The following is a 72,089-nucleotide window of genomic DNA, read 5'->3' on the forward strand; positions in this document are numbered from 1 at the left end:
TTTTGTTATACTACGATACTAATCATCTTGTTGTTCAAAGTTTCCAAATCTTGCCAGTAGGAGCACTGCATTAGTTTCTATGTCCCTTTGACATATGCCTATCATTGTGTTGGGTTTTTTTTTTTTTTAGCACTTTCTTACTTTCTGAGATTCTATGATGTGTCAGGCTCATTTGCATATTCCTTCTCCAATCCTAGAGTCATCCATTTCCCCCAAGAAGTACTAATTCTTTTAGAGAATTATTTTAGAAATCAATTAACTGCTCATTGCTTTTATCATGTCACTACTTCTAGACTCTTGAAGCTGACAGAGCAAGGGAATATATTTGTATACTAGCTCATGTATACACACACACACACATATATATAGATATAGATATGAATATATATACATAAAGAAATACACATCTGTATATCCACCTGTATCTATATTAAGCTAAGTTTTAATTCATGATGATGATTTTGAAGCTATTCTATCACCACATGCTTCATTTTTGCCTTTTCCTTCTGCTTGCCTATGATGTCCTACCAAAGTGAAAAGGCTGCCTCCTACAAGGCCATCCATTTACTTAATTATTCAATTCCTATGTAGTATATAGTGGCATCAGAATTGTTAACTCAGACCCCCATGGGAAACAACTTTATCAAGTAGAGTACAGTGCTTATGTACATTTCCTTTAGTCTTGAGTCTAATAGAAATCACCGCTTTCCAGAGTTCCTAATGTTAGCACCATTTTCCCCCATTACCTTCAGTGAGGTTCCTTCAAATGGTTGTAATAGAGTTAAAATGTTTGGTGATAGTCTACACTAGATTTGCATCCTTGGAAATCCTGAATGATTTTTTTTTTTAATTGCACACATTAATGTTCACTTTCTTCTATAAAAGCAAAGAATTTTTACACATGCAAAATGCCATGTATCCACCATTACATTATCATGCATAATAGAGACACTCCCTAAAACAATCTTCTGTGTTTCAACTACTCAACTTTCCCTTGTATCCCTGAGTCCCTGGCAGTCATTGACTTTTCTATGGCCCCTATGATTTTTCCCTTTTCCAGAATCTCACATCATTGTAATCACACAGTATGTTATCTTTTCAGGTTATCTTCTTTCACGTCACAAATTCATCTATACCCATTTCCTCCTTGATAGTTCATTTCTTTTCACCACTAAATAATATCCACATTTTTTTGGTTTAGTCAAATATTGATAATTCTTTTGTTTTTATTCTACCTAGATGGCAGAAAAATATTGTCTGTATCTACTCAAAGCAATAATTATATTTATGCAGCATTTTGTTCACTTCTTTCCTCTGTTCTATGTAGAAAAAGATAATTCACTCAAGAATTAAAATGTGTCTACGTTTGTGATTCTACATGTGTCCTCTTGTCAATTTAATTGTAAGCCACAAAAGCCTTTCTTTTACAAGTATATTCAGAAACCATAAAAATTGGATAATGGTAAATGCAAAAACTATTAAAAAAACTAAATTTGATGGGTGACTTTTGATGGAATTACCAAACTTTTGGAAGCTCCTTTTTTAGGACAAGGTTGTGTCTTACTTATCTCTCTCTTTCTTGGCACCTCACACAGGGTCCTTGAGAGTGGGTATTAAATACTTCCAGAGTCTGTGAGTAAGCAAAGAAACTGCTGTCTTTCAAACTCAAATTAGATAAAAACGGACTCATCACCAGCTGTTCACTATATATTTCCAAATTCAATATTAGTAAATATTATGAAAACAAGAAGTGATATGAAAAGTCAATCATTCGTTTTATTTCCTTATTTCCCTCCATAGGAAATTCCAGCAATTAGTATAAATTCCAAGGCCTATAAAAGAGAAGGGCTTTGACTCCTAAATGATCTCTTCATTTCTTTCCCACTTAAAAATTCTGACTTATAGTTCTAGTGGTTATCCATGTTTGGTATCCTGACTGCATTAAAAGTCACCTAATGTGTTAGTTTTCTAGGGCTACTGTAACAAAGTGCCATAAATTGGATGTCTTAAAATAACAGAAATTTATTGTTTCACAGTCCTAGAGGATAACAAGTACAAAATCTGTAGGGGAAAATAACTCCTTGTGTCTTTCTAGCTCCTGGCTATTTGCCAGCAATCTTGGGATTCAATCTTTCCCTGAACCATCACATGGTGTTCTGCCATGTCTATCCCTGCATCTGGCTTCAAATTTCCTCTTCTTATAAGGACATCAGTCGCATTGGATTAAGGGACCACCTTACTCCAGTATGACTTCATTTTAACTTAACTAATTCCATCTGCAATGACCCTATGTCAAATAAGGTCACATTTCCAGGTGTGGGGTTTTAGGGCTTCAACATATCTTTTTCTTTGGGGAGAGACAATTCTACCTATAGCACCTGATTAAAAAGACTTGATTTAATTTACAATTTATTTAACAAAATATAGATGATTTTAAAAAGAAATATAGTTTACATGTTTTCTCTTGAGAAATAAATTGCAGCATTAAAATTAATATTTTACAAAGGTAGGGTGGCTCTTAAATTTAACTATGACTTAAAGATGCAAGTTCTGCAGGAAGCGGAAATTTGTTAGATTGTGCAAGTAATTGTGTGCCTTTTGCCCTAGTTTTTTTTTTTAAAGGATTATGATGGAAATGATTCAATGTCCTGACCTTTCATTGCTAAAAATCTGGGCGTATTTCCTCTTCTGTCTCAGAGAATGGGACGTAAATCACTCCCCTTGGCATTTTGCATGGTCTGCCATGCAGGCAGCCAACTTTTACAGATGCCCTTCCTGGCTTCCACAAGCTGCAGCCTGCAGGTAGCAGAAAATGCCAGGTTTCTCCTCATGCCTGAGAAGGTTCTGTTTGCTGTAGAAGAAACCTGTGTGTGGGATAAATGCCACTGTGCCGAGTCAGCATGGTGGACTGTTTAACTCCATGACCTTCTGCAGGGAAACCGTGTCCCCTGTAGATTGCCTTTGACACAACCTATAACATAGAATGTCAACAACAGTCAAAGAAGTGGGATCTGGATTTATTTTGCTGCAAAAACACTTCTTAGAGTGGACCTAAGTTGTCTCATTTTCCAGGATTATTACATATTCTTTATTCCATTTTTCATTAGCCATATATGCATGGGGTTTCATCCAAGAGAGTCTTCACTGGCTTATTCTGTCACTTCGCACATCATTGGGTCAAAGCTTAGAACCTAGTTTCTAGAACCATTAAGGAAAAGGCTAACCAGGTGTTATCATTTGTTACCCTATTCTTATCGCCAATGAAGCATTGCCTGATCCCATTGCTGTGATAGTTTGTTGCTCAGTTAGAATGTTATATTCCTATACCATTCAAACATCAGCAACTGACACTCAGACAGAAAGAAGAGGAAGTACACTGCAGGAAAGGCGATGAGTAAAAGTTAGCCTCTGTCAATAAGAGCTAATCTTATTTTTTATTCTTATGAAGTAAATCTTCCTATCCTTGAAGCACCTTTTAAATTTTATAGTTTTCTTTCTTTCAGGTAGCAGGTAGCCTGGTTTCCTGTTTGAAATGGTTTAGAACAAGATTTCCTTTCTTTTAAAATCACAAGGAGGCTCTAGTCATTTCAGAAAGTTTCCATAGTCAATGTATTAAATTACAAAATTACAAAAAATTACAAAAACATGAATATGTGTTATTATCGACTGTGAATTCGTATACAAAGTTGTGATTTTAAAAAAAAAAAAAGATTCTCTAATCTGGAAAATTCATATTGAAAAATCCACCTAACATGTATGCATTTTAGAATAACCACCAAAGAAGCCAATGTAGAACTGCACATGCCACACTCCTGTCTTACCTTCCTCCTTTCTTGCCTTTTAATTACGGTATCCCCACTCATCTTTTCTATCTGCAAAACATGTTATTTTCTGTATACCACGAGGGAGGCAGCCTCTCTGTCTTATGTTGTGAGGCAGGGTTTGGCAAACCACATCCCATGGGACAAATTCACATGCCACTTGTCCTTGTAAATAAAGCATTATTGGATTACGGTCATGCTCATTCATTTACGTGGTACCTATGATTGCGTTCTCTGTACCATGGCCAAGTTGAGTGGAAACAACAGAGACTGGATGGCCCACAAATCCTCAAATATTTACTGCCTGATCCTTTTCAGAAAATGCTTTCCCATCTTTGTGTAAGGATCTGCACTTTGTCACTAAGAAGCTGAGTATCCTTGGTAAGCCACCTGGTCTTTTCTGTCCTTTATATAATGAGGAGTTTGAAGTATCCATTCGACAAGCTCTCATCCACATTTTCATAACTGGCAAGGTTTATACTCCCATTTAAATCTGTTTCTACTGATTTGTGCACCTGGGTCCTCTCCAGCACTTTATGTGTTTATTGATATGTTACAGTTTACTTTGCATATTTACTTTAATTTAATTCATGCTTATCATCTGGTTATTTCGGATATTTTGGAGGAAACATAGTCAAGTTAAATCATGAAGGATGCACGAGAATTAGATAGGAAAAAAAAGACTGACTAGAAAAGGGACAGCATTTTGAAAAATGAAGTGTTCATTGCTTCTATGAACCCTTAGTGTTAGGCTTTCACCCCCATCCCCACTGCCATAACTTCCAGGAGGCCCCTTGCAAAACCAAACCTGCCCCTGCTTATGCAACTGTCCCATGATCATCCTTGCATCCACCCTCCAGGAGCTGTATTCCTTCCACAGCTGGGTTTATCCAACCTCTGCCCTCCAGCAGTTATAGCCCCAGCAGCTACAATCTTGCAATAGCTCCCTTTATCCAACATCCTCCCTCTGGTAGTTACATAGTTATAGCCCTGGCAGCTACAAGCTTGTGATAACTCCCTGATCTGCCAATTTCTCACTCCTAAACTAGACAAAGCAAACTCACCACCTCCCTGCCCGGACCAACCATCCTATATAAGTTGCACCCTTTCCCCTGTTCAGGGCTGTCCTGTCACCATCTGAAGCTTCAGCACGCCTGCACGTAGCTTCACAATAAAACTCCTTTAATCGAGTTTTGGTCTTTTCTCGTTCCTCTTGGTCTAGAAACACATTACTTTGATTTTTGATGTCCCATTATTTTATAAAACCTTAAAAATAGGTAAATTCCTATAATTCAATTGTGACATACCCTCAATTTATGATGCATTTTGGTTTCAGAATGTGAAAAAAATGTGCATCTCACAATTGGAAGAAGCCAATATGTTCATAACGTGAAAACTAAAAGGAAGAGGTAGGGAAGAGTTCAATCTATGCAGAGCCTATAAGAGCTCTGAGGATTTCAAAGAAGGACCCATAAAATTATAAGCAGAGAAATTGGATTTATATAGAAAGGCACCACCTGTTCTACTTCCTCTAACCTAACAGGAAGAAAGGATGAATTTAGATGTTGGCGTGGGTGGGGCCATGGGAATGGATGGGTAAGAAATTTCTGCCTGATAGTTTCTGTTTTCTCTAGGATGTACAGTATAACAGTTTAAAGAAAAGTTAAGGGAAAATGAAGATTTAAAGCATGCTTTGCTAACTAGGGTATTTGTTGGGATATTTGAGAAGTATTGCGATACATTGATAAATTTGGTGACCTAGAATTTCTTGAGGTACAGATCTGCTCTGTTGAATAAATGATGGATACACAATGTTACATAACAGGAAAGCAAGAAACTTCGATTTTTTTATATCTAAATATATAATATGTGATACTTCTATTTTCTTCAGACTGGGGAGTGAAGGGGATGGTTGCTCAGCAATGCCATGTTCTAGAGACCAACTAGAACACTGAAAAAGAGAGATAGAAAACTTGTCCTGCCAGCATAGTTCATCAATCACTATTACACAAACTCAAAATAAATATATAGATGAATAAATACGTAAATAGAATTTAAATATGATTAAAATAGGGAAAATGTGGAGACTGAAGAGAATTGAAAACTCCGGAAAGTGCTCAGTGTACTGTGCATCCCACTTCTGGAGGATGAAAGAGGAATGTTTGTCTATCTTAAATTCAATCAGACAATCTCAAGTCAGCCTTTTGAGAGATTTACATGCAGTTATGTGCTTATGGCAAACGAGCTTTCTGGAAAACAAACAAACAAGCAAGCAAAAATGAAAAGTTCCTGATTTGTGGTGTTTAACGATATAAATATACTCGCTATGGAAATTTCAAGATACCAGCAATTTAACAACTGGCTTACAGAATTCCTAAATATTTAATAAACTGTTCTTGATCCAGTTTGAGGCAGCTCCAGCATACTCCTCTATGAGCCCACAGTGGCCTGAGAAACAAGGGAGTGCTGTGTCTGGAGGTCTGTATAACAACTTAGAAAGACTGTGGAAACCTTGAGAATTGTCTGAGATATCATCCAGGGGGCCTGGAAGAACACACCTGCAGAACAGCTTTTCATGAATGGACAGAAGAGAAAGAGTAAAGCTCTGCTTGCATCCAGCTAAGAACAGCTTGTTCACTAAACCAGTAATATTTATTTTATATGATAAAATTATATCTGCCATTCACTTTACCCAACATAATTGGCAAGAAATTCAACCTCAGTCAATATCATGTTTCTCCCATATGTATCTGTTGCACAACATATAAGAGAGACAAACCAGGGTGACTTTTGAGGTACATCTGAGCAATGGAATCATAATGAAAAGGATTTGAGTTCTGGATAGCAGAAAAAAAGCTCATGTACATCTGCGGCATTGTACAAACCTGTCATTTTCCCCATTGCTATTAACTCACTGCTGCCCAGTGACATCACTGAATAAAATAATTCCTGGGATCTAAGATGGAAAAGGTCTTTCTCCTGGCAGATTTGTGAGTTAAGTTGGCATCACAGCTTGGCATTGAAACCTGCTGATGTCGTTGCTCTACTTGAAACTTCTTTGATCCTAGACAGGGTCAAAAGGATTAGGATACATGTACAGATTACCCTGTTGTATTTTACCTTCGTGATTTCCCTTGATTCTTCAACCCACTTTCACTGCTGTCATCTAAGCATAGTTTTCTGCATTTTTTTTTCAGAGAAATGGTAAGATTGAAGAAAATAAAGGATTTTTTTAAAGATATGTAGTAGAATTATATCATGTACCCCAACAAAGGACATGTTTTAATCTCAATTCACTGTCCTGTGGGTATAGGAACTTATTTGTAAATAGGACCTTTTCACTATTAGGTCAGGTGTAGCCAGATTTAATTAGGTGGGTCTTAATCCATGTTAATGGAGGCTTCATGGTCTTGGCCACAGTCAAAGCAGTCAGAAGACGACAGATGTCAGAGAAACAGAGAAAGCCATACTAAGAGATTGAGGACATTATTATGTGAGAGGCAGAGATGCAACTTAAGGAATCCCAAGGACTGCATTGTAAGTCAAAATATTCTTGTTATTTAAGCCACCTGACTGTGTGGCATTTGTCACAGCAGCTCTGCAAACTAAAACAAGATGCCATTCTAAAGATGATGTAATTAGGGTACTGATATCGCTATTTTTTATGTCAAGCCATCTAAGATATGGGGTACTTTGGAGTGTGTATCTGGCTCACATTAATCCCTTTAATTAATAGACTTATTTATAAAGTGGTTTCTGTATTCTTTAGTATGATTAAATAGATTCAAATGAATTAGTCAGTCCCTGCTCTGAAACTTGGGATTTCGGGAGTATTGATAGTTTCTCAGTGTTGAGAAACTAATATCATATATTATAGATATCTATAATATATGAAAAAGAGGAAGTGACTGTCCAAATTCTGCACATCCACTTGGGCTGAGTGGCAGACAAACAATCCAATAAGAAATAAAACAGTTGAAATCTAACCAGAAGAAAAAAAGAGACATAATATGGAGCATACTTCTCCTGTTCTTGCAGAAGCTGGCTTTTAATCCTGCCCTTAGATTTTGTCAAATTCTCTTCAACCATATATAAATAATGAACTTAAATTGAAAAGTCACATACGTTAATATTTTGTGCTCAATATTTCAAAGACTATTTTGTGATAAAGAAGACAAAATTCTACATGGATATGAAGCAGTCAAGGTTTTATATTAAATCAATAGTGAATATTTATTTCACTGTGTATGAACTTGTTCAATTCATTGCTTGGAATGTAAACAAAACTTTTGTTTGGAGACAAAGTATACTCAAAATGACCCTAAGGATCTTTATATCCCCAAAAGTTCATCATTATTTCCATCAGAATTACAAACGGTAAACCAACTAATGTCATAACTAATGTTGTAGGTATGACTGCCCCAGAATGGTGCTGTGAACTGAAAGCGATCCTCAAGCACGCTTAGAATAGAAAACAGATAAAAATTAACATATGCTACAAAAATGCTATAGTATATTGCTTCTAAATCCTTCTTCTTCTTTATTGTCAATTCAAGAAGGCAGTGTCAGATAGGCATCAAAGAAAAATGGAGTTTTCAATAAAAAATTGAGGTCTCTCAAGGAGAGAGGAAGAAGAGGGAGGAAGCAACCCTTTTGGGAAAGTTTCTTCCATGAAACTCCTATTCTTTTGTCCCTCATTTGTTAAAGGTTATAGCTGGGACACAGGGTGAATCTATGAAAACTGAAGCCTGCTGTGCAGTACAGACCTCATTGCAATTTAGCCCTTGAAATAGAGGGGCAAATGGGACTTTTTTAGGGAAAACATATAAAGATTTTAGAATAGAAATTTTATCCAGTATTCATTCAGCAAATGTTTATGGGGCTTATATTCTAGGGAGGACAGATAGAAAAATAATGTATACACGATAAATGCTGAGAATAAAGAGAAAATGCCAACTTATTTGGAGCCACAAGAGGATACTGTGCTATGGACAGTAGTTAGAAATATTGTATCATCAAACAGAGATGTGAAAGAGGTAATAATGGGGAGAATCAAGAGCATGACCTCGAATTGACTACTAATGTATTGGAAAATGAGTAAACTGTAAAGGAGGATTGGAGGGAGGAGATGCTCTAATGAATGAGATTTTAGGTGAAGGAAAACTTGGTTATGTTAAACAGCTTTGTTAGACATCAGTAATGATGAAAGCTGTGTTGAAATGCTTTTATTGGATTTGCCTTTTGTTTTTGAATGTGAAAGTATCCTGGTACTCAGTACAAGTTGGGCCAGTTTTATTTGGGTTATTAAGACCAATTGTTTCAAAACAAATTTTGGTAGGCATAACATAGGCTTATTGACTAGAGGATATGACTTAAATCCTCCAGTATTTTGCACACCTGATGTTGTCCATGTATCACCTATCTTTCAACGGTGATGATTTTTTTATTCATTCCTTCTTTGTTTAAAAGTATGGTTTTATACTTATCTCAATTAAACTTCATTTTGAGAGATTATAAGCACATAGCATTAGTCAATCAAATTCTTTTGATTCTAATTCCACCATCCAAACCATCAACTAAAATTCCTTTATTTTTCATATCAGCTGAAAATTTGATAAGCATGATATTTCTTTTTTTGCCTTAAAATTAATGAAAAGTTGAATAGATCAGTTTGTATAGAGAATCAGAACAATAAGTCTCCTTCAGAACTCATTTTCAGGGTGAAATGATATTAATTATCATACCACTAGTAAACTACTTCAAATTATTATGAATGCCATTCAATTTGTTTTTCCATTTTGATGACAAGGGGATTATGGAAAGCTTTGCAAATGATTTATTAAATTCTGGATATATTTTTGATGAGTAAAACTTGACAAAACTTGTCATTGAATCCATGATGGTTCCCACTGAACAGTGACACTTCTTATTTTAAATCTTACAAAATAATACATTTTCTAATACTATCTAGAATTGGGGAAAAGGAATGATCTATATTTTAACAAATGAAAAGTGCAACATTTTTTCTGCTCTCGAATCCTCTTTAATCTTTCTTATTTCTCTCTGGTTTAATGCATTTGAATGAGTGATTTATCTGCTTCCTCTGTGGGTTTGCATGAAAAGGAAGAAATAGGGTTTATCCAAAATGTATCTAAAATGGTTAAATATTAACTTACAAAAATGTTCTTATTTATTAAAGACATCATTTTCATATTATCTTTACTACACTTGCCTGTCCCATCTCAAAATCACCTTGACAGTACATAGATGTAAATACTAAAATGATATAACTAAAAAGTAAAAGGTGTAGCATCAAAAATATAGTTTTTTTTAATTATTGATATGAAAGTCTAAACTGATGACGTACAGAACAAAGAATTATTCTAAAAAGGCTTTTGGCCTCTATACTAAAAGCTACTCTGCTCTACTTTATGGAACAAAGTATTAGTAATTGACCAAAATCTGAATGATGGTTAAGTCCCAAAGCACGGTGAGATACCAAACAAAATATAAGATCATAGAGATTCCATGGTTATTTTGCTGCAAAATAGGAGTTATGAGATTATTCTTTTCCTTATATTCTGGGAAATAAAAATGATTTAAAGAAGTGTACATATTACATGCTTAAAATGACATTATGATCAAGGCCCAAGAGATCCATGACTATAATTAATGCAGAACAGATAAGTCCCAAACCTTATGGTAAATGATCTCTTAAAGTACTCATCATTTCGTGCGTCTAAAAATACTTTAAAAGTATAAATCTGTGTTTTGAATGTTTGTCAACCAAGCACAAGTTTTTAAAAATATTCACATTTCCATGGGAAAATCACTTCTGTATACTAGGGAACATGTTATATTATGTTCCCCAGAGCCATTCTCGCCCTTGGCTTCTCACATCATTGCTGTACTCTTCCCATCCATGCATCCTTGCATTTTCAGTTCAACAGGTAACACAGGTTGGTAGGAAAAGCGAGTGCTCATGACAAAAACAGGGCGCTGCAGTGCTACTTGAAACTGAGGCAGTCATATCAAGATCCAAGTTCTGAGTTGTTTTCGTGTGTCTTTGATCTTCAAATAGGCACATTTAGGTTGTGTCCTCATGGGGCCAGCAGATTGGCTGCTTCGACTATATTGGTGAGGTTTTGTGTCAATTGTTTCTTCTCCTTCTTTTTTTTTTGAACTTAGCTGAGTCTCGCTGGACGGACATAATTTGCTAAAATGGCTGTTTATGTTTTTTAATGCCCCCCTACACAATGCCATCTTGCACCTTTTTTGTGTTTTTTTCCTAAATCAGGTCTCATTTCCAATTACTGGAAAACTTTCATTCCAATATAATCAGATTTTTATGTAACAATTGCTTCATTTCTCTATTAAGGGAAAAAGAAATAAATAGAACTCCTAATTGTTTTTAGAAATTTCATTTGGTGATAAATATAATTTAAAGGATTAAAAGGATTACTGCTTATTAAAATACTTTTAGGCTCAGATTTTCAGTTAAATGGAATGGGAAATGTTAGTCAAGACACTTTTTACAAAAAGTTTTTAAACGGAAACCTTGTTAGCTTCCTCTTCATCTCATCATATAAAGATCAAAGGATTTTTGGAACTAGGAATAATGCTATTCACATTTAAGATAACTAGCGGTCAGAGGTACCTTAAAATCCATCTCTACAGCCTGTAAAATGCTCTATTGTGTATGTAGCCAAGGACAGGATATGCTTTCATCTTATTGGCAGAAAATCACAGTGAAAAGATTAGAGTGTGGATATTAAAAAAGAAAAAAGAAAGAAACATAGTTTTGCCTTTAACAGTATATTACATATATATATCATATAGTAATTTATAAATATATATTTAATGTGGTTATTTTCTCCTCAAAGGAGATAAAAATACAAACCCATACCTTTTGCAAAATTATTTACATCAATAACTTCATAGTCCTTTTCTAAAGTTCAATAATTTATCGGATGCCATCTAAAAGTTAAACTTTTTGTATAAAATTTAGAAATCATCACAATACATAAAAAGAAGCAAAACTCCATAAGCCCCTAATTTCACAATACAGAGATAAATAAATTTAACACTGTGGTATATATTTTAAAAATATATCCCTCATCCTTTACATATATAATTTATCTTCCTTTTTTTAAATGCATAGCTTTTAACTTATAATTTATTATATAAATATATTGTGAACATTGTTCTATGCCATTGCATATTATTTTTCAATATAATTTTAATGCAGGATTTTAATGTACCTTATAAAGCAGATTTATTTAGCCATTTAGCTTTATTCCAATGCTTAAATACAATTCAGCATCTACTAAGAAAATCCACAACAATATAATGTTAGGGAGATAAGAGAAGTGATAGATTTTTATCAACTATGTTTCCTAACTCTTTCCCAACGTTATTATTATTGTGGTTGATTTAACAAACACTAAATTAAAAAAAAATTTAGAATCATCTAGGAAGGAAATGCACTTTTCATTATATATATTTAATCCTTTTCTGATACTATGTGGAAAAGAGTCTAGTGAAAAAAGCAAAGGTTCTGTAAATGGAAAATCACAGTTACTTCTAAAAACAAGAGAGAGAGAGAGAGGATAAATTCATCCTGCTCATATTTGCTGCATCCATAGGAACTGAATTTGATATGGTTCCTAAAGGATATACATCTGCTTCAAATAACTTCCCTTGATTGTGACACCATCTGATATGCTGAGAAGCTCAAACTCTTCCATTCGATGTTATTACACCTTTCATCCAAGTAACTCACAGTTCGGTGAAAGCACAGGCTCTACTTGCCTTTCTCCCAGGACTTCTCCTAATCCTTCTGAAAGGTCAAAGGAACTATCAGCAATTATGAAGTCAGTGATACTTTCCCCAGGTTTAGAAGTTACAGGTGCATTTGGTTTACCTCTTCTAGCAATTGCTACAGTATTCTTTAGGAGCTCCTTTGAAATTCAGTCACCGGATGGACTGGCTAATTTCTCTCTTACCTTTGACTCTCTGTCTCCCTGTCCTTCTGTTTCTAAGACTATCATCTTTGTTTCTTTTTGTCTTTGTCTATGTCTCTCTTTCTCTCTGTTATATTTGGGCCACTGGTGAAAACCTCATTAGTGTTTCTGTCAACTTACTTCTTAAATTAATCTTAGATGTCTTCATCAAAATCATCTTCACTCTGTATCCATTTTTAATTTTTAAGTCCACATTTCTCTTTTGCTTGTTTGTTTGTTTTCAAAATAAGAGACTATTGGGGGTGCAAGGGTAGTTCAGTGGTAGAATTCCCGCCTGCCATGCGGGAGACAGGGCCCAAGTACTTCCTGAAAAACAAACAAATGAGCAAGGAAAGAAAGAAAAAACAAACAAAAAAAATCAACAAATGGTGCTGCAATAATGGGATATTCACATGGAAAAAGAACGAAATGTGACCCCCGCTATACAGCATGCAAAAAAAAAAAAAAAAATGGAGGGACTATTGCTACCACCTTTGTCACTGACTAATTTTTCTATTAACATTATAACTTCCACTATGAACTCTGGGGTATAGTGAATGTTTTACATATCTTTGTGTGGAATTTGATCTTTGTTCTTGATTTCTTGAAATTTAGAGACTAATCTCTCTGACATTTCTCATATAGATTCCAGAGGATGGGTAAAAACAATGATAAAATAAAGTAAAATTTTGTATTTCAGAAAGCAGAAATTACTAAATACTTATCCCAACTTCTCCCTACATATGCCCCCACACAAATGCAAGCACGTTCCTAGCAAGTTAAACTTTGTACTTAAAAAGAAATTTTTAAATTTGAATTATGACTAGCACATACCATCTCTACTTATTCACCCTTCATATCTGCAATGATATAAAGTAAAAAGCGATTTTACTGCAATTCTGAATTTGTCATATAAGATCAGGAATTTCTCATAGGAAGACAGATATAGGTAGGTAAACAGCAAAAAAGATTCAAATTTTCCATAAGGACTGAAATACAAGGTTATGAGTTTTTTGTTTGTTTGTTTTTAGGGTTATGAGTTTTTAAATGGCTAAACTTTTGATTATATCTCTTTCTTCCATCCAGAGACCCCAGTAAAATTCTGCTCAAGGAGGCACTGGAGGGAAACCAGGCCAGATTTTTGCAGATGCAGAGATAGATTTCTAAGATTCAGAGGGGAGTCAGTTCTTTCTCCATCATCCCAGATCCTGCCCTTTATTCTTTGGCCACAGCACAACTTCCGTAGATGACTTATCAAATAATATGGTGCCTACCGTAGGAGTAAGGAATATGGACTCTGGCATCAGACAAGACAGGACTGATTTAAGTTGTGGCACAGATTTGTACACACATCGAAATTCCTGCACCTCAGATTCTGCCCTGAAATATTGCAATTAGAAATGTACCCACCTCTTAGCACTGCCTACCGTAGGAGTAAGGAATATGGACTCTGGCATCAGACAAGACAGGACTGATTTAAGTTGTGGCACAGATTTGTACACACATCGAAATTCCTGCACCTCAGATTCTGCCCTGAAATATTGCAATTAGAAATGTACCCACCTCTTAGCACTGCTCTGAGGAGTAAAAAGGTTAATCTGTAAAATATGCTTGTTGTAGAAAGTAGTCAGTGAATGCACTATTATTTACCAACTTCAAGCCGAGAATGTTTCTTGGGCATCTGAAGATATAAACACCAATTGCTGGAACTGAATTGACTTTCATTTACTTCTTGCTTTAGTGATCCAAACGTTACCATTTTGTTCTTCAGTTTCAAAATTGAAACTTTGTCAAAATTTGCGTATTTATAAGACTTTACATATTAAATTTCTTTAACAGTATTTGACTCACTGCTTACTTTGCTCATTTTGATTCTGTTTCCAAATGTCAGCAAATCCTATGTCTTTGTTTTTCCAACTTTCAAATCATAATTTTACCATCAGTATGGCCATACAAAACCAAATACATTGAATAATTTATTCTCCCCTATTGTCATAGGCCCACCAGTGAAAGGACAATTGAACAGACTGTTTCTCTTTGCAAGTAGGACCCGAAAATTTTTTTGAAATTAAAGCAACTCTAAAAAAAAACCTTTAGGTTGTTCTCCAGTTTTAGAAATTTTGAAAGATTAATTCAATGCTATATATTTACACCATCTATATTGAATCTAAAACAGAAAAAGTAAAATAACCTTCCAGTGAAATATAACATGTACCACAGAGCAACTTTCACTCATTTCTCTTTCATGTCTTATACTGCATTTGGAGCAGACTCCCATCATATATGCTGCAATTGCATTGTGATTGGTGAATGCCTGGTATACAACTGCAGACTGTAAATAATGAAAAAAGGACAAACTAACTTTAGAGATAACATAATTACCTACTTTAGTATCAATTAAAGCAGCGAAGATGTTAAATTTACCTGATGCTTCCATTAATTTGGTACATGGTCCCGAACAACTAAATGTCACTGTACAGAAAGATTCAATTTACCATATGTTGCTATTCTAATGTAATTGGCATTGATTACTAAGTCACATTCTCTTTGTTAGATGATTAACAAGTGTAGTAAACACTATGTTATTATACGGTACAGTGTAGTATGAGAGGCAAACAATTCTTTTTTTTTTGGTTCAATAAAAATATACAAGACAATGCTTATACTGTTGATAGTGACTACAAATATCACCTGTTTATTGACCCATTTTCTATTAATTCACCTTTACCAAGGGTGCCTTATTCTAATTTATTTTATTTGGGGAGAATATGAAGTTATTTTACTTAATTTTAATAACCCATCTCTAATTCTATTTTAAAATATACTCTGCACCTTCTTCTAAAACTATTTAAAGCCACAGTAATAACAGAATGGAGCAACTCATCTGCAGTTTAATGGCCTTCCTATGCATCAAATGTATACTGACTGCTAATAGGCAGCAGAGTCAATTTAATGGACCTGCTGCAATATTGGAAATGTATGAGTCCCTCTGGTCCCATGTTTCTATAAAGCAGTTATTTAGTCCAGGGTCAATTAGGCCATTTCATGAAGCTCCAAACTGAAACTCAAGAAGTGCTAATATCCTTTGTATCCTTCCCGAGCAAATCTTTGTCCAGGTTGCTGCCATCTCTATGAAGCCAGGTGAGGAAGATTGTTCATGAAAGCTAGCTGAAGAAGGGGTAATTGGCAGAAGGATGTATAAGTGAACAGGCACACCTACTGAGCAAGTTCTCTCTTGACGGGCTCAACTGAGAATTGGGTTATTAACTGGTAAAGGAGTCCAAAGAGGCTTGCATAAGAATAGTGGGTTTCATTGAAGCACCCTGTGAAAGTAACACCAAGTGCAAAAAAGAATTCTTGACTTAACTTCTGTTCCGTAGCAAAAAAAGGAGTCAGTGTTGGCTTTTTTTAAATAAAAGAAGTAAAGGAATCTGTTCAGCTAACATCTCATAGAATGGGAGGACCTTTATGGGGCCACCAAATCCTAGAGCCTGTTCCTGGCTTTTTAGGTAATGGAAATACAGTATAGTCAGTTCTCCCATTGATGATTCAATGACTCCATCCCTTGGTAAAGTGTGGGTCCTCCGTTTTAAATTCCAGCACTGCTAGAGTCTCATAATCTTTTTATGTGTGTGTGTGTAAGTCCTAAATAATATTTACTCTTGCTTTTACTATTAAGGGAATAATAGAAATTAAGAACATATACATTTCCTAGACCCAGGTGGTCACATTAGCTGGTACAAAGATAAAGAAAAATTAAAAAATTCCCACACAGTTTCGCTATCTCCATTTAAAATAATATTCCATATTATATTCCAGGGTTTCTCAAAGGATGGTCTAAGAACCACCATTATCAGAGTCACTTTGCATGTGGGAGGATGTGTCTGAGGAGAGATGCTGGTTGAAACTGTATATCACCGCGCCCTTACCACCGGCCTGATTGAATCAAAATCTCTGAAGGATGTGGAGTACCATGATTTTTTACCTAGATGATTAGAATAACCTTTTATCACTGCAACTTGTCTCACTGTTTCATGCATATCTCCCTCCTATCCATTTTATTCCCTGTAATCAGAAAAACCTATCTGAATTTCAAATCTGATCATGCTATTTGACGGTTAAATAATTACAGTTTCCAATTCGCCTTTGGATAAAGTACAAAAGTATTATTAGGGTTTACAAGACCCTCTCATTTACTTGTCCAGTGGCATTTCTTCCTCCTTCTCTACTTTCCCTATTTGAACTAGCCATATGAGGCTTTATTCCATTTTCCAGTCACACTCTGCCCTCCCTTAGTGGACCTTCACAAATGCTCCTTCTTCCTAGTTCTGTTCTTCTATTATCCATTTATCTCCTACTCATCTTTCTTTTCTTCTCAATTGTTACTTCTTTTCAGAAGCTAGTTCTCCCTGTTCTTTCATGTGATTCTACTTGTGCCTTCTGTGACTCTATAGCTCACTGCAATTCCCAATCCAAGATACTTTTCATATTGTTACGATTGTATGTTTTCATGTTTACCTCTATCAATACTTACTAACTCTTTGAGGTCAGAGGCTGTTTTTCTCAGTACTGTATCCCTATGAACCAGAATAGCATATGGTACATAGTGAGTGCTCATTAGATGTTTGTTGAAGTCACAAAAGAATGAGTGAAATGTATTTGAAAAGGTAAAATATGCCAATCCTTCTTAAGTTCTATTTATTTCTCTCTTCTTCTTGAAAACTGGTATCATTCCATGAAACTCCAGCTCAAGTTTTTAAATAACAAAAATAAAACATTTTATTCTAATAAAATTATTAAATATGAAACAAATTTAACATAAGAGGTATCAGATTTAATATATTTTTGCATTCTGCATTTCACTTATATTAATTTTGATTTTATCAATCATTGAAAAATATGGAAATACTAAACATTTCATCATTTCTCTACCATTATAAATTTAATTTATTTACATTTCTGAATTATCATAAATGATATCTGGGTATTTCTTTCTTGCTTTATTAAACAATAGTTTAAACATAATAAAGCTTTTCTCAACCATATCATCTTTAACTTCAATTATTTTTGGCCAACAATTATTTAGCTGTTGAAAGCTATATCTACACTACATAATCCATAATTTGTTAAAGTCTCTGTGTAATTTTTTGAAGAGTTTCTCTGATTTTTCACTTAATATATGTCATATCACTTTATGTTTCCCTGTGTACCTGCCTATAATATCTAATTCCTTCTAATCTGCTGAGGGTTTGGAAGCCAGATCATCAGGCTTGATAACACTATCTATAAAAGTAAATGTATACTCTGATTGAAGTATCATAGGATGCCTAAGTGTTGCCTTTTTAGTTTGCACATTCAAACACAGACATGCTGTTTTAGTTTCTGAGGTTGCTTGAAGCAGATACCATGAAATGGATTGACTTGAAGCAATGGCAATTTATTAGCTTACAATCTGAGGGCAAGAAAGTGTCCAAATCAAGGTATCATCAAGGTGAAGCTTTCTTTTCAAAGACTGACTTCCTCAATCCTCGGCTCCTCTGACCGATGGCAAGACAAATGGTGGCATCTACTTGTCTCTTCCTTCTTGGTTTCATTGATTGCAGCTTTTTGCTTCCAAGACTCTCTCTTCTGTCTGAATTTCATTCTCTTATGAAAATGACTCATTCTGAATGAGTTGGGTCATACCTTAACTGAAGTAGCCCCATCAAAAGATACTACTCACAATGGATTAATATCCATGGAAATGGATTAGATTTAAGAACATGTTTTACTGGGGTACAAACAGCTTCAAGACACCGTACATGTGTACACTTTATTATAAAAACATAATATACACTTTGGAGGAATTACCTTAATTTTATTCATTTCTAAGGGTGGTATTTGAGTTGAGTGGAAATAATTCTAATTTTAATTTAAATGACCATTTAAAAAAACATATATTTTCATACTATAGAACTAATAGAAATAGCTCCCTGGTGATTTGAAGAAGATTCAATAATCTACCAATGGTAAAGTTCTTGTTTTTGAAAGGGTGTTGATGATTTCACAACTTTTGTTGTTCCCTGTGTACCTGCCTATATGTGACCTTTCGGTTGGATGGAAATGTGAGTCCACTCATTCTAAGTGGCTTAAAACAGCATGTCTGTGTTTGAATGTACAAACTAAAATGGCAACACTTAGGCATCCTACGATACTTCAATCAGAGTATGCATTTACTTTTATAGGTAGTGTTATCAAGCCTGATGATCTGGCTTCCAAACTCTCAGCAGATTAGAAGGAATTAGATATTATAGGCAGGTACACAGGAAACACATACTTGAGGTTACTTTGAGAAGCATCTGAAAGTTATTCAGAAATCGAATTGTATTTGATAAACTGAGTAGTATTTAAGTCATTTATGAATCACCAGGTCCGTACCATACATTGTGACTCTTAAGAATTGATGTAGTGAATTTGCAGCTTATTTTTTACATGTTGCACTCGCTGGGCTTTAGTAAGGACCACTTGCAGATGAGTTATGCTTGTGTGAAATATTCTCATGCAGCCACAGTTCACAGTTCCAATGACCACCTTATGCCTGCCCACCTAAGCTTCTGTGACACACTGAAAACACATCCATGAATAGATAAATTGTGTGTCTTTAGTAAGCGCCAAAAAAGTGCCATCTTACTAAAATGTTGGATTTTGTTTTCATGAAGATCTGAATGAGAAACATTACATTGTCTTTAACTTCTATTATTACATAAACATTTTAATTTTAATTTAAGTTTAGTCTGGGATTTAGCAGGTGAATTTAATACTATTAGAGGCTTTGTGTGCCTTTGCTGCCCCCTTAAGACAAGTAAACATAGATAAAAAGCTAGCAAAAACTTAGAATTTCCTGTACTAGCTAATCAGAAATCTGTTCTTCTATCTCTTTAAAAAGTAAGCAAACAAGCAAACAAAAATCACATGCAAAAAAAGTATAGAAGTATTCAAATGGAGAAATTGCATGGCTAAACTTATTACAGTTAAATCAATGTTTTGCATGATTCTGTTTCATAATCAATGAAAATATTAGCACTGCTTAATTTCAGGGAAAGCCATCTTGTTCTCTTAAGGCAATCAGACAGCAATTGAAAAAAATTTCTGTAAAGTTTGAGTCCCCACTTTTGTTTAGTACATTTTTATCATTTTTCTAGAAGTAGGTCATTGATGGAGAGAATGACTTTTTAAAAATTTTTATGCCTTAATTATAGAAATTATACTCAGCCCTCTACTATAGTTGATAATTTTAGCCAATTTAATAAAAATATGTTTGGATCATATGTGTTTTTATAAGTATTATTTAAGGAAAAGCATTATCAAATTTGATGAGACATGAAACAATAATTCTAAACGTAAACATATAATTGTTAACCACTTGGACAATCTGAAAAGGGACAGATTATAATGTGATATTTGCTGTTGGCTTTATTTCTCATACAACAAACATTAGAATAATTTTGGGCGTAATTTATCCTTTAAAGCAGGTTTTCTCTATAAAGTATATCAACTTTCAATGAGAGCAATATTTTGGTTTTAATTGAAATACATCAACAAACATTAATCAATAAATAAACATTGAGTAAAGCATTATAGAGGCTGAATAACTGTAAGGTATCCTTGCTTTTATTAAAAATATAATGCAATTTAGAAAATTTGTCCTGTAAACACATTTGTAAGTGATACTAAAATTTTCCAAACTCTCAATATATTCTCATTCTAGTAAAATCTGAAACCAAATTAGTCTAATTTTTCCTTCAGAGTAAAAAATTTAGTCCATTATCTATCTGTATTAGTTTGTTAAGCTGCCAGAATTCAATGTATCAGAAGTAGGAATGGCTTTTAAAAAGGCTTTTATAAATTTACAGTTCTGGTGCCAATAAAATGTGCAAACTTAGACACCAGCAAGAGGTTACCTTCATTCAACAACTACTGATGCCATCACCTTGGAAGTCACGTGGATGACATCTGCTGGTCACTTGCTCCTGGGCTCCATCGCTTTTAGCCTCTATTCCTGTGGGGGTCCTCAGTTTGCTTCTCCAGGGCTGGCTTTCATCTACTGGCTTCCCTTGACTTTCTCCTAGTTCTGGTTTGCTTAACCTCTCATGGGAAGGCACATCACAATGTCTGCTGGGCTTCTAGCATCTCCAAACATCTGTCTCTCTGCTCTGAGCTCTATCCAAAGTGTTTCCCTCGTTTAAAGGACTCCAGTAAACTAATCAAGAGCCACTTAGAATGAGTGGACTCACATTTCCATCCAACCGAAAGGTCACATCAACAATTGGGCATGACATATCTCTGTGTAGGTAATCTAATCAAAAGCTTCCACCCTGATTATTTTAATCAGGATTAAAATAATGGGTGCCCTCACAAGATTGAATCAGGATGAAAACATGGCTTTTCTGGAATACATAATAAATTCAAACAGCACATGGTCTAAATGAAAATATTCAATGGCCATGAACATTCCTTTTTTAACTTTTACTTTAGTTGATACCTGTAAACATTAATGAGTTTGAAAAATGTTTAGTGCAAATATGCTTTATGTTATGTTGAGGTCAAAATTGGAAGTTTTGTATACACATGCTTTATTTTTATTTCAACTGCAAGATTTATACAAAAAGGCTATTGTAATTTATGTCTGCTGTTCTAGTTTGCTAGTTGCCAGAATGCAACACACCAGAGATGGATTACCTTTTAATAAAAAGGGATTTACTTTGTTAGTTCTTCAGAGGAAAGGCAACCAACTTTCAAATGAGGTTCTTTCTTACATAGGAAGGCTCAGGGTGATCTCTGCTGGCCTTCTCTCCAGGCCTCTGGGTTCCAACAACTTTCCCCAGGGTGATTCCTTTGTTATATCTCCAAAGGCCTGGGCTGAGCTGCTAGTGCTGAGATGAGGTATGCTGAGCTTCTTGGACTGTGCTACCTTAAGCTCTCTCATTTAAGCACCAGCCAACTAAATCAAACATCATTCATTGCAGCAGGCATGTCTCCTAGCTGACTGCAGTTGTAATCAGCAACAGATGAGGTTCACATGCCATTGCCTCAAGTTCACAGCAATAAAACCAGACGCTTTCACCTGGCCAAGTTGACACCTGAACCTAACTACCATATCTGCTAAAACATCTTTTCTGTTATTGCACCTCTATTATCTAAATAATTCAATCAGAAAAAGGAGTGTGATTCATACTTCTTCTTTATGCAGGAATGTCTTTTAAATAATTTCCTTTGCAATTTCATACTGAAAAAAAAAGTACACCTATTTTGCGTGTGTGTGTCTTTTGAGGAGGTAATATGCTGAATAGGACTTGACTAGGACTTGAAAAAGAATAGTATGGAAGTCAGTCTGAAGGATGACTCATTCATCAGAGGGACTGGTAGTGAAAGGTGCTACTAAGCCAGGACAAACCTGATTCATATTGGCCATAGGGGTTGATGGTGCAAATGGAATCAACTAGAATTAGATTTGTCCTGGATTTTCTGGCTTCTTAGGTTTAATCCCTGTGGTGAAACCACTTTCTCCTTACTGCCATCATTGCCTCTCTCTTATCATGTACAGAAGATTAAAAATGACTATCAGAGCCTGGCTTGCCCAATAACCACAGGCAGTCTTTGACTGCATGCAAAAAGCTGTATCCATTCTCCTTTTACATCTGCATCAAGTGCCAGAGAGCAATCAGATGTATCAGCAGGAAGCCTCACCTCACAGTGAATGGACTGACCAATTCAAGCAGAATGATTCCTAAAATGCCTTGCCAGGTTGTTCAGGGCAGTCAGTGGGCTTTTTAGTTCTGCTACTAAGCTGACACCCCTCAAAATGATGTTAGTTCCTTCAATGGACTTTTCTTTTGTCTTCTACAAATAGAATGTTAATGATTCAATTGTGAAATCAATGTATTGTCATGTACACAAAAAACATAGTACTATTTATTTGACCCACAGTTATTCAGATATAATAATTTTAATGTAGGATTTCAGAATGCAAAAAATGTTTCTTAAATGTATTCTCATTCATTATTATAGCAATCCTAGGAGGTAAAAAAGGAAAGTAGCATCATTCTTTCCGTATTATGGAGAACTAGCATAGAATCGTCTTCAATTGGAAATATAACATATATAATAAAATTTCAAGGATATTAATATAATCTAGTGGAAAGAGTTTATATTACTGGAGACATAGAGAAGTGGGTTCAAAATTGGTTTCCATTGCCTTCTAGCTATGTAACCATGGGTAATTTGTTTTCTTGTCTTAATGACAGTCTTTTTATAAGAAGACCGGGAATAAAAATTTCCAACACACAAGATTAACAGATTGAACGGTAGGTATTTTGTGATGCACATGGCCTGACAGTGTAGATATTCAAAGAAAGAGCCCTCCTTTCCCAGTGCCTTCTCATCCCACTCCCTACACAGGATGAGTGACTATTTTAGTCTTACAGGACAAAATCCAGAAAGCATCTAAGATTTCATCTATCCTGGAACCCTATTTTTAAGAAAAAGAAATGGAGATCTAGATGGATGAATATGTCAAGATAGCAAGGAAAGAATTTCTCACTAGTACAGCAATACAGATTACAATTTGCATTGGACAGCAAGCTCCAATTTGGAGAGCAAAAAACATGGGTGAAACCACTGTCAATTCATGTCACACCTTTAAGCTAGCATACAAATGTTTAAAAAGACAAGTTGAATTTGGATAAATCTTATGCACATGGGGAATAAGCTTGATGTGGCAAGTTTCAAAATGCTATTTTGCAATCCCCTTGATTTTATAGTTATACGATTTGTCCCTAGTGCCTATTTGTGTCTTTGTTGTCTTTAATAAAGTCTTTTGAAAGTTTCAGATGTCTCCTATTAAACAAAGCAGTTTTTGTGTACTACTGGGACAGATGGTTTAAAGGTGAGTTGTGCATCCCTGGCAGTCTGCTTGTTAATGGCCCAGAAAACGAATGAAAGACCTCAAGGGAAGATAAAATTCAGAGTGACAGCAGTAGCAGCACTTGTTCCTGCCTTTTATTTCTGGAAATCCTCCTTCCCATGTTAAACTCCAGAAAATGTAGGTTTTGTTTTATTAATGGAGGCAATATGGGGCTGTACATCCGCAGGGATTGAAATTGACCATATAATCATGGGAAGATTAAGAACAGCATTTTATGAGATATTTGCATTTTTATAATGCAAAATCAACAAAAGAGGAAAAAAATCTACCTGTATTTTTGCTTTGCAGTAATTATTAGGATATACAGGAGTTTTATAGGTATTTTAAATATCTCCTCTCTTTGTATATGAACCAGTGCCTGCCAGGCACAGGGTAGTGTCATTTACTTGGCTAAAGCTAACGTAAATTTTTCAAAAATCAACTTTTTTATCTCACCCACTTTTTCCCCAATTAGAAATAAACTCAGGTTTCTATCACTTGCAGGCTTAAGGTTTCTGGAAAAAACTGACAATCATTTTTATCAGTGCCAAATATTCTCAAGTATTAGCGCTCACAGAGCTCCCTCAAAACAGGTCTGTTCTACTCTCGGTATCTTTCAGGTTTTAATCCTCTTTTGATACAGGAGCTAAAGAAATATAGCTCATGAAAATGAAACCTGGGGAGGTCTGCATATAACTCACACTGAGGAATATTATTGAGCTTAGCTTTTCACATGGTTCTAATTATGGTAAAGTGTTCTCCTGTCTGGGAAACTGGGAGTGCTGCATCCAGGTTATTTTGCAAGGAAGATGGACTTTGTTACAATAAAAAATTGTGTACGTCTCTGTTTGGGGCATTTGGAAGGTCAGTATATAACCTTTAAAACAATTATAGATTCTTTATATGGATATTTAATACGGGCATGCATTCATCAAATTACAGATTTAATGACAGAGAATACAAGTTTTGTCAAATTCAATAAAAGTGCTCCAAAGCACTAAACAATAAGAATGTTAAAATGTAATTTCATAATTGCACATTCGTTATTTTGTATGTGTAATTGCGGGCTTGTAATTTTATTAAGAAATAAAAATCAAGAAAGAAAACAGAGAATAATAATAGGATTTAAAATTTGGTTTTGAAGAGAGTATTTTAGGTCAGTGTTTCTTAAAATAAAATGCCTATCAGTGTTTCACAGGAAAAATATCACTGTCAAATCTAGTTAGGAAATAATTTGCTAAATCAATCTTGCTGAAGCACATCTCAAAGTCCTTAATATATTGGTGTATAATTATACTTTCCTCAAAGATTATATTCTATGAAGCATTTCCCAAATTCCTCAGGCATTTTCTACCAAGGATTTTTTAAAACAGAGAGCAAAGAATGGAAGTATTATGTGTTGGCAATCAAATCACATCCCCCACAAAAGGCATGTTTCGATCCCAAGCCCTGATCCTGTAGATATGAACTCATTTGTAAATAGGACCTTCGAAGATGTTATAAATTAAGCTGTGCCCAATGAATGGAGGGGGAGCTTATTCCAATATGGCTGAAGTCCTTAAAAGAGAAAAAAAATCACATGGAAAGAGAACTACAGGGAGCAGCCAGAAGGAAGCTGGACCAGGAAGAGAAGGAAGAGGATGCCATGTGAATTGTCATGTGAGAGAAAACTAACCCATTGGATGGTATTAATTTTAGCAGCTGGAAAACTAAAGCACTCTTCTATGTAAGTGCTGTGGTAATCCAGATTTCACCTGTATCCCCAGTGGTAAGAGACTGGGATGGAGATTGAAAACCCCTCTGCTCCAGAGAGGACATATGGTGTTGGGTTAACTCGAACCCCAGGAAGGTCTGGACTTCAACCAGGAAGGATTGAATTGAATATTGGATTTTTCTAAGATAAGTAATGAAAGTGGTTTCAAAACTTGTCTTCTTACCAGCCTACTTCTTTCTCTAAAAGTAGATTTGAACCTTCAGATACAGCCTAAAATTGCCCTAGCTTCTCAGTACTTCTAGCATGCAAATGATTGGGCAATAGCTTCAATGAACATTCATTTCTTTAATCCTTTTATTTTTGCTGCAACCCCCCTGTTATTTAGACTATTTACTTATTTGGACTTACAATGCAAAAATTTGTATAGAAAGTATTTCATTGTGATTATGAAGGTACGTTTTCTGGGCTGACACAGTTTGACTTAGAAACAGAATTCTATTACTTAAGAGCTGCGTAATAACAGCCAAAATGTCCATCAACAGACGAGTGTTTAGAGTGGCTAAACAAACTGTGGTATATACATACGATGGAATGTTATGCAGCTTTAAGACAGAATAAACTTATGAAGCATGTAATAACGTGGATGGACCTAGAGAGCATTATGCTGAGTGAGACTAGCCAAAAACTAAAGGACAAATACTGTATGGTCCCACTGATGTGAACCGACATTAGAGAATAAACTTGGAATATGTCATTGGTAACAGAGACCATCAGGAGATAGAAATAGGGTAAGATAATGGGTAATTGGAGCTGAAGGGATACAGACTGTGCAACAAGATTGGATACAAAAACTCAGAAATGGACAGCACAATACTACCTAATTGTAATGTAATTATGTTAAAACACTGAATGAAGCTGCATCTGAGGTATAGTTTTTTTAATTATTTTTTATTTTTTAAATTTAAAAAAAAATTTTTCTCTCTATTATCGTTTTATTTCTTTTTCTGTTGTCTTGCTATTTCTTTTTCTAAATCGATGCAAATGTACTAAGAAATGATGAATATGCATCTATGTGATGATATTAAGAATTACTGATTGTATATGTAGAATGGAATGATTCCTAAATGTTGTGTTAGTTAATTTTTTTAATTAATAAAAAAAAGAGCTGCATAATAATGCATAAGTAACATAACCTCTCTAATCTCAATTTTCTCGTCTGTGAAATGGGCATAATGATTTCTGATCAGAAAGATGCACTAGACAAACATAATAACCACAATGGGGCTTTAATAATGCCTGAGATAAAGAATCCCCTTGTAATATAATAATACATATTTAAATACTTTGATATAATAGGATACAATAGAGAAAGTCCCTTACAGAAATTTGACTAAGCAAAGACATTTATTGCTTAAATGTTAAAAGGGCAAGGTGTTTTCAGTTGTTCAACTCAAACTGGCTAAAGCCAAAGAAAGGTAACTTGTTAGTTAGCACAAAGTGCAATGCTATAGGTAATTGTGACTTCACATATGGCTTGATTCCGTTCTCAAATAAATTCAACAGTCTGCATTCTCAGCACTGTTTTTTCTATATAGGTGGTGTTTTGCAGTTTATCAAATCCTATTTTACTTACCCTGAGCTTCAGGTTCTTATCCTTATCATATTAATGTAGTAGAAAACTCTAATCTTTTCAGGCACTCCAACCCATGTCATAGGGTTCACTCATTCGTTTTGCACCAAATGGTTTTCCATTCTTGTGAAGAAAGAATTATTGGTCATTTGAGTCCTGTTTTATGGCCATTTCTGGGGTGAGGACTGTAATCTGATGCCCTCTAAAGAGAAGGGAGAATGTAGATAGGACAGTGAAATCAATTGTTTAGTTTCAGGTGTACCTTGCTTGCAGGAAGACAATGAAGAGAATTGGCTAATAGCATATGGCTACTGCAAATTCTCCTGAATGCTCACTTTTTTTTTCTTCCTTTCTGTTTTTTTGTATGCCATATGATGGGGTTACATTCCATTATTTTTCCATGTGAGTCCCGTTATTGCAGCACCATTTGGTGAATTGTTTCCTTGTTTTTGTTGGTGTTTTTGTTGTTTGGGAAGTGAATGGACGGGAATCCAACCCTCCTGCATGGCGGATCAGAATGCCACTACTGTACTCCCCTCTCACCCCTATGAATACTCCTTTTTATTTTGTGACGATATAGTTAATTAAAATACTCAATTTGTCTTCAACATATTAAAATATTTTGATGTGATTTTGTATTTTTCTATATCACTTTCTGTTGGTGTAATGTTTTAATTTCCTTGTATTTATAAGCTCCATAATAGCTAGCAAGAAGGAAGAAGATGCCTAGAATTATGTAGGTATCAAAGAAATTGTATTTTGGTATTAAATTGTTGTGGAAGTCAGCCTCAAATTAATAATTAATATTCAGCTCTCCATGGTATATGGTTTATATACCTAGAGAGTTTTGCCTCTCATTCATGGCATTCAGTGAAATTCAGTTGTGTTTTATTTTTCAAATAAATATGAAACAAATACAAACAGAAAAACAAACTGGAAACCCAGCATATATAGCAGATTTTTTTATGTCTGCATGTGCCTTAGCCTGACCAAGAGAACACATTTGAAAATTGTTATGTTAAAATTGTGAGAAAGAGCTCTAATTTAATAATTTTATGAATTAAGGTTGTGTAACTCTGTTACTATAATTAATATAATTTTGCATGAATAAAGATCTTTTATGTATTTAAATTTGCAGGATATTTAAATTAAATATTATATGCTGGTATAGTATTAAAATTTAAGATAAATTGGGAAAATGTTTATTTTAGTCAGGGACATTTGTACACAAAGATTCAGAGAAGTATATACACAATAAATAAAATTGCTCATTCATTCATTCATGCATTCACTTATTAAAGATTAATGAACATCCCCCTGTACCAGGTATTGAATTCATACGAAAATTCACCTAAGAATGAGACATGCATGGCACCTACTGTGACAAAGTTTGTTTTCTTGTGCTTTGTTACCCTCAAATGAACTCCTGCTATATGTAAACATTATGCCAAGCCCTGAGACACAGTGGATACCTTCAAACAACAGACAACAAAGAGATTATATGATTTCAGTGTGAGTAACTGAAAGGAAAAAAAGGTCGTGGAAGGTCCTTGTTGAGATAATGAGAGAGAAACCTGATGATAGAAGAGAATTGGGTCTTAAAGAATGTATAGGAACTCTCTAGGATAAGAACAGTGATGAAATGTGCTAGTTTATGAGGCCATCACTAAGGAGAAGGAGCAAATAGTAACCCACACTAATAGGAGGTCTGCAAATATTTAATACAATTGAAATGTGGAGTACAAAGGAAGACAGCAGCTGGCAGGACTTTTTGATACAATCAAGGACCAATTTGTGGGAACTTTCAGAACTGCACAAAAGGTTTATTTTGAAGCTATGTTCATCAACTCATATTTTAACCAAATAGTAGCTGTATATGTGAAAGATGATACCGACAGTGACAAAGTGGCTGATTTGGAAGTGACAAAGTAAAATGGAGATGCGGTGATTCGAAAGTAGTATCAGTTATTCAAGTCACGTACGATTGGGTTGGGACCTAAGCAGTTAAGAGGGGAATGGAAAGAAAGGAAAGAAAATCAAGAAACATTTTTGAATGAGAGTTGAACTGCATGGATTGAGGGAGAGGTGAAAGTTAACGGTTGTTTCTGGTTTTCTAATACTGAAGAGATGAATTTGTCACCTTGTATAGCAATAAAAGAGTAATCAAGTGTCTTACACATAGGAACCATGTAGGAACTTAAAGGAAATGCGTTATTTGAGAAGAGAGAGAACAAAGTTTACTAGTGAAAGGTGCTTTTTTTGCCTTTTGAATTTAATATTATTTAGATAAAGATATTCACTCATGGTATATTTTTGACTTTCTAAGTGTGATGATCAAAGAGGTGGCTTTAATGAATTAAATTTCAAAAAATAATATTGAACAATTTAACATTTTTAATCAAATCTAAATGACCTTGTCCGAGATGTCTTCCCTTTCATCGGTCTACTTAATTTTTCGCTCTTCGCCTTGAAGTCATATTTCAGACATGTACATAGGTAATTTGGTTTTTCCTCTGTGGCAATGACAACATTAGGACATGAAAGGAGACATTAGACATGAAAGAAGACAGGTAATAGTTTAAAGCGAATTTAATTTTCAAGACAGGTAATTGTTTAAAACAAATTTTATTTTCAAGTCCACATTTGGTAGTCATTTTTCCTGACTATTCCCGAATGCAAGAAAATGCTCAGGTGTGAGAGAGCATTTGACAATTTGAAATTCCTGCAAAAAATCAAATGGGGATGAATGAGATTATACACCTCATGGCATACATCCACCCTCAATACTGCAGTCAATGGTTCAGCAAACTATGAGCTAAAGCTGGCCCGAAGAAAGCACAGTGGTTTTCTTTTTACTCAAAAGGCAAGCAATTGCTATTTTAGGTTGTTTGAATAGGTAAGTTCTCTTTCATGACAGCAAGGACAGATTTTGAATTCAATAAAGGGTCTGGGAAAATGTTATTGGGCCAGGAACATTGAAACACCATTTAACTATGCTTTATTATTCTCACTGACTGCTCAATAAATGGTCCTCTTTTACAAACAAATACACGAATATAAAACCAAAGCATCACTCACTAGTTGGCTAGTTGAACAGTTCTTTAATTCAGTAAAATTATTTATTGGGACTGGCTGCCTCTACCTGTCTTTAGGACTGGCCTCATATCCCTACTTGCAATGTGTTGCAAGAAGGGGTATGAAGAAAATTCTAATCCTGGTGAAATCAAGGAAGTAAAAATGACACAACAGGATCTAGGGTAGCGCACAAATCCCAGGTCATAACACTGCATTTATTCAGAGGGCTGTGTGAAATGGAAGAAGGTATATGAAGAAAACAAACTTAAGTCAGTAGCCCCACTCACCAAATCTCTTCAGTATTAGGGTTCTTAAGAGAAACAGAATCATCCACATATATGTGTGTGAGTGGGTGTGTGCATATGTATGTAAATATATATGTAATGTGAATAGTGAGAGACTTATGATAGGAATTGACTCACATGACCAGGGGAATTGGTGAATCCAAATTTGGAAGGTGAAATTGAACTCCTAAGGAGAAGCTGCAAGTTGGAAATTCACCAAGAGAAGCTGGCTGGCTGAAGTAGAGACAGATACTCTTTTTTCTGACTTCAGAACTCCAACTGATTGAAAGAGGAGAGTCTTGTCATTGCTAAGGACAATCTCCTTTGTTAATTGTTGAAGCAATCAGTCATGGATGCAATCAACTGACTGTATATGCAAATTCACCTATGAAATACCTTTAAAGTAATAATCAGGGCAGAGCTTGCTTGGCCAAACAACTGGACATCATTACCTAGTCAAATTGACACATGAAATTAACCATCACATAATCTTTGCACTAGTGATGTTTTTAGCAGACATTTTTCATTTGATTAAGATACCATGGGCAGGTGGATATTTTGGCATGCGGTATAATTTTTATCAAGCTGAAAAATAATTGAAATGGCCCAAAAGGGTTAAGAATTCATGTTAAATGTTATCTTTTCTCAAAGAAAATACACCATTCAAAGCATGATTTTTTAACTCAGAAAATTTCCTATTCATTTTTACATGCTTTCAGATACTAAATTATTAGAAGACTATAAGGATACTTTGTTTTTTCTATTCATGAAACTATGTGAACCTTTTATGTTATACTTTGAGTTGCAAGTTCAACATGATTGCATCAGTATGAGTTCTAGATGATATTAATTTTCAACTGCTGTGTGTATGATTTGACTACCTACAGCTTCACATCCAGAAAATGTTGCCTCTTGTCTTCTGTAATTAATCTGCTCCATAAGTAGGTGCTCTCATAGCTCATGGAATCAGAATGCTTTCTCAAATTACACAACTCTGAATAGTTTTAGAAGATTAAATGTGTTTGATATTTTAATGTTTGACTTAATGAATAATTAGTTTTTACATAGGGCTGCATTTCCAGACACAATGAGTTTTGTAATAGTTGATGTCTAGAAAATCTTAATTAAAGAAGACCTTGAAACAAGCTGTGTTTGGCCATCATGTCCAATTTTAGTGTTATAAGTACAGGTACTTCTTATACTCCTTATAAAAATTTATTTTTGTTCAGGAGTACTTCTTCTGCCATTGGCATTTCCTACCAAAGTTTTATTGTTTCAAATTCAGTTTCAATCAAACTAATAAAAAGATGCCTCAGCATTTGGAAATACTTTTTAATGGTGAAATAAAAAAATGTCTTTTATGAAATATCTTTGGCAAAATAAGATTTTTTTTTGACACTTCTAACACTCTGACTCTCATAAAGTTAGGCTATCTATACAACTATGGTTGTTTAAAGACAAAATGATATAGGAGGCATGTTCTTCTGTTAAAAATTCTTTCTGATTCTACCATGATTAATATTTTACATGATTTAGTTTTCAACCACTAAACTGTGGTATTTCCATGATTGTAGCTCTCCTGCCTTTTAAATCAATTCTGATCACCCATAGACCCAAAGACATTCGTGCACAAAGAATCATTTTCTTCTGAGAAAAAAATTTGTTCCGAGGAAGTAACAGAAAATTCCTTTGAAATGTGTATTTACAATTTATTTACTCTTTTTATTACATTTAAAGCCTTAGGCAGGGTCTCTCATTTTGTGTATGTTTTAAGGTTTCTTGATTTGTTATTCACTTCTGAATTGAGGCTAATTGATATTGATCTCTATGCCTTGTAGAATACGATTGTCTAGGGAGGAAGTTATTCTAAGAGTGGTATATCTGGACTAAATAGCATTCTTAGCAGAAAAAAAAAAAATCAATACCCTAAACCTTAGAAGAAGCTTTATTCTGTGTCTTGTTTTTCTAAAAATGGTGAATCAGAAGAGTATAAGTTGGATAGATAGGGTACATAAAGTTTTCTAAAGGGCTCAAAGCACTTTAAACATGAGATGCAATAGAAAGGAAAAAGAAAAGAAAAGAAAAAAGTAGTCATTGCAGCAGGTAAGTACTTGACATGAAAAGGATCTAATTCGAAGTGGCCAGACACTGAGTAGATCTTCAAAATCATTTTCAATGAACAAGGTGACAAAGGGATTTTACACTTTAGGAATATGAATGAGAACTTCAGCCTTTTAAAAGATTTATTGCATGTCTCGTTGCTTTAGAAGGTGCCTTTTTTTCCCATCAGAACGTAACCCTTCCTATATTCTGAAGGAAGATATTTTTCTTTATGTTTTTTTCTCCCTTTCTTTACAATGATGAAAATACTTAGTCTTAAAAACAAAACATCATCAAACAGTAAATAATTGTTTTAATTTTGCATCTGGCGAAGTAAAATAAATCAAACATTAATAAATAAACACACATATAGAAGGTTTTTATATGTAATCCTGGGATGTACATTCTGATTTTCAATGAAAATACAAATATCATGTCATATCACACAGTGGTTGCTGCCAAGTTACCATACATAACTACAATTCAGATCATTACATTTGGGTATGGGGCAGGGGTTAAAATGTGTCTCCCAAGCTCACCCATTAAATTTCATTCAGGAGTGTTTCTTACCACTTTAATGTGATGATGTGTCTGGTACATGTTAAGTTACCGCCACTCTATTCTGGAAGCCTATTGCATTTTAAAAATTATCCAAGAACCTGCTTTAAAGAGTAATAGCAGATTTAGTTTCTGAAAGAGTTCACTCTTACCCCAACATTTTACAGAAAGGGGTCGCTTGGTCATAGAGGGCATCCAAAAGATCAAATAGTGTTATAAGAATGTCTAGTGTGACATTTTGAATATCAAGTATTAAATTTAACATAACAATATAATAGAAATAGTAATTTAATTTCTTTACCTTGCCTTGAATTTTAATTAGAACAATAAAATAATGGAATTATGAAATGCTAGTGCTATATATATTCACACTAAACAAGTTGAATATGTACTGATCTAAGAAATGACTCAGAAAGACTACATGAGGTTACAAAATTTACATTAAACTGTGTGTAAACAACAAAAAAGGAAAATAGGTAACTCAAAACAAGTAATAAAATTATATCAGGATGACTACTATAACATACTACAGTATTTCAGCAAATAAAATACATTTTTAACCATATACAATCTTCCCCTCCATAAACTCAATATTGTTTGCAAACATTTTATGCACACAGTAATTTCAATACCCTGAATACTACTTTTAGTTAGCTGTGTCTTTCACAACTTATTTTCAAGTGATATAACTAAATTATCACAGCCTTTCATAAACTCTCAATTTTAACTAAATATTTTATCTTAAATGAACTTGTAGTTTTGAGATATTTGTAGATATATATGCAGTAATAAGAAATGACACAGGGAGATGCCTAGTGCCCTGTAACTGGTTTCCCATAATAGTAATAGCTCACAAAATTACAAAATGTCATTACAGCCGAGAGTTACATTGTCATTACAGGAAAGATACAGAGCGGCTTCATTACCATAAAGATTCCTCCTGTTATCCTTTCATAGCCACATGCACCTTCCTCCTTGTCAACCTGGACTTTGTACCTGGAAATCCATAATATGTCCTCTATTTCCATAATTTTTAGTAGGTCTTTAAAAAATGCAGGAAGATAGCAATATAAGAAAGAAAAACTAAACTTCTAAAGTAACAGGTTAGTCTATTGTTCTTACAGTAAAGGGATTTCATATCGACCTAAAATTTAACTTCATTAGACTTTTAGATGATCTATCCATTTATTTATCAATTGATATCCCTTACTAAATTCATTGCTTACATTTTTTTGCATAATTTCAAAAATGTAAGGGAAAATAATAGTATGAAGTACAAGAGAAATAAGCTGTCATTTAGGATGTGAAGCATGTTATTTCATATATCACTGGAAAAGTTAAATATCTCTCTGGGCCTATATTTCCTCATGTAGAAAATTCCAGAATTTGAAACGGTCCTCAAAGCCACAAAAGACTTGGTTCCATTTATATAGGTTGAAATAATTCGTGGAGAAGGCACTTTACTCTCTCTCCACAAAGGTGACTTATTATTGCTTTAATTTAAAGCAGCAAGATCAGAGAGTATAGAAATATATAAATATTAAAGGTGGCTGGGGTACAGCGGGTCTGACTTGCATCTACTCATGACCGTCACTGGAATTCAGACACAGTTGGATGTATCTGGACAATGAGTGGAACAACTCAGCTATAACTTATTTACCTGTGCAAGAATGGCATATCTAGGAAGATATCTCATCTTACAGGAAAGGAGGGATCAGTTTTCTTCCTCAGTGCCAATGTAAGAGTGGCAAACTTCCGAGTCTAAAATTTGTGAATGTTTATTACTCACACTTGTGTCTTTGTCATCTCCTCCTCCCTCTAGCACCCTCAACAATAGGGATTAGTGTCTGGGTTTATGGAGAGATAGAGGACTGTCAGCAAACAAGAAGTTTTCCACTAAAAATGATATAAGATACATAAACTGTATTTTCCAGACACTTCTACAGGCTGGAGCTATAGTAGTGAACAAAAAAACCCTAAAATTCCTTCCTTTGGACTTACATTGATAACATTACAAAAGTAGCCTTGGTTTGGTATTCATGCGAGGAAGAGCAAAACTGAAGAAAGGACAGAAAGATATTTTGTTTTTCAGTTCTATAGGGAACACAAATTGACTTCATTATTTTAGGAAGAACTACCAGGCACAAGTCCGTTACTGGCTTGGTTGGCCATGGTGATCTATTAGAAATCTGTTAGAAATTATATGCCTGGTGGAAATGTGGACAATGTCAGGCAATAGTTATTCCTAAATTCAGCAATAAACCAGCAGAAAAAGTTCCTAACAAGGAATTATAAACAGATGGTGTAGCTGAAGTGGCTCTGTGCTTCATAAACATGGCACTGCCCATTCAGAGTGGTAACTTATTATGGTGCTAAAGTGGCACTTTTTTTAAATGAAATATTACTACATAGCAGACTTCTCTTGGAAATACATGGGAAACATCCTTTAGGACCTCCCCAAACTACCTTTTGAGTACATGGATGCTGTCAACACTATTGCTACTTATGGCACATCTCCTTGGCTTACTTCTCACATTGGGTAATGCTTCTGTGAAAAGTTTTTGTACCCTTGGCAATGCCTTTCCCACTGCAACTGCATCATGTGTCAGCTTTGCTGTCTCTGAGCAGTGTGGAAATCCTGGCAATTTGCTCATCCTACCTCTCTCTCTAGAACTTCTAGTGTTAATATTCCCAATGCAAGCTCCCCATCCCCCAATCAATGGAGAATGTGAGCCAGGGAATAATGCCCCAACACCTCATCTTTAAGAGAGACCATTATTAGATATACTCTACCTATAGGGACAACTGATGAATGACATGTACTATATCGCCTGTTCTTTTTTCCTATATATTTCTCAATGCTCCTTTACTTCAAGTTCCTGGGATAATCTTGAAACAAAAGCTACTAACTCTAGGGAACCTAACTGATGGTAGCAATATCTTATTAAGGTTGGAGGAAGAATCAATAATATACTGGCAGCACACATATGACTTCAGACTATCAATGTTCTAGTTTCACATGAGAACCATTTAAGAATTCAGATAAACAATCCAACAATATTCTTCTTACTACTTTGAAAGAATAAACGAGATGCAAATTATGTGTGAAAATATTAATTATGAATCAAGGCTGGTTAGAACATAATATTTAGTCTTACCATACATAACATTTCCCTGTTAGTTCTAATTCAGATTCTGATTTTGAACATGAAATAGTATAAATAAGGAAGGCAGAAAACAGAGGTGGAAAATATTGCCTCAAAAAATCGGAATCAATAGTAAATAACTGTGAATTTACCAAGTATATTTAATTTAATAGACCCTGGGTGCGAAGATATGGTAGAAATAAAAAGTAGTAGAATGCCTATGCTTTATACAATTGAGACATATGTAATATGTGTGCAAACATCAATAAAATAAAACAGCAGTGTTATATCAGATAAATGGTATAACTAAACACATGGAAGGTCTATGTCATAAGAAAGTTCAATTTTAGAGTTTAAAGGATGAATGAAGGAGAAAGAATCATTTATGATGGATCTTGTTTGCTGGAGAGAATATTAACCTACAAAAAGTCTGCAGGTATAGGAAATGGTATGAGCCAAAGATGCAAGTTATGATGAATCTCAGGAAATGGTGAAACAATCAGAGTAATTGGAATAATGCACTTGCTCAGAAATGATCAGAAATGTAGTTTGAGGCAAGATTTTGAAACCCTTAAAATAATTATGGATGTGTACTTCATCCCAATGGCAATGAAAAGGAATTAAGTAGATTTTGATCACATGATTTTATCCTCAGATTTGATCTTTATATTTTGCCCTAGGGTCAACAGGATGAATGGTTTGAAACTGAGGAAGATTTTTAGTAATAAGAATCACTAAAGGACCAAAAAACGTACGTAGGCAGGAAATAATGAAATCCTGGCCTAAAACTGAAGAACTGAAAAAACAAAGAGAAAGTGCTTTGTAGGGGAATGGCTCCATGGTGGAGAGCTCACAACCTTGCACTTGAATTCATACAGCACGTAGGATAAACTTCAGTCTGACTCAAGTCTTTGCAGAATGCCCTATGATCTTCCTGGGAGCACAGTGCATAGGTCGTCATATAAGGAGCTCATTTACCACCCTGTCTTGCAGAAGGCTGCCACAAGATACTTGTTCATCTATTTCCTATGTTCAAATGAGTCACGACACTTTTCTGCTCCACTCTCCTTTGCGCACAGCTGCAGACTATAAAACTGCTTGCTGTCCTTAGACATGGCTACTCAATGACAAAGGGGCCCACTGCTTATGTGATGTTTCCCATGATCCCTCCAATTTTGTGTTACCGTTTAGGATTAATGGTGCAAAGACCTGAAATCATGCTGGTCTTGCCTTTCTATGTAAATAATAAACTAACTTCATTTTAAAAGAAGATGTTAGAGAATGAAAGGTATTCCCAAAGAAGCACAGACTTAATAATTTAGGAGGGAGGATGGAAAGGGCCAATAATGGAGATGACTCAAAATTGATAATTGCCAAGTAGAAATCACACTATATTTTTTGGCATTACTTGAGAGTAACCACAGGAAAACTACTCATGTCTCCAAGCTTGGAAAATCAGTGTGAATATCCTTAAGTGTATAAATTTCTAAATGACTGAGTGATGGAGGAGAGGATTCAAATTACTAAATATTATCTTGAGGAGCAAAAACAAAATTATTTAATGTGAAAATGAAGAAGACATGAAAATAAAGGAAGTAAAATTGATAAAACTAATTCTAAGATGAGAAAAAACTAAGTGGTGAGCTCCAAGAGCCTATTAAATGTCTTAGTTATAATTTTATCTCTAGTACATGATAGGAAATAGATGTTCAATATATAGTGGATAAAAGAATGAACACATTCTCTGTAGAACTGCCAGACTGACCTGCTTAATAATTAGATTAGTTTTCCTTTTGTCTTGCCAAAACCTCTAATATTTTTCAATATCACAAAGAGTGAAATTCAAATTCCTGACTGTGATCTAAGTGGCCCTAAATGATTTGGTACTACATTCATTCTCTGATCTAATCTTCTACCAAGCCTCTTCTAATTCACCACTCCACCCACGCCGGCCATATAGCTATTCTCCAAACACAGTAAGCATTTGCCTACCTCAGGGCCTTGGTCCTTACTTTTCTCTATGACTCTGGTGCCCTTCCTCAGAAATACCCACGTGCCTTATTCCCTCATTTTATGCAGTCTCTACTTTTAAATGCTTTTATTACTGACCTTCCTTACCGCTGAATATAGAACAGCTCCATACCTGGCTTCCTGTCTCTTATGGTATATGTTTGTTCATTATCTCCACCAGATAATATATGACATGTTTGTTTATTAACCATCTCCTATTACTCCACAACAGCAGAGACTTTGCCTTCCTTGTTCAAGATTGTATCCTTAGCATCTAGGAAGGTGTGTGTTAATAGTATTGGTCAATGTGTATTTTTAATGAATTAATAAAAATAATATTTATATTATATAGAAAAAATAACAGTGACCTCCCTATTAACATGCTGTTATATTTCTTGCCCTACTTAGCCCATGACAGATTCTACTTAGTAGAAACTCAGTAAAATATTATGACAGACAAAAAATGAAAGAAGAAATTAATTTTAGGAGCTTGGTGAAGCAGTGTGACAATTAAGCTGTAGCAGAGAAAAAATCTGAGGTTGGGGGTCTTGCAAAGAGGTTGCAAGGCCAAAAGATTAACCTGCAAAGACACAGAAACCTTAAAAATAATAAGGGAAGTTAAGATTTCCAGAATTTTAAATTTGTGTTTTTGCAATTCCCCCAAAAGAAAAAGACATGTAGAAGAATATCTAAAAAAAAAAAAAAATTAAAATACCTTCGAGACATGAAAGAAAAATAAATAAAGACAAGCAGGGAGAAGCTGAATGAACAGGAAAATAAATTCATCATTCTATTAAAGTTAAAGTTCAAAGAAATAGTATAATTAATTAAAAATTATCCTTGTCTATTGGAGTAGGCACATTTTAACTAGAATGTCAAACTCCAGTTTTTGCCTTTTTCCTTCATTTGTTAAGAACAACTAACCATAATACCAAAGCCATGCAATTGATTCTAGAATAAAATGAATTTATCCATGGGATATTTTTAGCAGTGCATTGGTAAGTGATAAGCCATCCCCAAATTGGTTCTTCTTCCATTGGAAAAGCTTAGAAATCAATTACCAGAGATTCTTATTTAAAATACGTGTATTCAATACTTTCTCAATTCTTTTTTACATTTTGTCCCACTGTTCCCCTGCCACAGCAAAAAAAAAAAAAGACTGAAACAACTCTTACAATTTTAGTTTTACATGTTTTGCTTATTTTGCTCAAATTACCAAAAACGCAGTAATGAAATCAAAGGACATTTTAAATATTAATATCATTACATTGTGTACTATTAATATAAAGACACTATAATGGGTGTTTTACACAGAGACATTTTTGCAAAACTGCTTTTCAGGGTAACAGTTTTAAAGAAATGAAGGTAAAACTTTAAACCATATTCACTACCACATTCGTAGTTATTATATGTTTTGTGAGCACTGGCAAGCACTTGTAAAACAAGACTGATCTAAATCATCGTTGACAGTAAGTTTAGAAAACTTAAGCTGTTCTATGATTAAACTTATTTTTATGCCCTTTTCTTGTTGGTAATTAAAATTAAGTCATCATAAGAGTGTCAGATTTTATTTTTTACCCAAATATTTAATAAAGATTAATTATTATATTTGCCTCCTAAAGATATTACCATGTGTCTAGGCAGTTGAGGCATTTCCAAAAAAGCTTTATATTCAAGTGTTAAAGTGAAAACATAGAGCAGTCAGAAACGACGTCTGAGATATGACAATGTGATATGGTGTTTAAGAGGACTTCCAGGAAAAAAAAAAGCCATTTGTTCTTCAGTAAGGTAAAATCTGAAAGTCAGTTTTCCTAACTTGACAGTAGATCAGCTTATTCAAAGTAAAGTTCTCTTTGGAGAATGGTGGATGTAATGGAAAAGATAGTCATATATTTACCATGCTGTAATGGAATATTTTGCAATAACATTCATTTTGAAGGATTGCCAAGACTTTTATAAAAAGTAATGGAAAGATTGCATTAGAATGAATAAGAAATGTAGATTGTCTCTGGCAATAAAATGAAAGATAGAATTATTTATTATCATTGCCAGAAAATTTATACTGACAAATATACCCATATAATTCATAGCGTAACATGGAACACTGTATTGTCTTGTCAAGTAAGAGAGCATTTTAATTTAAGATAAATTGTGCTTTACTAGCTGGTAGAGTCTTCATAGGCCATTGATCAAAATGATCAAAAGTTCTAATCATTAAGATTGATTTAAAAATGTTAAAATGAGTTTTCTCATTACAATAAAATTTCAACTCAAAGCCATGTTTCTAAGATTATAATCTGGAAAATTGAAAAAATGAGATTTTTTATGAAAAAATATTTCTTTGATAACATTAGTTTTAAAAATTAAGGTTGCCATAAATTTTGTTTTTGTTGTTTAAGTTGTGGAAGAAAAATAATTTTGACATGCTCCACTCGGGGAGAATTGTACAGAGAAATTGTGCTGTTTGTGATGATACTTTAATCACTCCTTTTGCCTGAATCATGTAATGATTGCTATTAATAGAAAATTTCATTGAATGATCTCACTCTGATTTCAATAAGTTTGAGTAAGCAAAGTGTGGACTAAAATAACAATGATAGGCTAAAGTAGACCAATTTTCATGTCTTTTGTCTATGTAAACAATATAAAGAGAAATTCCATGATCAACAGTATCTTACAACCATGTACAACTACTTTAGTAATAAACATTATTTCATCTTTAAAGTATTTATTGAGTAATCAGCAAGAAATAACATTCAAAAATAGTTTGACTCTAAAACTAAATTTGAGAACTGTACTAAAATCAGTAAGTTAATAAAAACATCAATTTTTATATATTTTTTCTGTTCAGCTGCCCTGCTCTTATTTGAAAAAAATAAAAAGATATTAAAAACATTTTCGAATTTTTATTTTGAGATTACTCTTCTCAATTGCAAAATGTTGATTTTTATAATTTATGTGATCATTTGGATATCAAAATTTAATAAGAAACAAATACATATACTTCAAGATTTCAAAACAGTTTAGACAATGCAAAAGAATTTAAAATAAGATTAATTAAATGATAGTCACTATGATAATAAGAAAGATGTAAAACAAAGGAGAAAGGGAAGTATTGTGATAGAGAATAGAATGAAAATGTTGTTTTTCTCTTGTCAAATTTCATCATGAAGTATTGATGCATATATTTTATGGATCAAGATATACATTTTTATTTTTCTCTTGATTAATTTTCTTACTTTCTGTCTGAATTTCAAAAAACCAACCTGTCAAGTTAATACAAAATTAAATCCAAACCATTTTAAACATAGAGAACAAAATATTTGATGATACGTATTTGTAAATATTACGATATTTTGCTTGGGATCTCCTACCATCCAAAAACTTGGGTTAACTTTTTAATTCATAAGCAGCAGAAAATGAGTTGTTTTATATAAGTTATATACATAATGCACACATGCATATATATATATATATAAATATACACATAGATTGTTATGTTGTTATATATATGAATATATATATGTTTGTAAAGTTTTTATCTGTGTGTTCACATGCATGTGTGCATTTCAAAGGCCCATTTACACTTCCTTCTGATTGCATATGGAAAACTTGAGATTGCCAGAGAATAGTCATCAGACTCAGGAAGTTATGGTAAAACTGAATATTAAATTCAATTCTCTTCTATGGTATTCACATATTAATACATTTGTAAATGATTAAATTTTAAGAAACAAAACTAAGTCAAAATCTTGAAAAGGAAATATATAGGTAAATAAAGCAATTACATAAAATGAGAAATGTTAAAATTTATACCATCAAGAAATAGATTTAAGGATACCAGGACAGAGGAAAGATACAGAATTTTTACACGTTTTGAGACACATCTTTTACAGAAAATCTAGCTGTGTGATCTAAAGCAAATGATGCAATCTCAGAAATGTTTCCTATTTATTTCTGAATAAATACAGATAACAAAAAATCTGGGTTTTAATTTTTACTCTATTAATTATTTAGTTGGTATTACATAAGTAACCATATTGCTAGAGTCATTTTCTTATTGAAAAGTTAAGGAGTTTGATTAGATGAGCTCTTAAGGTCTCAAATTTGAACTACTGATCAGTAAATGTGTGAATCAATGATTCACCTGGCTTATAAAGTAATCCCTTTTATTAAGAGCAGAACTTCCTATTCCCCATATTATCTTCTCCATACCCTACCAAAAATATAGTCATATATTTTCCCACTGCCCATGGTTGTAGCCTTCCGAGAACTGCAAAAACAGAGAAATATCTACCTTTCAGATCCTTAAGTGCTTTTTATTTGGTGGCTGGAAATCCCAAAACTGTGGTCTTTATATTGGGTTCCCAGCAAGGCTAAACCCAATCGCATTTGAGAGTTCTCTTTTAAGCCTCTACATTTCTTCCAAAGTCCATAAATTTGCCCAAAGTGTAATTACTCATGCTAAATGAGAAGTAAGTTGCTACATGGTGAAATACAGGCTCAGTCACAACAAATATTTTCAGCAAATAATTGTTTTACTACTTACATATAAAAAGAACCCAAAAGAGCAGGGGAAGAGAGCCCATAACTACTTTTCCCCTAAGGAGGCCTACTTCTCCCATCAGTGGATGGTGGCCCCACATGTCTGCTACTTTTTGGATAAGGAGGACAATCTACCTTGCCCAAGAGTTGCATATTTATACACCCAAGGGGAAGTAGGTCCTGCTGCTGAACAAAAGGCAGGTATTAAACAAACTTTGTTCAGCTCTTATTCTGGAAGTGTTGTTGGAGCTACTTGCTTCTGGTTTCAGTTTCAAGCCATGTTCATTTTTTACTCTAGAGCTAATGTTTCTCCTATCCCAAGCTGTGAGATAGAAACATAGTAAAACATCTGCACACAAAAAAAATAGAAAGAAGGGGTACACAAAATCTTGGAGATGGCTGCTAAGTATGTCCATTACTTCCCCAGGAATCTATCCTTTAATGTCTTGATCAGGCTTGGCCCACTCCTCTGCTTTACTTTCCAGGACATAAACCATCTTCTCCCTTGGACATGAAGGCAGAGACATATCAGACCTACTGAGCCATGACTTTCAACAATGCTGACAGTAAAAGTTTGGAAACACCAGGGATCGCAGCACATTAAAAGGCTTCACATATGCACATCATTACACCAAGCATGGTGTAATCACATGGTGATCAGGCCTTGCAATCAATGAGAACATCCATGTTCCCCCTAACCCCCAACAACAAGGAGACAGCTGAAGAGGCCCCACATAGAATATGTTTGTACACTTGGCAACCAGTGGGCTTACCATTGGGTTTTCTTCACCTCCTGTTGCCCTGAGGTATTAACTCACATATAGCAGGTGTTAGCAGTTACACATATGAATCTTTTTGGAGCTAGGTCGGATGTCTAAGGCAATGGGATTATTAAACACTATTTTGGAAAAGGAGTGCACAATGAATGGCTGTGCTGTCATCTTTGTCACAGGGTGTAAATGAAGCACCTCCTGATAGTAGTTCAAACATGAGGCAAGGAAAATCAGCTCCTTGAGCCACAATCTGGACCTGGAGAAGAGGGAGTGAGGGAATGTATGGCAGATCCATCAGTCAGCCAAATTTCCTTGTGCCACAATGTCTTGGGTCAGTTAGCTGAAGGTGTTTCTTTTCCAGGGGCTAATGGAAAAAATCTGTAGCAAACTTGAAGGACAGAATAGTAACTAGTCTTGGCAGTGTGGTTCTATTAGTCAGGGTTCTCTAGGGAAACAGAACTAATAGGAGATATCTGTAAATATGGGATACTATAAAAGTGTCTCATACAACTGTGGGGATACATTAGCCCAAATTCCATAGGGCAGGCTGCAAGCTGGCAACTCCAATGATAGCTTTTGATGAATTCCCCAGAAGTGGCTGGTTGGCTGAAGTAGAGATGAAAATTCTCTCTTCTGATTGTTGAAGTCATCACTTCTCCTTTTAAATCTTCAATGATTGAATTAAACATTCCTCATTGCTGAAGCCATTCTTCTTAGTTGATTGTAGATGAAATCAGCCATAGATGCAGACAAATTATTGATGATTTAAGTTCACAAAATGCCTTCACAGTAATAGTTAGGCTAGTGCTTGCTTGACCAGAAAACTGGGCACCATTATGTGACCAAGTTGACCTATGAGCTTAACCATCACAATACTCAGGCAACCACATCTCAGCCTATTTCCAATAACTTACGTTTTCCCTTTAGGCCACCCAGTCTGTCCATACCTGGCCTTGGGCTATAACCTCACCCCTTTCCCATTTAATGAGTGCCTTACCCATATTTTTAGCCTATGTCCAACACTTCCTGATAAATAGAAGTTGTCAGGATTCCTCAAAGGTATCCTGTGACATTCCCAGGGGATTAGTAGCTCCACCAGGGGCTGGGTTATCCAAGAAAACTCCAGTATGTGTGTGTCAGGCTATGCAGGACCCGCCTACTGGATTGTCACCCATGTGTGCTAAACATTTATAGGCCAGCTTCTGTCATCCCACCCCACAACCTGGTGCTCATAACCTCCCAATATCCTAGGCATTGTGTTGAGGGTATAATGAGGTAAGAAGCAGGATGATCCCTTGACAGTGGTTGAAAAGGAGAGTCCCAAATAATGTGTCCTTATTCTCCTTTTCAGGTCCAATCTTCATCATGATGTGAATAAAGGTGGATGTACAGCAAAGCCTTGGTTCCTATCCCACCCTTGCCTCCTCCTTATGCTAGGATGCAGGATAAGGTTGTGTTTCCTTTCTGGAAACTGCTGAGTTCAGCTTCCAGAGGACCTGAATTAGACAGACAGCCCATCCCGTAAGAGAGTTGTCAGGGTGAAGAAACCAAAGCTCCTTTTTCAGGCAGCCATTAAATTTCTCCACAATGCTGGCCACCTGAGGGTGGTGGGCAACATGGAAGGTCAGTCTAATTCCATGGATGTATGCGCTTATCACTGAGTGCATTGTGCAGTAAAGTAGGATCCTTGGTCAAAGGAGATGTCATCTGGGTACCAAAGGGGTAGCAGAACCACTTTTCTAAGGCATCCCGTATATATACTATGTCTGCATAATGAACTAAATGGCAAGGCCATAGACTGGATAGGTGTTTGCCATAATCAAGGCATAAGACATACCTTGAGATGGCAGGTGAGGGTCGATGTAGTCCACTTGTATGAGCAGTGGACTGTTGTGGGCTGTTGCAGCCCTTCTTGGAACAGCCCTTAAATGCCATTTTTTGGGCCCTGGCTTTTAGTTGACATATTCTACATTGAAAAAAGGCAGATTAGGCCTCTTTAACCAAGAAAGATATTCCCTGCTCCTGAGAGCAGAGTTTCATTGTGTTCGAATTTTCATTTCCAGTTTGGTGGTGGATTCACCCAGAGGCAGAAGAAGCCTGGGGAAATTAAGCTATTTCACAGGTGCCACTGAGGGCAAGTTAATTGTTCTCATCCTCCAGGGAGGGCTCACACCCTGCTTCTCTCCAGGAGGATTTCTGGCCTCATTTGGACAAAAAGCAACTTAATGTATCCTTTAATCAGTGAGGTCATTCCAATGATGTTCTTGCCATGTGCATCAACATAGTTGATATAGATGGTGCCTGTCCCTACTGTCAATTATTTCCAACATTCCCTTCCCCAAACCAGGAAGCTTTGATTCTACTATTGCATTCCTGCCATGAACCTGACCAGGTTGCTAAACTGTTGGTGATGACTGATGAGTCAGAAAACAGGTATACAGAGATATTTGTGTCAGAGTGTTCCCAGGCTAGGAGAATCACTCATAGTTTGGCTACAGGCACTTTCTTCAGCGCCAGAGGTGGTATACAGTCCACCTGAGGCAAAGAAAACAGCAACTACTTCCCTAAGAAAGCTAAGTAGCTTTGGCTTGGATGATCCATTCGTGAAGCAGGGCTGAGCATCTGGAGCAGTTTCCTTGAGTCAGGGTCCCCAGGATTCCAATGTAGAAAGGAAGGGCTCTCATCTGATGGTGTAGTACCAGATGAAGGTGCCTTTCCTATTCATTCATGCAAGTGCATCACACCCTAGGGGGCCAGGCAAGAGCAATTCTGAATGTACAATTTCCATTTGATGATACTCTATTGTTGGGCACTACCTAGGGTGAGTATTCTGATTACCCAAAATCCAGGAATAAACGGAATTTCTAAACTCAGGAGGACCTGAGAGCTCTTGATTATCCTTTTTGTTTCTACTAATGCCCGATAGCATACCAGAAGTTGTCTCTCATAGGGGAGTAGCACTGGACTGGGTCTGACAACTTCTTGGTCTAAAATCCAAGGGTCTTGAATTCCCATTGTTCCTTCCTTCTGCCAGAGGGACCAGTCAGTATGGGTCCTGGTGGTAGAAATCTGTACCTCAAACAGAGATCCAGACTTTAAAGATCATAGAAAAGGCTGCTTTCACTTCTCACTTCTTATCCATTCTCTACTGGAATGAACCTGCTTTCCATGTCGGCAAATACAGGGGTGCCAGGAGGATACCAAAATAAAAAATAGGTGGACACTAATATTCAAACTGCTCAATCAACAACTGCTGGACTTCCTTGTCTGTAGTCCTTTCCATGCTCCATCTGCCTTTTTCACTGGCCACATGGGGCTATTATAGGAAGAGAATTGTCATAGAGGACGGCCACAGATAGACGGTTCTTTATGAGTTCAGTAAATGCCTTTTTTGCTGAAAAGGGAGGCAATATTGCTGTTGTTGAACAATGCAGTGAGGAGATGGTAGCATTGGAGGTCCACAGTCTATCACTCTCCCAATCTTGATAGGCAGAATTTCCTGGAATGGGGGATCATATCCCTTCAAGCATAGCTGAAATGTGCAATGGTGCAGAGTATCAATCTCTATAATGCATTCTCCTGTGGGAAAGATGACCATAAGGGTATCCAAGGGGCCAAAGGGACCAGTCAACAGGGTAACAGTAACCTCCCAACCTTATCTTCATCACCTCCTCCCCTCTGTATTTCATGGAATGTTGGTGAACTGGGTGGCTCCATCTAAAACATTAAAAAATTATTCACTGTCCCTAAACTATACACACATTGTAGCATACAGCTTCAGTTCCAGAGGAGCGGGCAGGGCTCTTGGCCTCATCCATAGGTCATTTTCAATTTAGGCAAGTCTAGGTAAGGAGGTTCTTTTGGGGAGCCAGGCTCCACAGTTAGGGCTGAAGGAAGAGGCAGGAGATTTTCAGAATCCTCCTCCTCTTCTACTGCCCACATCTGGGAACTGTGAGGAGGGATCAGGCAGGGGCAGATTGTCCCTGTTGTATCTGATTTGCAATTCTGCTAAAGTTCTTCATTGGAGATACTGGCTGTTGTATCACTTTTGGATCCCTTTCTCTATTAGTCACATGAATATGACTCAGTTAGTGGGGGCCCCAAGAAGAAGGGGGGGCTGCTGACCCATCCCCCAGGTCTCAAAAACCCTCAGATTAACAGGCAGTCACCTATCTCCCATTGGTCTTGCTTGGCAGTCAGTCACTACGGCAGCCACTCTCCTAGTACAACAGTCCTTACCCAAAACAAGGAGGGTACAATAAGCACTCAATTGAGTCTCCTAGAGGAAGCCCTGGGGTGAGGAAGAGATCTAGTTTGTGGTCCCATTCAGGGTCCTCTTTTTAATAAAATCATCAGTGTCACACCAAGAAATGCAGTCTAGAAAAGGGCTAAATTCCTCCAGTTAGAGTGTACTATCCAAAGCTATTGATTACCCAGTTGTTGCAGCGTGAACGTGGTCTCCCCTTGACCACTTTAAGACCCAGCCAGACTCAAGGGAAGTCACCCAGTACAGGACCTATTTTTCATACACCCTGAAGTACAAAGCCAAATAAACTTGGAGTCAGAGGGGCTACACGATCAGCCACTCCTTTCCCAACCTCTACCTCCTCCTCCCTTAACTCAAACTGATTAAGTTTGTTGGTGGTTTGGATTTGACACAAGGCAGCCAAGACTCCTCCATTCAGCAAGGTGGTAGAGGCACCTATATCATAAAGTCAGGAAAGCCATGAAAGGAGACCCTCTCCAGGCTTCTTTCTAGACCTATCTTTCATATCCTATATCAAACTGTCAAAGCTCATACATTTATTTTCACCTGTGGGTCCCCATCTTCACTTTGAATAGTCTTGAATAATCAGTCACCTCACAGTAACCTCAAGATCAGTCTGGGGGTCCTGAGTCACAGGTTCTTTGTTATCTCTATCCAGGCTGGTAGGGTGGGGTGAGCCTTCAGTTTAGTCCAGACAGCCATGAGGCTGGTGTTGCCCAAGATGCTCCTGAAGAAAAGGAACATGGAAGCGATGTAAAGGGCCTCCAAAGAATCAGCTCACTCTATATTTCCTTGTGTACCCTGCTCGCTGTGCCAAAATCTGTGGAGCAAATTGTTATATGGCCGGGCGGGCCGCGGTGGCTCAGCGGGCAAGAGTGCTTGCCTGCCATGCCGGAGGACCCCGGTTCGATTCCCGGCCCCAGCCCATGTAAAAAACAAACAAACAAACAAAAACTAACTAATAAAATAAAAAAAAAAAAAAACCTTTCTGCTCCCTCCCTTCTTTCTCACTTACTCCCTCTCTCTCTTTAAAAAAAAAAAAAAAAAAAAAAAAAAAAAAAAATTGTTATATGGTGAGTAGTGAGAATAGCCTTGGGTACTACAAAGACTTTCTGCAAATGACCACTTGATTATTTACACAGCACAAAAGTTCCAAAAGAACAGATCCCATCATGGACTATCCCCTGGACAGGCTACTGCTAAGTCAGGGCTGCTCCACATGCCCTGCTTTGTGTTGGACAATGGAGACAATCTGTGGTTCCTGAAAGTTAGGTGTTTATACACCCCAGAGGGGTGAGGACCTGTGCTGTGCAAAAAGCAATATTTGTGCAGAGTTCCAATATTGGAAAGCAATTGGAGCTGCTTATTTCTGGCTTTGGGTTCAAGATAGGATCAACCTGTTCTATTAGACCAAAGATCCCCCTGGGACTGTGAAAGTGAAACACATTGAAAATGCTGTACACACAAAAAATGGAGGATGGTAGGTGAGGGCTGGGAGATAGTATCCAGCCAAGCATGTCCTCACTTCCCCAGCACTAACAGAGAAACCCAAGGAAACATATAAAGGCAAATTCTGTTGGTTTCATATGGATAGTCTAAAATGCTTTCATTGAAAAATAATGCAAGTATATATGTACTCAAAGCAGGAAGAAGAAAATAATTCAAAACACAATGCTAGATTTTTAAAATGTCCCTCTGGGAAATTATAGAAACCATAATCCCTACTGTCTTAACACTTTGTAGAATACTAGCACAGATTCACTTTGTTAAATAAATGTACACAATGGAAACACTTCTTTTCACCCTCTATAGGAGACTGAATAGCAGCCACTAGAAGACATTAGGTATGTGCTACTTTGAAACTATTTTGCACCCCATAAAAACCATCTTTTTTCCTGATCCAGTCTTATGGGAGTAGACCTATTGTTTGGGTGGGATTTTTTTATTAAGTTCTTTCCACGGAGAAGTGAACCTCCCACTTGAGGATGAGACCTTTTGTTTCTGCCTATTCAAGATGGGGCCAATCCACTCACTGGAGTCCTTTAACCCTTATGGAAAAAGCTCAGAGCTGACACCGACAGAGGAATTTGGAGATAAAGTAAATGGCCCTGGGGAAGCTGTTTGAAATTGGAAGTCAAAGGACCAGCAGATGCCAGCTACATGCCTTCTCATGTGAAAGAAATTAGCCTTTCTTGAGTCCAGGTTTCTTTCTCTGGGTGCCTTAGTTTGGACTTTTTATGGTGTTAGAACTGTGACCTTGTAACTTAATAAATTCCCTTTATAAAAGCTAATCCATTTCTGATATATTGGATTCCAGCAGCATCAGCAATCTAAAAGAAGGTCCTAATCCCTAGAACTTGTAAATGTCAACTTAAAAGGAAAAAAGGGCCTTTGCAGATGTCAATAAGGATCTTTAATTGGGGAGGTTACCTTGGGTTAACTGAGCAGATCCTAAACCCAATCAAAATTGTCTTTATGAAAGAGATGAAGGGGGAGTTCACACAGAGGAGGGGAAGGCAATGGGACTGCAAAGGCACAGACCAGAGTGATGTGGCTACAGGCATAGCAATGTCAAGAGCTACCAGAAGCTGGGAGAAGCAAGGAACAGATTCTGTACTAGAGTCTTTGGTCGGCGAGGGGAGGTAGGGAAGTGGAGGTGGGTAGGTAGCAACACTTCTGGATTTCAGAAGATAAGAGAACAAATATTGATTGTTTTAAGACACTGAGTTTGTGACAATTTGTTACAGTAGCCACAGAAAACTAATGACTCCCCCATATAATTTTATTATATTTAACAAGGTTATTATTTTAATTGAATATTGGATGGTAGTTTATCATACAAGGACTGAGGTTGTAAATTTAAAAACAAAATTTTAAAAAGAACAGCTTAGTAACTATTTGTCATTTAGTTCAATAGTAATATGATGTTAGCTTCCAAAAAATACTGAGATGTTATTGATCCAAATTCTACTGGATTTTAAACTATTACTAGTACATCTGTATTTTTTGTATTTATTTCTATTATTGCTGAGGCAAGATTTGGTTGGTGTTTAATATTGTTGCTAAGTTTCTATACAATTTCACTGTAATTTGTGTAAGAACATGGAATAAGAATTGTGCGATTTATAATTACTTTCTAATCTACAATATCAAAGTCCTTTTGAATAATACAGGTATGGTAATCATTTTGGAAGCACATGGAAAAATTGTACCAATCCAATTACTCTGAAAACAATGCCCTCATTTTTAATAAACTTTTAATTTCAGTATTTTTTTAAAAATACACAGAAAAATCAAGAACATGGTTCAAAGAGTTCCCATATACCCCTGTGTTTGTTTGAAATGATGTATGGACCCTAGAAAAGCCATGTTTTAATCCTAATCCCGTTTTGTAAAGGCAGCCATTTCTTCTAATTCCTATTCAGTATTTTTGTTTGAAATTGTAATTAGATCATCTCCCTGGAGATGTGATGTAATCAAGAGTGGTTGTTAAACTGGATTAGGTGATGACATGTCTCCACTCACTTGGGTGGGTCTTGAGACGTTTCTGGAGTCCTATAAAAGAAGCAACATTTTGGAGAATGAGAGATTCGGAGAGAGCAGAGAATGCTGCAGCACCACAGAGAGTCCACTAGCCAGCAACCTTTAGAGATAAAGAAGGAAAATGCCTCTCTGGGAGCTTCATGAAACATGAAGCCAGGAGAAGAAGCTAGCAGATGATGCCATGTTCTCCATGTGCCCTTCCAGATGAGAGAGAAACTCTGACTGTGTTCACCATGTGCTTTCTCATCTGAGAGAGAAACCCTGAACTTCATCAGCTTTCTTGAATCAAGGTATCTTTCCCTGGATGCCTTAGATTGGCCATTTGTATAGACTTGCTCTAATTGGGACATTTTCTCAGCCTTAGAATTGTAAATTAGCAACTTATTAAATTCCCCTTTTAAAAAGTCATTCCATTTCTGGTATATTGCATTCCAGCAGCTAGCAAACTATAACAACCCCCCACACACTTTGCCTTGCTATTAACATATTTTATGGAATATTTGTCATAATTAATCAAACAATATTAACACATTATTAAGTCCACACTGTAGTCAGATTTTCTTTGTTTTTACCTAACATGTATCCAGGTCCATAAAAATGATGCTGAGGGCGGGCCGTGGTGGCTCAGCAGGCAGAGTTCTCACCCGCCATGCTGGAGACCCAGGTTCACTTCCCAGTGCCTGCTGAGGAAAATTAAAGAATAGCTAAATAAATGGAGAGATATTTGTGTTCATGCATTAAAAGACTCAGTGCTGTTAAGATTTCCGTTCTTCCCAATTTAATCTATAGATTCAATGCAATCTCAGTCAAAATCTCAGAAAGCCATTTTGTGGCTATTGACAAACTGATTCTAAAGTTTATATAGAAAATAATAAAACATAGAAAAGGAAACACAATACGGAAAAGGAAGAACGAACTTGGAGGTCTCACACTACCCAATGTCAAGCCCTACTGTAAAGGTACAACAATCAAGACATTGTGGTGTTGGCTAAAGAACAGAAATGTAGATCAATGGAACAGAATAGAGAGCCCAAAAATAGATCCACAGATATATAGTCAACTGATCTTTGACAAAGGCACAAAGGAGAAAGTGCAGTCTTTATAGCAAATGATGTGGTGAAGCTGGATGTTTACATGCAAAGAAAATAAAATTTAAAATGATGCTAGGCTGAGACCTTAACCCTTTTGCAAAAATTAACTCAAAATGGGTTATAAACTTGCATGTAAAAGTGCAAATTTTTAATCTTCTAGAAGAAAAAAGATACATTGTACATGATCTTGGATTTGAGAATAAGCTTTTAGATACAACCCCGAAAGCACAATCCATGAAAGAAAAAATTGATAAGTTGGATTTATTAATTCCATTTTTATTTTTTCAGTATGAGTATTTATATATAATCCTACCTATTTTTATCATTATAAACATAAATTTTATTCATTTTATGTTTGATGCTTTTCACTATTAGTACATGTTTTTCTACATGATTATGTATTCTTTATGGTTTTTGAAGCCGCTTTTAAACAGGTTTTCCATAATTTAACTATTTTAAAATGTATGTGTAGAAAAACATTTAGCAGCTGTTCACAAAAATATTATTAATATCCTACATGTAAAGATCTAACACCTGAGAATACTGTAGAAATAACATTGCAGTAAATTTGATATTACTTTTGCTAGAAAATGTATAGCATATCCAATTCTACTATATATGATTTGGTCAGAATTAATGTCTACGACTCTCTTGTCACTTACATTATCAAACTGATTAGAAATAGAAAGTTGTAAGGCTGATGACTAAAGAATGTTTCCTGTGAGAACTGAGCTAACTGTATAATCACAGATATGAATTCAAAATTGTGTTGGCTAAAGTTATGCTACAAACGGATTTTGCCCCAACAAAAAACTGATCAGAACCTAAACATCTGCTAGATTTTAGGAATAATTTCAAACATATCCCACTACCTGGGGTGGAATGCCAGTGTGATATTGTTGTAAAGAGCACAGGCTATGTATAATGCTCAGATTCAGATCTCAGTTTTATCCCTCAGAAACTGTGTAGCTTATGACTTATTTTTTCTATGCCTCAGTTTCTTCATCTTCAAAATGGGAGCAATATAAAATATTTTTCAGACAGTTGCTTAGGCACCAAATGAAAGAATATGTGTAGTGTAGATAACATTTCAATTTGATTTGATTTCAAATGAATTATTTCTCTTCCTTGCAAATTAATACCTCCATACATCATTGGTAAAGTTATGTGCATGAATTGGTATATAACAAGAAGAAAGCAATACCCTGACAAATAGTATTGGGTTCTTTAAGTATTGGAATTTTGGCAAATATATCTATATGGTGTGCTATTAAAGATAATGCTTTTTAAAAACGTTTTGATGCATGAAGAAGATAAAAATATATGCAAGCCAAAATATTTTAATTGCATCTTTCATTTAAAAATTGTTTCCAGATGAAATCTGCAATTATGCCACTGTGATAATTTACTAGCTATCCTACAAAATAAAATTCCTAGTTCAATGGAAATTATTTGTACACAGGTACTTATTCTGTTTTTCTCTCTCCTTCTCAATTTTTCAATTCCCCTCTCTTACTCTTGTTCTAGCTCTCTCTTTTTCCTGGTCTCTTTCCCTCTCAATCAAATATGCTGATTTATGAAAACAAATCAAATGAGACCCAGGAACTTTTTTTTTCACTTAAATTTAATATCTGGTGAGCACTACCAGAAATTCTGAAATAATTTTTTTACAGAGAGACCAGCTCTCTGGACGCATAGATTTCATGTACATATGCAATTATGGTCATAAAGAAAGGTAATTCAATACTTTCTTGATATCAGTTCAATACTTGTATTATGATATTGAGTAATTGAAGGAAGGAAGGTGTTCTTGTTTGCTAGAGCTGCAGAATGTGACATACCAGAAATTGGTTAACTTTTAAGAATGGGGTTTATTAACTTACAATTTACAGCTCTTAAGCCATGAAAATGAAGTGGCATTAACAGGATGATACTTGGACTCTAACAACAGGCTGCTGTCATCCAGGACACTTCTGTCACTCCCAGGTTTCATTATTTCCAACTTCCAGCTTCAGTGGCTTCGTCTTTCAGCTTCTGTGTGTCCTAGCTTCTCCAGGGCTTCTGTGAGGCTTTTCTCTGTGAGTTCTCTTAATTTTGTCTCTCAGTTTCTCTGGGGCTTGTCTGAGCTCTCTGGGTGTTTTATGCATGTCCTTATCTTCTTATAAGGGACAACAATTAGTGGATTAAGACTCACCTTGATTGACGTGGGTCACATCTCAATTTAAATAACTAATCAAAAGCTCCCACCTAAAAAAGGTCTATACCCACGGGAATGGATTAAAAGACATGGTCTTTCCTGGGCTACATAATAGCTTCAAACCACCAGAGAAGATGTGGCTGTATTTCAATATATGTTCTCTCTCTCTGTCTCATATTATTTCTCTCTCTAAAATAGGAAACAAAGTTTCTCCTTTCTTAGGATGCTTTCAAGAATCTGATTCTATCTTAATAATAAAAGATTTAACAGTTTTTAAAATACATTTATTTCATGAGTGATAATGCAAGCATTTAATTATATGCATATTGTGAGATACTTTGGCATGTAACACATCACCAAAGCTGAGACGGTAAGAGCTAAGAACAAATTAATCACTTGGATTCAAATGCAATTTAAATTTATATTTTGAATAAGACTTGTTAAATTAACAAAGCTTTAGACCAATTAGAGAATTTTGAAATTTTGACATGTCCCAAGAGATGTCAAGATTAATTTGGGTGGAGTACTTACAGAACATATTAATGCACTAGATGCCATAATATTTTCCATTGTGGAAGAAAAGGTCCTCAAATAATAGCTCTTTATATATAAAGAGGAGAATTGAACACGAGTGGCTCATAGTACTTCAAAATATTGTAGAGCTGTTAATTACTCAACCAGATAAATTTAAAAAGAATACAATGTTTCTTGAATAAGCAGCATTTTCCTGCTCTGCCATTCTTTATGATGAGGCACCACTAAATAATTTATTGAAAGACAAAACTATGAGGAATTGCTTTCATATTGTTGTTTTTAAAGAATCTATGTAGAGATTGAAATAAATCCCTGTAACTTTAAATCCACAGTTGTTTTCCCCCCAATGGTGAGTACAAGCATTAAAAATATTTGTTCAATAACAACGTACTCTAGTTTTAAAGTCTAATTGTAATGGAGATTATTTTACTCAGCAATTTTTAAAATTTCTGTTCTAATTTCCTTTTGGTCATTAGTTATGTTAGGGATGTGATTATTTGTTGGGAAATGTGACTTAGAACTTACGGGTTTTAAACATCGTTGTGAAAGCTTTAGAACTAATGTAAACATATTGGGATTCTCACTGCAAATGTTATTGCTGCCTTTCGGAGGCAATGCATCCTCCATGTCCCCTGCCTGCTCTCCAGTCTTTGCTTCAGGGAGTACCCCAAGGCTATTCAAGAGGTGAGAGCTTCTGCTTCGGAATCTCTCACAGAGTATATGTGTGTGTGTTAGTTTGTGTACTGTAAGTAATTGATGGGTATGAGTGATTCTAGATGGACAGCATGCAATGCCATATTAACTAATTCTCCTTAGACTAAGCATGGAATGATTGGGCATCTGGACCCAAGTGGGGAAAACAACATAATAATACATGATATGGAAACTGATAAGTTGGTCAGTGAACTTGGAAAGAAGAGGAGTTAGTGTCAATTAAAATTTTATGAAGTAGGTTATTATAATGACTTTATTAAAGATGTAACTAAAGTCTTAAAAGATTAAACACATTTTTAGAGTTTCAACGTGAAGTAGGATTTGGAAAATGATAGTTCAACTTGCTTATATTATTGATACTGTAAGAACTAAGTTTGCATCTGTCACTCCTTTGAGTGTTATTATTCCAATAGTGGTGAAACCACATTGCTGTAGTGGTTTAATTGTGACATGGGAACCTTTGCAAGACTGTATCTTAGCTTAAACCTGGAAAAGGTTGTCCATCTGCTGCGTCAACCCGATGGACAGAGCTAGGATTGAGCCAGGTTTATTGGACTGAAAAGCATATACCCTTTATACCTTACTCTGTCTGTGGGAAGACAGGGGATTTCTGGAAAACTTTTCCATAATTTTTAGCCTATGGAAAGAAGACTTAGAGAGTGTCACAGAAAAGACTAATAAATTACTGAAAAGAATAAATTTAGGGTACAGGCTACTTAGAGAAACGATATATTGACTGCAATTGAGATTAAGAATCCTTAATTATGTAAAAGAGAATTTAAATGTTAACGGTCAGGTAACACTTTGACTTACATCATTTTATCATCAGAGGAAAGGATAGAAACTTACTCATAAATGTAAGAGAAATGAAAAAGAAGAAAAATTCAGATGGGAATTTTTAATATCACTAAAGCAGAGGAGAACAATAGGATTTTAGGATATACTTAATATAATTTTATAAATTTGATATCATCATAAAAATGGCATCTATAGAATATCACTTATTAGCAATTCTGAAATTATTTCTCTTATAATTATTTGGGCTTAAAATGGCTAATTTTACAATCTAATAGCTTGTTTATAAACTGAGTATATTGTATTATTGATTAACACACTATCAGACAATGTATTTTATTTGAATCGACAAAAGATACAAAATTCTCAGACGTAATGAGTCTTGTTAAGGAATATTGTTGAAATTATTCATTACTTAACTAAATTTACTGCTGTTAAAATTAGAAAAATTCAAATATCTCTGGGAAAATAAGAGTTTGGAGAAAAATTAATTTGAATAGTATGTATCAGAAAAATTGTGTCTGTTTTAAATTAAAGCTTTACATATATTTTTTCTTCTAAATATGGAAGGTAATCTGTACCTGAATATTATGCTAAGCTTGTTTTAGGAAATATATGGATGGTCAGGATTACAAGAATATTTTAAAATATGTTGCTATGAAGTTTGAGTTCGTTTTACACTTGAATTTTTGCACTTATCACAAGTAAAGTCTATTACATGAAAATCGCTTTTATATAGGAATATTTGACACAGGAAAATGGAAAAATTTCCAAATAACCTCTACTTTACCTAATAACCCCAACACTAAAATCTCTATTGCATAAACTGGAAATACCAAGTTAACTTATTGCTGAAATAAAGTTTTCACCAATCTTGGTTTTTTTGAAGACCCCAGACAAAAAATGGATAAAGTATATGGAAAAAGAGTCATTTACTCAAAAGTAATCTAGCACCATATTTTAACCTTGTGGGAGTTGCATAGGCAGATCCCTCTTATTATAGCACAAGAGTGGTGAATTATAGAAAAGAACCTTGCAATCCATAACCCTACAAATTAGGGTATCAGTTCTCATGTACTGTTTAAAAAATAAAAATAATAAGTGTACTGAGAGCCAAACATGATTAGAAGGGAGTCATATTTTGTACGTATTGGCTATACTTGTGTGTTTCTCTCTTCCCTCACCCACACCCCTGCTCCATACTCATGAACACTCAGTGGAATAGTAGAAATGTGTGGCAGGCAAGATTGATTAAATGATTGGAATTGCCATGGTGTACTTGATAAAAAACATCATAAAGAAAACAATGGCAAATGTCTTCCATCATCAGAATGAATGGGAAATTAAACTCCTTGAAAATCTAAAATTTTCATATTTATTTTAAGCTCGCATATAAGTAAACATTTAACATGTCTGAATAGCACCTAGTAACTACTTCTGCAGGTGAGAAGCAATTCAGAGGTTTTCTTGTCCAAGGAAACTGTTTATTTGACATTTTAGACTTTTCACTTGCAAAATTTCATTTTATATGATACTTCTTGACGAATGATTAAAGAAGGAAAAATAATGATTTTAAACGAAAGCATTAGCTTCCATTTTCTTCCAAATTTAGGGTATAAGACTAATACACTGGCTATTGCCAATTTGAAATATCAGTAAACTTCTTCTCTCTCATGTGAAAGGCTGTCATATTAATTAAGAGGCTATATAGGAGCACATTATCCATTTCATCACATATTGGTTATATTTAATGCATGTTGTTATAAGAATATGTACATATTTTACTGTGCAGATATAAATGATTTGGTGTTGGGAGGGGTGAAGACTATTATGTCGAAAACAAAAGAAATCGTAAAATGTTTATTACAATGATAATTTATAAAATCCTTGTTAGTTCGATTTAAAAATCAAGTTATAATTTAACTTAATAAAATTTTAGAAAAAATACTAGAACATATCTCTTTTGGATTAACATAATAATCAGATAGTATTTATAAACATGTTGATTTACAAACAGCTCTCAAGGATATTTTTCCTTTCTCCTAGCATTTTTGTGGTATTGTTGTCACTCTACGTATTGAAAGCCCAACAGCTACTACAACCAAGCGAAAGAACTCGACTTTAGAGCAACTTGTTTTGAAGCTGAAGACAAAGCATCAGTTGGAATGGTATATTTTGGACAGTCATAACTATGATATTAAAGGAGACAGGCCATGCCTGACCTGTGTTGATATAACCATAGGCTGGCAACACATTTCTTCAGAGCCACACAAACTTCCATCATTCAAGATTCGTGGAGGACAGATGTTTTCCATCAGAGTGATAGTATTTTTACACCGCTTTCATTAAACTGTCATTTTTTTAAACTGCTTCAATTTCAGGGCCCTTTTGCTGCTTCGTTAGTTTTAATGTATCACTCTGTACCTTGGATGACAGGGAAGTAGCCCTGACTTTGTGCGTATACTTGCTAAAGATTGGACCGTACACACTTACAGTAGCCCTCTGTGGAATTGTCCCTAATTGTGAAGTGACAGCAATATTGGAACAAGCAGCAGCATGAAGATGACTACTTTTCATGGCATGGAAACAGGGAAGTACTATGTATGTATTAAAATGCTCTGAAGTGAAACATTTATGCAACACACTTTGAAAGAATCAATAGCTTTGATATATTAGCATAGTTGAAAATATTGTTCATTTAACCCAAAACAGATGTAAGACAGAAATAAAATGGATGCTAAAAACCAACAGCTATCTTGCAAACTCAGAAAACACCCACAGAATAATTGAACTAAATGATACTTTCTAAAAGTTCCTCAAGTTCAGAAGTTTAAAGGTGTCCACACTTTATCATTTTGACAGCAACATATACTTGTGCTTTCTCATTTTGATGATTCTTTTTTATTTCATTTTATTATTATCTTTTGTTTGTATGACTTGTGAGGTATAATTCTCGGGGCCTTAGATTGAATATGAGCTTTAATGGGGACTTTTGTACTAAATCAAGCCTATTTGAGAAGATGGCCACATCACCCATTACATACAGGATTCAATTGATGGGAGAGCCTGCATCACATTAGCTCTTCTTAATTTTGTTCGTTGTTTCCTACACACGCTTGTGAGAAAGAATGAAGACTAAAAATTCTGGACAGGCTGAATAGAAAAAAATGATGCTTCCCTGATTCTGTGATCTGAGTGTAGATATTTTAGAGAACGGTAAAAGATCAGAATTAAGAGAAGACAATGGTTAAATGCAAAATCCTGCATTTACATTTTCTGAAATTAATGCAAAGATATTAAATTATATCTTTGATCACTGTGCAGAAACATTATCCAGTATTTTTTTTCTACTGACACTATGCTTTCCTTTGCAATTCTCACTTTCGGGTTATTATCGCAATACTGAGTATAATTGTTAATGTGGGCTTTTATCTTTGCATAATAAATTTGCTTTCCATTAAAAGGACAGAAAATAAATTAGAGGTCAGTTAGATACCATGGTATATTGTTTGATATTATGAGTCAGTCTCTTCGATTGAAATTCATTGTTTAGGTTATATTTTGATTATGTTGAACATTTGTTTCTGCAAGCAAATACAATTTGTGATGCTTGTGTATTTGCTTCTTAAGTATGCGCTAAACAAATAATCAAGAAATTATCTCTATAAAAAATAAGATGCATTGTCTCCCACACTTACTAATGTGCACTCTGTACTATGAAATTTAATTAGCCAAATTCAATAATTCACAAAGCTAGTAAAAAGAATGATAATGGACATCCGCAGCCTAAGTAGAGGGAAACTACGCTCAGATATATTTCATTAATGGAATTAATTTAGAATTGTAATTAAGTAGATTACTTACTGGACCACACTATAATTTCATTAAACTAAATTATACTAGTTCATCACCAAGCATCTATTAAAGAACTTCAAAAATGTGTCATATATTGTACAATTTCACACATCCAAAATAGACTGCCAAATTAATAAGTAATTGATCCTTGTTATAATTATGCTGAGGAACTTTTTTACATAATAATTAATAAATCTAAATGCATAGTTTCACATGGAGAGAATTATTAAAATTGCTCATAACTTTATATCCATCAGTAATTATATAAACATGTGAAAAATTCTCCTTCTGTTTAATCTCTAAACTTAAACCATATTTTTGTTAACTTGCACACAAACCAGACTAGAAAAGCTCTGATTTATATATTTCTTTCATTTATTAACAAACAATTATTGAGCGTCTAATATATGTCAGTTCCTGAACTTGATGCTGGGGATATAGCAAGGAATTGGAAGACAGACATTATATTTGTCGCATACATTTTACTACTTGGAACTTTGTGGCAAATTTATGAAGATGATCAAGGATGTGTGAAAACTTATTGTCATGTATTTATTTTTCTTACATACACTTTTTTTTGCATTTTCATTTCCATAATGTTATTTTATAGTTTTAAATTTATGCAATTTTTATATTTACTGTATACTCTGTCAAAGAAATTTTATCATTTGTGCTATTTCTGAATCTATTAATATATAGCATATTGAACTTGCAATTTGAATTTAATGCCAGAAGTTAGTCATTTAAATATAGCTTTGAAGTGTAAGGTTGTATTCTATGTAATACTTTCTAGGTATGCTTTAATTTGGCATTTGTAATTAAGATATATAAAATCCGTTTTCATCAGTCTCTGTTATTCTGAAGTTTTACATTTGATTTAAAAGAAAGATTACATTTTTTAGGTAAACCAATATTAAATGCATTTCCTTATAATGTGAATCTACTTCAGAATTCTACTAGTTTCTCCTTGGTGTGTGAATAGTCGTTCATGCATTTGGAGCATATGAAGAGCAAACACAATACTGAAATTAACATGTAAAGATCTATACTATATTTTAATAGTAATATAGGTCACAAAAGAAAAAGGTAGCTATTTTTCATATGGGAAACAAAAAATAATTCCTTATAACAATAAAATATGAATTATACTTAAATGGTATTGTGATGGTTTAATCATGCCAACTAATAAGGAAATGCTTTATATTTTCCTTCCTTATCTACCTTTATCTGCATAAAGCATTTAAAATGAAAATTTAGAAATGCTTAAGGATAATGTGAAGAAAAACCAATCCATGAAGAGCCCAGCAATTAGTTATTTTTAAACCACATACTTTGTTTTCTTTAACATTTACATGTCTACTTTTTAAAAACAACTATCTATAATTTCACTTTTACATACATAACAACCAGTTTTGGACATATGGAAATGTTAATGAATAATTTATCTTCTAGTTCAAGTAAATTATAAGAAACTATTTTTCCTGAGAATTGTATAAAATGAAATAAATTAGTAGATAAATATCCATTTCTTTCATATCAAAGAATAAACACACATATTCTAACATATTATTCTCTTATATAATTTATATAATCTTTTGATACTGAGATTTGTGAGTTGTGTCTCAGTAACTTCTCAGAATAAAGTTTTGTTCCATTATTTCAGTTATAACAAGGGGGAAATTGATCATCAGTTGAAATCATTTTCTATAATTGCCTGTCAATGAATAAATTATTTTAGTTTTACTATTTTTCCAACTACCTCATACTGTGACTGTACCTGTGTATGCAGAATTATGCAGAAATCTCATTTCCTTAAAAACAAAGGTTTTACAAAGTATACAATTGTTCTTATTTTTACACACTTGTTATTTGTTCAAGTTACATTAAAAATATATTTATACTAGTCACATGTAAATATATGCTTAACATTTATGAACACAATAATGCATACATATAACTGGTTCAAATTCCTTGAAAGTACTTGTAAAGAATGAAATCATAAAATAATTAGACATACCCAATGCTTTTTCACCAAAAATTAAAAACACAAGAAAGAAAACTTTCAAGACTCATCCAATAATTTTATTGAGAGAGAGAACTTGACTGTTTTTTCAAATTTAAGATGAATAAATTACACTAAAATACATTTATATTTTCAGCAACTCAATATGGGTCAAAGACCTAAATGTAAAAGCCAGAACTATGAAACTCCTAGAAGAAAACAAGGAAGTATCTTCAGGACCTTGTGCTAGATAATGGTTTCTTAGACTTTATGCCAATAGCACAAGCAGTTAAAAAAAAATGGATAAATAGGAACTCATCAAAATTAAAATTCTATGCCTCAAAGGACTTTAACATGAAAGATATTTGGGAATCACATATCTGATGAAGTTTAAAATCCAGAATTTTTGAAAAAATCCTTCAGCAAAACAGCAACAACAATAGACCAACATCCCAATTAAAAAATGGACAAAAGACTTGGATAGACATCTCTCCAAAGAAGATATACAAATGGTCAGAAAGCACAGGAAAAGACACACAACTTCATTAGCCAGAGGGAAATGCAAGTCAAAACCATAACGCGATATCGTTTCAAACCCATTAAAATGGTTGCTATTAAAAACAAAACAAAACGGAAAATAGCAAGTGTTGGAGAAGACGCACAGAAATTGCCACACATTCTTTGCTGGCGGCAATGTAAAATGGGTGGAATTGTACAGTGGCGCAGCCACCATTTTACAGTTTGTCAGTTCCTCAGAAAGCGAAGTATAGAATTATTGGGTCTAATTGACCCAGCAATCCCACTACTAGGTATACCCAGAATTGAAAGCAGAGACTAAAACAGATATTTGCACAAGGTTCATAGTGATGTTATTCACAATTGCCAAAAGATGGAAGCAACCTAAGTGTCCATCAACCAATGAATGGATAAATAAAATGAGGTCTGTACATATAATGGAATATTAACCAGTTGTAAAAAGAATAGAATTCTGACACACGTAATAACATGGATGAACTGTGAAGACTTTGTGTTGAGTGAAATACGCCAAAGACAAAAGGACAAATATTGTATGATCTCACTGATTTGACATACTTAGAATAAGCAAACTAAGGAGATAGAATCTAGGATGTAGGTTACCAGGGGATGGGTAGGGTTAGGAATTGTACAGTTAAGGTTTAAAATGTTCAAGGTTTCTAGTTGGAGTGATGGAAATATTTTGGTAATGGATGGTGGTGATGATATTAGAACATTGTGAATGTAATTAATAGCACTGAAATACATATCTGAATGTGATTAAAAGTGGAAATGTTTGATTGCATATATGGTGACAGAATAAAATTTTTAAAAAAATCCAAAATTACAGTTCACAAATAGTGAACCCTAAGTTAAACCATGAACCATAGTTAATACTTCAATTGTAAAAATGTTCTTTCATTGATTGTGACAAATATTCCACACCTATACAAGTTATTAATAATAGGGAGGTATATGGGAGTCCTGTACTTTATGCATGGCTGTTCTGTAAACCCACATCTTCTCTAATAAAGAAAAAATGTTTAAAAATTATTTATATTTTCAGTACTTCTTGAAACATGTCTTATTTAAAAATGTGTGCCTTGCTGTGATAAATGTTTGGAAAGCACTCAAGAATATACATGTGGGAGAGTATTGTTTCTTACTAATTATATTATTAAATTTACACTTATTTTTATCATTCAAAACTAACCAATGAATTGGACACTTTTCTCTCTTTCTTATCTTCATTCTGAAATGATGAAATAATTCTCATAGTAAAAGCTACAGTTTTGACGCATCTCACCATCATTTCCTATAATATTCTATCTGAAGGATAGCATCATTTAGAATCTGCATATGAAATATGATATTTTTTGCGTTACCAACATTTAATTTTGTGGTCACATGCCTAGAATATGTGGACAAATGGCAATTTACCTATATCTAAATGAAATATTTTTAAAATTTCCTTTCATTACTTACAGGTCAGTATCTAGACTTCCTGGTTAAGCTTCATTCCTTACATTTCAAGAATATGTGCACATATCGGGTGTGATGAATATAAAGTCTTCATTATGCAACCTATTCTACCATATCACATGTACATAGTCTGCCAAGAAGCACAAAAGCCTAAAACTAACTTAACATTTCATTAGACTAGAACTATGAAATAAACTTTGGTGCTTCTTTTTTTAAATTTCTACTTGAAATACTTCATGTGGTCTTGCTGTTAGACTCAGATATCACTTTCCAGAAATACCCTAATCCCAAATACTCTTCTAAGTTGTATTCATTTCTTCATCTGAGTGCCCTTCTTTCTCTCTGCTTGCCTGAAAAGTCATTTGAAAAAGCTGCTAATAAACAGTGTAGAAGAAAACATGTATCTTTAAATCCCACAGAACACCCAAAATGTCAACAAAGATCTAAATGTAAGAGAATAACAATTCTAAAAGTCATTTGCCAAACTATTACAATTAGTATAGACACATTTTTGAAGAACTAGGTTGCACTAAGTGAAATGAAAAGAAACGAAGCCTCAGAACCAGGCAGACATAGATATGAATCGAAACTCTGCTACTTCCCAGTTTGAGAATCAGCAAGTTATTACTCACTGTTAGGCTCATTTTCTTAAGGTGGGATAATAAAATCTACTTCACGTTATGGTCTGTTTTAAATGCACCTGGCACATAATAGACTTTCAATAAATATTAGAAATCTTAAATTATTTCATAATTCAGCATTACAGCATCTGCACATGAATCCAGAAGATATAATAAAATATAGGACTATTAACAAAAACCATATTCCACATAGGATACGTCTTTATCACTATACACCACTGCTACATTTTCCTTTGTGAAATATGTACAGCAAACTGCAATGGACACTATAACAAAGATCCATAAACCAAGAATTAGCAAATATTAACATTACTAGGTTTTTATTCATAGTTTGTAAATAAAACAACTACAATCCTATAGGTAATATTTTATTTCCTAGATATTTCCCTTCTCAGGGACATCTGCCATCATAATTTGGTATTTATCATTCAATATACGGTTTCACATATTTACTATATATATAAGCCCCACAAAATTTATAGCATTGTTTTAATTGTTTTACATAAATGCTGGGTTCATTTATTTCACTGCTGTATACTACTTTATTTTGATAAGAGATAGTATTTATTGAAGTCTTACTAAGTGTCAATCACTGCATTAAATACTTCCTATATGCTAATTCACTGTGTTCTCATAATAACTCCCTGGGGAGCATTTTTATGAACTTTATTTTACAGATGGATCTAAATGGGTCACAGAGAATTTAAGTAACATGTCCTATGCCACATAATGAGTGGTAGAGCTGGCCTTTGAATCTAGGTCGTCTGTATCCAGAGCCCACACATTAATCATATTACTTTATATTCAAAATCAAAGACTAGATCACATGTTTATAACTAATTCCCACAGATGGGCAAATCAGGTGTTTCCAATTTTTCAGCCTTGCAAATAATACTTCAAGTACCCTTAAATATCTCACCTGGTTCGTGTGCAAGAAATCTCTTAGAACAGAGATTTAGATGGATAATTTTGGAGTTTCAGGATTTATATGTACCCAATACCATTTAGTCTCATATTAGCTTTTCTATCTTAATATACTGGGGCTCAAGAAGATTAACGTATAATTGACAATATTTTCTTCCAGTTAAAGATCTCTAAAGGTTTGCCGCAACCACCCTCTATATCCACCCATTTCTGAAATTCTCTACTTGTGTCAATGCAAGCATTTACAACAGGATTAAATCTATGCCTATTTAAAAGAGACTTGTAATATTCTAATAAGATGGGTAGCTAGATAAAATATAGGATGCCCAGTGAAATCTGAATTTCTGACAAACAATAAATATTTTACTATATTTTATGAGACACATTGTACTAAAACTATTCCTTAATCAGAAATTTCCTGCATTTTTGTTTGTTAAATCTGGAATCCAACTTAAAAAGTCATCCTCTAAATGGCTCATAAATAAAAGACCTGCCTCTTGCATATCTTGGAATGCACACTGAGAGAATGCTATTGCTCCATTGCCACAAATTCTAGCTACATATTAAGTGGGAGTACTGTCCATTCTACGTCCTTCATAGCTCAATATGTTTTGCTAAAGTTGCAAGTAGACAGAGGATGTATCTATTTTACCTATATTCATGTTATTGGTTATCAGAACACTTTGCCCAGTTGTAGTAAATAGCAGGATACAATGGTAACTACAAATGCAATGCCTTCCTCTATGCATAACTTGCCTCATATCTCTTTTTTATGTAGTGACACATCAAGGTGTATATATATATATATACATATATATATATATATATTTACTTCTTATTCCTGAGGACATAATTCAAAAGATCATTGCCAAATGCCAACTCCTTGTTTTGCCTCCTCAACTACATGCCCACATTCATTTCCTTTCTCTTCTATAATGTTAACCTTAAGTCTGGCAGAATAAAACTGGGTGGATAAACACAAAAGGTGCTGTCAATAAGCTAAACTATCACATTAAATAATGAGGAAGTTGCAAATGGAGAAACTCTATATGATCTATCTAACATCTCATTTTATGATAAAGAAAAAAAGAAGAGGAACTCAATCCAAATTGAATCATCCTCCCTAGGAAATGAGACTCTCTCAATAAGCAGGAACAAAGGACAGCCAGTGGGTACTGCAGCTGCCAAAGATGAAATTTCTGCTCCAGGGCATATTCATTTCACTAGTTAAGTGCTACTTGAACTAATAGCAATTTCTTCGGTGCAAAGAATTTTGATCCTTTTCTTATTTTTCCATTACGAAGTTTTGGCATTTCATCAACTGGCGTATCCTACCACATTGTGCTGAAACATATTGAAGGTTTGTTGCACAGATCTGGAGGGAGGCTTTTAACTATAAAATACACCATCAGTTCAGACTGGATTTTTTTTTCCCAAACAGGTGAATTTGATTACTTGGCATCAGTCCATCATCACAGATACTACTGAAGGCAAAAGGGGTGTGCAAAACTGAAGGACACTGAAGCCTCAGGGAAATAATGAAGTATAAGTGCCTCAGAGAGCGGCCAGAAATGGAATAATATTTCTTCTGTGAGGATATCAGTAACAGCAACCAATGAGTGATGGGGCTTATTGCAAATGGCAAGATTGCTGTAGAGACATGAATAAAGAATAAAGAATACCATTTCAAGTGCACCATTTCCTTCCTTTTCTTCATAGATCATTTGAGAGCTCTTTTCCATTATTGCCCTTTCCATACAACAATAAACATTCATGGAGGGCCTACCATGTGAGATGAAGTGAAAAGTCCAGGTATGGATAATACATAATGATGTCTGGTATTAGAAAGACCCAAATTCTTTGTAACAACAAAGAATTACAACTAACTGTAAAACAAATAGAGAAACACTTATAATGTAGATAAGTGGGGGAACGACAAAGAAAGAAAGAAGTATTTCTAGTTGAATAAAGAAATCTTCATGTAGAAAGTGACATTTATGTGCTATTATAGAGGAACAAGGTTTTGTCAGGTTAGTAATGGGGAAAGGCAATTCTAGCTAAATGGGTCATCCCAAACGATCTATAAGAAGTAATGTGACTGTTAAGAGGAATTGCTGTTTATAATGCAGAAACTGGACAAATACACTATGGCAACATTCTGAAGATTCTTATGGAACTTTTTAAGGAATATCGATATTATATTCATAAGATATAGAAAGAAAATGAAGTTGCGTAAGCAAGGAAGGTGGCATAACTCAAGGTATGCTTTTAGTGACACTGAGAAGAATGGGTAAGAGGAAAAAAAGGTCATAGGTAATTACATGAATTAGGAGATTATTATAACTATTCCACTGAAGACGATGGCAGCATAGAAAATGGAGGGTAGAATCATTCAGGAAGTAAAATTGACAGGATTTGGTGGCAGGCTGGGTGAGACAGAAGATGGAGATTATTTTATTTTGAGCTTGCATGCATGAGTATATAGTAATTCCCTAGAAAGAAAGATATTTTTGGCCAATGGAGGAAGAAAAATGTTGAATGTGGTACCTTCTAGGAGAAAGCAAGGACTTATGTTTATTCTTAACCCAACGAAATATATATATATATATATTTTTTTTTACCAAAACTTAACTTCATGCTCTTCATAGAAAGTTGAAAATTACCTGTGATTTAGGAAAGCAACTAATTGAACATGTCAAATAATTTTTGACTGCTCATAATTTCAGGTTTGAAGACTAGATAGTCTGGAATTTTTTAAATTGTTTCTCAGAACATAGTTACTATACCTAGATAACTAATAAAAAGACTGTAGTGGGTCAGCTTTTTAGTTCAGAATATAATTATATAGAGTGAAATATTCAGGGGACAGAATATATTTTGTCCTTGATGGACCTATTAAATTTTATTAATGAATAAACTTGAACAACATATGTTCATAAAATTTCAAGTCAATTTCAAATGACCACTTTTTTTAAACGTACAACTTTACGCAAAAAAGATGAATTTAAAAAATTCAAATATTGGGTGGGCCACGGTGCCTCAGCAGGTAAGAATGCTTGCCTGCCAAGCCCGAGGACCTGGGTTTGATTCCCGGTGCCTGCCCATGTAAAAAAAAAAAAAAAAAAAAAAATTCAAATATTTATCCATCCAATTTTATATTCAGTGTACATAGTTACAACTGAACATTTAGTTGAAATTTATGATGTAGGAAGTGCTTTTACACAGTTCTATTTATTTAAAAATTATTTTGAACTTAATCACACATGGATTTGGCAGTATTCAAACATAACCTCTGTTTTTTAAATGAAATTGAAAAATAGAAATGTTAAAGTCTCAGACCATTGCCCAAGTTTTATCCAGTCAGACTGTTCTAGGCAACAGTTAGTTTTCAAACCAAATTCTCTGACCCCAATCCACTCAACAAGTCTATAACAGTTATCTAAGACAATTCAGTTTAACAAATATTGAATTCCTAGGCTGTCTTCCTTTTAACAGCTTACTAACGGAGACAATTTTTTTTCCCTAAATTTCATATATCTGAAGACGGGATGTAAAGCAACAACTGTGAAAACAAAACAATTATGCAAATAAAGGGCTTGGGGCAGGGAATTAGAAAATGGAATCATCAGAAAGATTTTAGGAAGGCCTGGAGATCAGACAGGGCATGGAAATAGGAATGACATTTGAAACTTGATTTGAAATCTGGTGAAATTTTATGAAAGAAAAAATATTAAAGACATTATTGGAAATGTAATAAAAGCAAAAAAAATAATGGAACATGATAAAGGGACAGGAAATATGGTTCAGAATTTTGTTATATATTTCTAATAATGTGAGACTGTAAATAGAGTCTGTGGTCAATTTACAGAGAAATTTTAATTTCACGCTAAGGCATGACCAAATTAATAAAGGGAGGATTTGGTTGTTTACATGTCTCGCAAAGGGAAATCTTTTCACATAAAGTCTAGTATGGAACCTTAAAATAAAAATATATTATATTAAAGATGCCTTGCCTGAAGCTGGGCTATGGAGTACAGTCTATATGCCTGCTTATATTGATACATTTGACTACAGTAAGGAATAACTCTAATACTACAAAATATCTACAAAGTTAAAATTCAGTAATCAAATTAAAAATACAAATATCATAAAGAGCTACTTATTTAACAAAGAAACATACTGTGAATCGTAAGAGAAAAAAGGCAACTACTGATAAGATAAATGGATAAAAGACCCAGAATGGAAATTCACAGATAAAACACCCATTCATGAAAAAGTACTTAGCATAATGAAATACAAATTAAAGCTCTATTAGAACAATAAATTTCCCTATCAGATTAACAATTATTAAATTATTAAAATAAAGCACAAACATTAATAAGGGTACAAGGAATAGACATTCTCATACCACAGGGAGAATAAGATTTTCTGTTTTGGGAAGGCAACAGGGCAATCATTTAAATTTAAAAGATACCTGACCTCTGACCTAGTAATTCTCTTCAAATAATTTGTATTATACAGATATGCTTTAACTGCGTGCAAAGATAAATGTTCAACTTTAATCATTATTACATTACTCACAATAGTAAACAGAGAAATGGCATATCTGCCTACCTGTAGAAACAGTTGTTGTTTGTTTAATTATATGCAGCCACATATGAAATGTAAGGTTGCCTTTTAAAAGTTAAACCTGTAAGTGCATTAATTTGAAACTTTCTCTGATATACTTAAGTGAAACTAAGAAAACATATATATGGTGGATCACATTGTCATAATTGATTGTGTAGTTACAATTACTTAAAGGCATAAAAGACTGCCAATTTCAGTTGCTATTTCTCATATACTAGTCTTTAAAACATGTTGCATTTTATCTACTTAAAACATTCCTTTTTCGATATAACAAATAATAACTAGTTTTAATAATAATAAGTAAACAAACATAGACTGGATTAATAGGTGTAAGGATTGCCAGCTTTTCTAGATTAAAAGGAAACAAAACAGCAAATCAAAAGCATAAAAGAAAGAACATTTACCTTTACCCAAATTCTATGGCTATGTGAATCTAAAGGGTTCCTTCAAAAAAGCTTCCAGATCTGGGTGTGGGTGGGAGGGGCAGGCTGTGCCAAGAGGGAAAGACTTGAAAAGTAAGAACCCCAAAAAAGAAGTGGATTTTTTTTTTTTTTGTCCCAAGCAGTGTTGTCCTAAGAAGCCAGTGAACATGAAGAAAAACGCAGGATCAACAACTAGGGACAGTTTTCCATTCTATTGACTACAGACTGATTTCAGCTTCTGGCCCTTAAAATCTTCCTGCAAAGTAAAACTGAAGGAGTTTCTTTGTCTGTAAAGTAACGTTTACTGCCAAGTAGCCCTCAGCTCTCTTAGAGTGTTTATTAAGTATTCTATATACTTCAGCAATAATTTCCATTTGCCATAGATTTACTAATAATGCTAGACTTCAGGGAGTACCTGAACGTGGCCTCCGGCTGTCTATGCTGCAAAGAAGCTATGGAAATGCTTCCTCTCCTTTTAGAACATTATCTGCCAGAGGAAAGCAGACTTTGGTTGCCAGAAAATATCTTTCTCTCTCATTTTTAATTTTCTTAAATGGAGGCTCTCAATGAACTGTTTTCTGCTGCAATCCCCATCTGGTTACACTGGGATGAGTTCCACCCTTGATAAAAGTCATATAACAACTCCGAGTGTGAATCAAGAAACCGATTCAGCAATCCAGACCCTTTTCAGGTCTGAAGGCCTTGAGGTAAAGTGGAAGGAAACAGCCTAGGATACCAGCTTCAGGTCCCAAGGCATTGAATTCTGAAACTTAGGCTCCTAAAGGCAGAGCGAAGATAAAAGGACCGGACCTTTGTTGTACTTATCAAATCAATTTATTTCATAAATATTAAAGCATTGACCAAAGTAATGAAAAATCAT

This window comes from Tamandua tetradactyla, chromosome 21, assembly GCF_023851605.1.
Source record: "Tamandua tetradactyla isolate mTamTet1 chromosome 21, mTamTet1.pri, whole genome shotgun sequence".
Lineage (NCBI taxonomy): Eukaryota > Metazoa > Chordata > Mammalia > Pilosa > Myrmecophagidae > Tamandua > Tamandua tetradactyla.